Source organism: Agelaius phoeniceus, chromosome 12 (genome assembly GCF_051311805.1).
Source record: "Agelaius phoeniceus isolate bAgePho1 chromosome 12, bAgePho1.hap1, whole genome shotgun sequence".
In the NCBI taxonomy this organism is placed as follows: Eukaryota; Metazoa; Chordata; class Aves; order Passeriformes; family Icteridae; genus Agelaius; species Agelaius phoeniceus.
The window spans coordinates 7893890-7965497 of record NC_135276.1 but is presented as its reverse complement, the minus strand read 5'-3'; the positions used below and the strand labels follow the sequence as shown (position 1 = coordinate 7965497).

Sequence of the window (71608 nt, the reverse complement as noted above, 5' to 3'; positions counted from 1 at the left end):
GCATTGGAATAGGGAAGGACAGGCATTGTGGTTGCCCCATCCTGGAAGTGTCCAAGGCCAGCCTGGATGGGGTTGGAGCAGTCTGGGAGTGTGGAAGGTGTTCCTGCCCTGGCAGGGGGGTGGAACAAGATGTTCCTCAAGGTCTCCTTCTAAGCCAAACCATTCTATGATGCTATGATTGTAGGAACATGCTTGTGGAACACAACATCCCAGTCCCATCTGAGCTGGGATAAAGGAGGAAAGGGGCTGCCTGCCACAGAATGGTGCCTGGCCCTACTCTGAGAATGTAATCTCAGAATATTTTTGCATGCTTGTCATCCAGGTTTATCTCAGCCACCAGCTCAGTAAAATGCAGTGTGCTAGTCTGATAGAGCACCAGGAGCAATCAAATGAGCATTAAAACAGCTGTGTCACATATGGCTCCTGAAATATCACACTGGCTCCTAACACCAGTACAGTCTTGGAAAAGTTACTGCCAAATGTTAAAAATGCTGCCATTTCCTCAAGAATGGTTTAATAACAGAGGTTTTTGGCTTTGTAAACTAAGCCTTCATTATTGTTTCATTTCTGATTTAAGATAAACCATCTCCCCTCAGTTCCTTATTCAGAAATCAAAAATGCAGGATGAGAAAATGAAGGAGAAATATAACTCACAATTTTTGTCCCTTTCTTGCAGCTGCACTGGGGACTTCTTAACCTCCCCATGCTTTATATGATCACATAAAATAACTCTCTGTGTAACAACTCAAAATGTTACAGGTCTACTGATGCTCTTGATTTTTATGATTTGGATGTAAAACACAAATGTAATTCCTAAAATGAGCAAAGAACCTAAATGCCATGTACATTTTAAAAAGTTACACCCCAAAATCCAGCTGCAAGCAGCTTTCCAAGGGGCAAAATTAAAAGCAATGAAGTCTGCCAACCCTCAAAGGAGGGAATTTTTATCACTATGCCAAACTGAATCATTACCTTACTACTCCAGGTAAAAATACACATGGGTTATTAGGGCTACATCAGTGGGTATTTACTAGGTCTGGTTTTTAGTATGGTGGAAATTACTAAAATCAAGATGTAAGATAACTTTGTAGTATATATCTTATACTGCTGCAATTGCAGTACAGCCTTATGCAATCGCTGACTCAGCGAGAATCTGGTCCTTACAGGAATCTGGTTCTTTATGGGAATCTGGTTAGCAGGAAGCTGGTTAGCCCTGGGGAAATGACTTCTTTTTCCCATGGAAAATTGCCTCTGTTTGCAGCCACTTGCACTGGCAGACCGTGTGGTGCCAAGCGAGAAATTTGCTTGGATTTCTCCAATTTCTTTGCTGGATTTCTCCAAAACTAAAGCTGCCAGCAAGTAGGACCCTGCACGTCCTTAGAGCCCCAAACACCACATCTGTGCTGATACCCAGACCCTGAAGAAAAGACTTCTTTTTCCCATGGAAAATTGCCTCTGTTTGCGGCTAGCTGCCCTGTAGACAGTGGAGTGCCAGGTGAGAAATTTGCAAACTTTCCTGGATTTCTTCAGAACTAAAGCTGCCAGCAACTGGGACCCTGCAATCTGATTATTTGAGGGAATCTGGTTCTTTGAGGGAACCTGGTTCTTCAGAACTAAAGCTGCCAGCAACTGGGACCCTGCAATCTGATTATTTGAGGGAATCTGGTTCTTTGAGGGAATCTGGTTCTTTAAGGGAATCTGACTAATGGGAATCTGGTTCTTTGAGGGAATCTGGTAAATGGGAATCTGGTTCGTTAAAGGAATCTGGTTAACGGGAATCTGCTTCTTTGAGGGAACCTGATTCTTTAAGGGAATCTGACTAATGGGAATCTGGTTCTTTACAGGCATCTGGTTAACGGGAGTCTGGTTCTTGCATGCTCTGGGTTAAGATACGATTGTGTCCGCGGTTCCCAGCCAGGATGTGATGGAGTCAGCCTGTTCCTCCCCTGGCTGAGCACTCACCCATGCCCGTGTGTCAGCCCAGCTCTCACTCGGTGGGCTCGGGCTGGATCCCGGCGCTGGTTCGCTTTTCCGCGCCCGGGTCCCGCTGCCCGGCGGCTCCACCTGGCGGCAGCCGCAGCTCGGCGGAGCCCGCAGCTCCTCTCACGGAGCCGGGGAAGCCGCGGCTCCGCGCCTGCCCCTCGGGAAGGGCCTCTTGAGCACATGCAGGGACAGCTTTGCTCCGGGGACAGACGTTCGTGTGCTTTTTAATTCTGGGAGCTGGTGGAGTGAAAGCAGCTCAAGGCAGCCCTGCTGCACATCCGATCCTGTCAATAATCTCACTGTATTCTCTGTCTATTTAGGGACTGGAACATCTCTCTTAGGAAGAAAGGCTGAGGGAATCGGGCCTGCTCAGTCCAGAGAAGTGACCTCATCCCTGTCAGTGTCCGAAGGGAGGTGTCAGAGCACGGACCAGGCTCTCAGCAATGGAAAAAGAGAAACAGGAACTGATGAGGAAGAACTTTCCTGTGCAGTGACCGAGCACTGAACAGGCTGCCCACAGAGAGTGTGGGTCTCCCTCACTGGGGACATTCCACAACAATCCTGGACACAATCCTGGGCCATGTGCTCTGGGATGGCCCTGCTGGAGCAGGGAGTGGGCCACTGTGTTCCCTTCCAACCTGACCCATTCTGTGATTCACTGCAGTGAGCTGGGCTCTTAATAAATACTAGATGTCATTGCTTTTCCCCCATCCCTTTTATCAGCATTGATTCACTCTTTCATTTCCTGTATCAGGATGTTTTATATCTTTTCCCTCTTCAGGTTACTAGGATCTCCATGCTTTTAAAAATCAAGATAAAAGCCACCCTTTTACCCCCAAAAATCCTCATTATGTGTCAAAAGCAGGCATCAGAAATCAACCACAGCAGTGGTGCACTGGCATTCTGGTTTGAAGAGCCTCCTGGCAGATTTCTGTCAAGGGCTTCCCTAACATGCAGCAGAACCCAAAATGACTGCAAGCCCTTCACCGTGTCCTCAGCCTCACGTTTGCACAGCTTTTGACATACTAAGAGATAGGCCAAGGGGCACCACAAATGGTTTCAGCCGCAGAGGGTCTGTTGCTACCAAAACAATGATTCATTCTGGCTTGCAGCCTGTCCTTTAGTACATCTTGGGAAAATGCTCATAGGAAGCAGGCTCAGTCTGGAGAAACTGTCCAGAGACACCTGATCCAATTATCTGAAACACCTATTACCTTCACAGGAAACCCTGACATATTTTTTTCCAAAGATGAGACACTTAATCTTGTTGCACAGAAAAAAGGTTGTTTCTCTGCATTTAATTCTATGCTAGAGAATCCCAGAGAAAACATGAGGATTAGGCAACTGTATGTGACAAAATTAGTTTCATCATTTCATCTAGTTGCACTGTTTTTTTTTCCTTAAAACCTTGGAATTTTTTATCATCACAACAGCAGGACAAAGAACCATTCCAAACTTGAGGCATGCATGAAGTAATATTGATCTGTTTGTCTAAGTTTGCAAAGCACCTAAAAATACTCTCCAAGTTTTCCTTTAGTGTCAATGCATTGCTTGGATATGGGTGAGGATGGTTTAATTTAATGTTCGATCAAAGCAAAGAGAAAAGAAGAAAAAGGAAGAAATATTGTGCGTTCTCCAGAACATGTGGTGGGAGTGGGCCACAGAGAAGAAAGGGGATGGAGGATGTAGCAAAGCAAGTTTCTAATCACATCCCAGTTTGGGAGGGTATGAGATTCCTGTTGTTTCCCCCCAAAGGCTGGAAAACCCTGTGCTGCAGTGATGAAAAGCTGCTTTGCTTATCCCTGACTCTGCTGTCTCGGGCTCCAGAAAACTTCCATCTCTCCCTAGCTACTGTAATACCCTGGTATGTGTGCTCTTACAGGGGCACAGCAATCACAGCAGCTGTTCTGGAAGAGTCTGCCACTTCTGCTTCATATTACAGCAAACATTTGAACCTTCCCTTCTTGACAACACAACAGTTTTATAACTTCTGAGCTCCTCATATTATAGTCAGGATTGCCAGGAGAACAGTGAGCCTTCACAGGATCAAACAAGGCACAACTATCAAAAAAGAAAATGAATGTGGAAGTAATGCTACAGCATTTAAATCCTTAAACAGAGCTACTTACTAAGGGAAATTTGTAACCACAGGATGGCTTTTTAAAAAGAATGAGAAAAGGCAACATTTCTAAAAGGAGGAACATAACTCCAGTTGTCACCTATTAACAGTCTTTACCCCTGAGCTGGAAGGTGTAAATAATACAGTAGAAATGACCAAATCATTGCAGGAGGACACAATAGCAGGTTACTGAGATCCACTACAAGCAAAGCATATGCTTGATGGCAAATCTTTTCCCCATTTCCTACACTAGATATTCATTGGGGTCTGACTTCTAATTGAATGCAAATAAAGAATAACAGGTTTTTGCATATGAAGTGAAGCTATAGAACATCTGCCTCTTCACAGCCTTTCAATGTACCTTATGTGATATTAAGCAAAGAAGGTTTGCCTCATCAGCTTGTAAGAAATGGTGAATTTGAAGAACAGTGTGACAGAACTAAATCATTCCACTGCTGCTGTAAAAGGTGTCTCTTTGATCTCCCCATGTACTCCTAGGTGATAAAATGACAAGTTGGGCAAAATCAGTTTCAATGCCAAAAAGATGGACTACTGGTGCAGAAGGTCACAAAACACTATTAATTGCCTTATATCATCTCAGTCTTGAAAGATGATCCAAAAATACAGGCTGGTGCTTCAGAACAGAGCACACATTGCTAGCAAGCATTATCTAAGCAAGCTGTTAAAGGCACTTTAGGCTCTTACCTGCAAATGGAATAACCTATCTCCTGCTCTTTTAGCCTCTTTTACAGTAGTCATTTATGCTGGTTTTTACTTCCTCAGCAACCTAATTCACTAATTGTGTTTACTGGTATAGTCATTTTGTGACCTTTTCAGAAAAAAGCTACAGCAATCTGAATGTAAAAGTCAGTGTCCTGAAATTAGCTTACATGTTTATAGGTTATAGCATGGACGAACACTGATGTGGAAATAAAAACCTGGTTAAAAAATAGCTACACAAAATACCAGAGAGGAGCTAGAAAAAAATCCCCATCTCCCACAGCCGCTCTTTTGCAGAGTGTGTCTAAAGTAGTGCACCTGAGCTTTTGTCAAAACTCTAATTAAAGGACTTACATAAAGTAGACAAACATCAAAATCAGATCTAAAATGCCTATTGTACATTCAGTTAAGGAACAAAACAATTGAGTATCAAGGATGGATGACATTTGAAGGTGTCTGGAATAACATCAGCAATACATTTCCATGCTTGGTACTATTCAGTGGTGTGAGAGATGTGCACTGGTGCTTCTGGAGTCTGAGAACAGTAATGTGTGTAGTTCTGGCCCCCAACACACATTACTTTGGACACATGCTGTAAGCCCAAAGAAGCTGATTTCAGTCCTAGCAGAGCCAAGAGTCCTTGGCTGACTTCACTTCCAACCTTACACCCACTCCAGAGGTGCTGAACAAGAACCCCAGTTTTCCAAAGGAACACAGAATCATTCTCTCCAGCATTCCTGGATTTGATAATGTGATAATGTGTCAGGCAGGAGGGGAAGCTGCAGGCAGCTGGGCAGTAGAGTGAAAGAGGCCAGCTTGTACAGATTACATTACCTGATTTTCTTTTATCATGGTAAGTTGGAGGCAAAAAGATGAAAATGTGAATTTGAATTACTCTTTACAATGATGGAGCAGATTTGAAGCTTCCAGAAGTCACTGCTAATGGTCAAATATAAAATGGGATTTTCAGACTCACAGTTCAGCAGATTTCAGTGCTGTCTCCTGGGTCATCCCTCAGTGTCACATGCAAGCACAAAGGTGTCACCCTTTGGGATCACATAATGCCTATGTGGCTGCAGCAGGGTTCTCTGAAGAACTGAGCTAAATGAAGAGTAGGACATTGTTTATATAACATTTATATTGTCCTCTAACATGAGCTGGACTTTGGAAACAAAATGAACTGGAAACTTTGCAAATTACAAAGGGACCTTTTGCTGGCTTTCTTCAGCCCTAATCTTGGGAGCCACTGCTTTAAAAATGTCACAAATGAATGTGTCAGGAGTAAAATTATGTGCATGCAAAACCAGTAAGGGGCATAATTTGCAAAGAACAGCTAATGCTGAATGGCTTTATGGACAACAGTGTGTGCATACACAACCACGAGAGGCAAGCACCAGTGGAGGAGAGGGCACTGCCCAGGCAGGTGACTGAATGCTAGAAAGGGAAAGAACTGGGCAGCTCTTTCTCTACAATAAGTTCCAGGGAATTCTTTATTCTTCTCTAAGCAGACAAGCATTAAGTTTTCAAAGTCTGTTGGAAAGACTCACAGCAGGATGTACCAAATCAATCAATACCATGGAAGAATAAAAGGCCAAGACTTTGCTGCAGTTAGAATGAACAACTGTCCTAAATTTCTGACAAACAGGAGCTGTGTCTCTTTGCTAGTATTTGAGATGTGTATAAAATGTTGGTAGGGTACACATCCACAGCCAGCATCATTGCTCTTTTTTTTCAGCTGATACTCCCATCATGCCTCAGAGGTGACAAAAGGAAATACTGAGTCCAAACCTGAGAACAGGGTCTCATGAAAACAAGAAAAACAAGAAATTATGCAATCTACTGAAGAGATTTTCTTCAGAAAGATCACAGGTCTCATGCTTTAGTCATGGCCTGTTCCTTTGCAGCAGGTTCACTGCAAGCTAAAGGACTTTCACGTAAGCTGCTCACGACGACTACAGAAACCGCCAGGATTACAGTGCACAAACAATGGGAGAAAAGCTGCTTCAAATAATACATCCAGACAATGGAGCTGCCATTATGGTAGCAATGCAAAATATAGACAGGGATTTAAATGAAACTGGTGCTATCTGTATACTTTGGAGGGCTCACGTGTGCCAAATTTGGCAGCATGAGTGTTCATACTGCTTGTTGCTCCACCCCTTGAACAATGAGGCTAAACCCCATATGTGCAGGAGTTGGTAGAGCACAAGCAGTTTTGCTAATCATGCTGCATGCAAAAGCAAAAAGACAAAGGAAACTAGTAATGCTTAGACTAGCATTGGGGAAATAATTAAGCATGAATGAAATATTGTACGTGGATTTGAAATGAATGTTCTCGGAAACAATTGTGCTGCTTTCCCCCCTAAGTTTCACAAAGTAATTTGCATGTCATTTAAATAAATACCATAAATTATTGCAAACTTTTTGTTTTTATTTACATAAAACAAAATACTAATTTCCATTATTGTCTGGATTACCTGACAAGAGTGAAATGCAGAGGTCTGAGAGAAAACCTGTCTCTCCCTAAAGTATTACAGATTTCTCATGTGTGAGAGAACCAGAAAGCAGGACCCCATATTCAGCTTTGCCTGACAGACAAGGAATGCTCTGTACATGAAACAGAGATATGGGATCAGATCTTCCAGCTGAGCCAAGCTGCAGCTCATACTGCTTTCACTTTCTTTCAGTGTGATCCACATGTCACCTATTTGATTTCACCTCTGATAAGTATTTGCCTTCCTTCTTGACTACTTAGTTACACTTCTTTGTCAGATTCCTTCTCAAAACCTGCTTTCTCCTCTCACCCCATGGTGGGGTACAGTAACCAATTCAGAACCCTTTACAGTCTCTGTATAGAAAAATCAGAAGAAAATAAATGACTGAAATACAGAAATCCAGGAAAAAGCGAGTGGACAATAACCTAAAAAGTTAGGAAGGTGCACACAACTCTGCAGGATCATATGGAGCCTGATGGCCACTCAAAACTCAATACAGGTACCACCACCTGAAAAACCAAGTGACCTAACATCCTGCAAAAGGAGGAATTTAGTACACAGCATAATTTTTAATGTTCTGGCTATAAGAGAGTAAATGATCATTCATGCTTCTGACCTATGAAATCTGCCTGCAGGTTTCCTCCACAATGCTTTTATTTATATCTAGTTTCTCTCTCCAGTCTAAATGGGAACCCAAGAGATATTCCTCACTCTTCTCACATGACCTTGGGCTGCTTTTCCCCATGTTGTTAAACATGTCAAACATTATAGATTGCAAGCCAGATGAACTCATTATACAGATGTTCTTTTCACAGAGGACTAGCCTGCAGTCTCAGTTTCTAAGGCAGTTTTTTGCTTTATAAACCAACTTCCTATTTTGGGTACAAAGGCATTTAGGTATTTACTTCCCTGGACTTTGCTTACTGGAGCCCTAAGATGTGCTTCACCACAAAGGAAATAAAATTGACTGGGTGTAACTTCATGATTTCCAGATATCACTAGGGTGTGCTGTAGATCATGAAATTTCAGTAAAGCACCATTAGCAGGGAAAAAATCTAGCTGCTATAATAAATATTTTAAATTAATTACAAACAGAAGCAGCCCTCCACTGACTTGAATTCCTCTTAAAACAACATACACACTCAAGAGGTAATGCAACATCCAAAACAATTTAAAACATTTTTGTACACAGGCTCTGTCAGCACTCTAGCACAAAACTAGAGTCAGGCAGATAATCTGCACCTAAACTGCATGTAAGTAACTAAAATTCAAGCATGCAGTCTGGTGGGAATTGAAAAAATGAGACTGGAACAAATATACATAACAAACCAGGTAACAAGCAATAACACTGTGGAAAACATTCTCTGGAAAGAAAGAAAAAAGAGTCTATATAATCACCAAAACTCACAAAGGTAGTGCAGAGTGAGTTAGGTTTACAAATTAATACATAAAAAATTTACAGTTACTTATACAAAATTATTATTATTAACAGTTATTTATACAAATTAATTAATATAAATAATGGTGCTGAAATTTCCAGTGAGTGTAACAGTAGGACTGAACCAAATTCATCATAGACTGCACCTCTTGGGTGTCAGCTCTTAGTAACAGAGGAGGAGGCTGCAGCTTTGGGAGGAAGGAAAGCATCAGCTCCCATCTCTGGGTTTCCAGTCCCTGCAGGAGCTGGGCACTCTGGTTACAAACACACCCAGCAGCTGCTCAGCACCTGGGACAAGGCACCTTCCTACTCTTGCACCTCTTACCTTCAGCCTAGGAGAGAAACACCCTGGCCCCCCATCCTTCAGCACCCACAGCTCCCAGTGCAGGCATGGAGGGGTGGTGGGATTGTGAACCCAGCACAGTGAGGAGGCTGAATCAGAAGAGTTTTTAAGCACAGCTAACTTCAAGCATGTGTTTACACCAAAACCCACAGGCTCAAATGCAAATTTAAAAAGAAGCACCTATTAAAACAGTAACAAACACTTAACTGGTTTATTGCTGAGACCTCCACTGTCAAGACCTATCCAGAAAGCCATAGTCAGTGGTAACAGCAAACACAATTACCAAGGGATGCTCCCAAGCTCCATGAACTGAGTTTGGTAGTCTTGCACCATGAACCACATATTCATTATTATAACAAATTGTATTGCTATTTGTAGCATCTAGGGAACCCAAATCAGGGCTCTATTGTGTGACAGACTGTACAAGCACAGAAAAATAGGATGGCTTTTATAATGAGTACATCACAAGCCCCACTACCATAATTAACATTGATTAGCATCGATGCAAACAGCATGGGAAGACAAAGATTGAGCCAGTTTGGAGGCTGAGGTACTCTCTCACCCTGGAAGGTGGCTCCTTTGGTTCCCAACTGCAGAACAGAGGGGAGGCTGTTTCAGTGGGGAAGGCTGCAGTCCCCAGCACTCCCAGAAGCACATTCTAGGACATGGGATATAAAGAGGCATCTTTGTCACTTACTAATCCACTTTCTATCACAGGCAAAACCCCATGGCAGCACCACCATCAACTCTGAGAAAAAAGGATGGTTGGCAACATCTGATCTTCTCCATGTACTAGAAAAGACCCCAAAAAGCCAAGCTCACTTAAAATGAGATCTCAAAAGAGTGACCCTTAATGGGCATGGGATAGCTGCATGTGATAAACTTCCTGCAAAAACCAGCCCTTGCTAGATCTGTAACTATCATATGCACCTCCTCATCCCAGGTCCATGGCATTTTCCCACACTTGCCTTGGATACTAATGCAATTTTTCATCTGTAGGAAAGAGCTGACAATTCTGTAATGCCAGCAAAAATGGATAGTGTGAAATCATAGGGCTGAATACGTTGATTGTGTTAATGAAATTATCTTCACTAACCAAACAAATTCCAGACCCAGAACCTTCCTACAAACTCTCCTCTCTCCCAAAATGTTTCTACACTTCTTTTACTGCATAACCTAACAAAATACAGACACCTGGAATTTTAATACCACATTCAGCACCATGGAAAATATATCCACAGAAAATATATTCCCACTAGAAATTTTGTTCAGTTCCCCATGCCATAACCTAACCTGCAGTCTGCTGCCTCTTCAGACTTACTGCTTGTTTCAAGAATTCTCATATGCATTAAACTGAACATGTATGTAAATATTTGCAGGACTAAACTGTAGCCACAATTTCAAATGCAATCAGGATATGTTGTGCTCAACTGTAGTTAGGGTCCAGTGTTTTGCTATTTTTTGCTGTTCTGGTGCAGTTTCTTAATTTGTTTTTCTTCTAAGCTACTTCCTACAATTTCACTCACAGGGAAATGAAACATAATTCTATAAAGCCTAAAAATAAACTCAGATCTGCTAAAAAATTCATCATTTCACTCCCAGGCTTCTACCAGCTGGGCTTGTCTGCTTTAGGTTTGACACCCCTGAGAACTACAAGCATGACTTACAAAGATGAGCAAGTTTACATGAGAATGATGAAAAGATCCATTTTTTTAATCTTTGCTTAGCCAAAATACCATCCTGGGCATTTATTACTTGAAGACTTTTATTTTTGGCAATTTCTCACTCCCTTTTAATACTGTACTTACATTATTTGCAAATTTGGAGAGGTAATACCCAAATCCATATTCAGCTTTACATGTACTTCTTGCAGGCTTGCTCATTACATTCGTTAAACTATTTAATTCTCAAGGATCTACTAGAGATACAGTGAAGACCCCCTGAACAGCAGTTAAGAATAAACCTGTAATGAGAATAAATTACACATGCATATCAATTGCTACAAGTCCTGTAAGGAGTGAGACCTTTCTACATAAACATCTGCTGCAAAATTCAATCTGATACATTAATAAAAGCCCTCCCCACCCAACCCAAACAATGGATGTGTAACAGTTACTCGATCAGTTAAAAGAATAAACCTTTTAAATAAATAAATTTGCGCTTCACCAATTTATGTCACTGTGGTACTTAAGGCGAAACCTTTTAAAGGAATAGATTTACTGTGCACACAGATCTCCACTGGGTATGTGTAATTATGCTAAGGAAAGGCATTACTTTTAAAGTGGATGAATGGCTGATACTTTTTGATTTACTGCTAGAAACAGAAAAATGGTAATGGCATGAAATAAGCATTTGCAAAACCGTTTTGGCAGACGGAAAATGTTTGATTTACCTAGGGCATCTATCAGGTTCTATATTTTAGATCAAAGCAGATAAATGGAAAGGCAAATGGATATTCGGAAAAAAAATCTACTGCTTTTCTGTCAGCCTTGCAAGTAAGTTAAATGTTTGAATGAGGAAAAAGCCCAAGGCTCTTTGGATGGAAGAAAACCATGATTCATCACTGCTCTGGCAACTACAGCTTTCTGTATTTACCTGAAAAGGTGACATGGAAGTCATTGTCACTTTCTCATTCTAGGCTTGATTCTGAGAGGTGATTTTAGAGGCAGCTGGCAGAACTCAGCATTTCCACCTGACACTTAAAGTAGACAATGCATACCCTGGGTCATATTTTCATCTCAACTCCACATTTTTTGTTTTCCTTTCTGGTTGGAATTCCTGTTGGTGAAGAAATTATGTTCTAGTTAAGACACACAGATGCAAAATCAAAAGCTGCTGCCTTCTGAGATCCTTCTGAAACCTGTGCCATAGGAAAGCACCCTGAAGGCAGGGAAAGGATGACTACACAATTACCTGTAACAAGTCCTAAAAATCAGCTTCTTCCTATGGCAGATTTCTTCCTAGAGGTTCCCAGTAAAAAGCAAGGTTTCTGATTGTGCTATGATCCTGTTCTGAACTCTTCTTACACTGAAATGCACCCCCAGGAGCTGTGTGGTAGCAGCACTGTGTCCAACCCTCAGAGCACCACCAGCCCAGCAGTACATGTGCTGCACAGATGGTCTGAACATGCAGAGTTAATCCAAAATGTTTGGGTCACATCCAATTTGCTGTGCTTGTGGAAATCCACAGGAGGGCACAGGACCCCCAGCCACATCAGATGCAGTGGCAGTGTGCACACCACGTGCAGGGCACTTCCAGGGAGTGTCAGGTTTGCTCCACAGGCACGGTAGGATTTGCTCCTGTGCTGGGATTACTTGACATCTGGAAATCCTGACAAACACATAATCCTTGCACATAACCTCTTGACAAAATGTCTGCTGTGGGAAGGACATGTCTGGGGAAATTCAGCATATGTCCCTCTGCCTGCTCTCTCAGGAAATGATGGAGCATGGGGTACGGCCTCTCTAGCTCTCTCCACAGCATTATGAACATGAGCAGCAAATCCATCAGCTACTTCTGCATGCATTTATTCTGTGAAAGGGCTGACCAGCTCTTGAAAGGCCAAAGAGCAATCAAAACTCATATCTTTTGCCTAGACAGGTAAAAAGCCTGCAGGGCTTATAATTACAGAGGGAGTTGGCTGCTCTCTAGGATGCAAAATAAACAGATATCTGGTCCTGCTGACTCACATGGCCTGTATTTTCAACTCAGTAGCTTATCCTTGACCACTGAAATACTGAACAGGTTACCCTGAGAGGTTGTGGAAACACCATCCTTGCATTCAAAACCTGACAAGATCCTGAGCAGCCTGTTCAGTGGAGTAAACAACCTGTTCACTGAGCAACACTTAGTGGATGTGCTTTGAGCTGGTGGGTCAGACTAGGTGCTCCTTCCAATGTCCACTGTTCCAGAATTCTGTGGTGAAGAACTCTCCCTTCAGTTTTGTAGATGCACTTCCTTTCTAAATAGCAGCTGATTGATCCTAGCTATGCCTTAAGCCATGGCTATCACTGTGGACAGAGTTCAAAGATGCTGTATTTGTGGAGCAGGCCAAATCCTCTGCAGTGATCAACTAAAAATGACCTAAAAAATAGCGTTTCACCAACAGGAGACCAAGATGCAGGATGCTGGCCCTCTGCTTCATTCTAATACTGCTAAAGAGCCCCTGGACAAAGGGTTTTACATGCACAGCTCCACAGATGAGCAGAAAGCCAACACCAGGCTCAGCAAGCAGCACCCAGACCTTTTGTGCCCTTCAACCTCCTCTCCTCTCTCCCCAAGGTCATCTTTAGTGATGTCTCTGAAGTAACAATCCCCCTGTACAGACTTTCACATACATAAACTCCTAAAATCAAGACTCATGACTGTAAGGCCACCAAAGGCAGGATGCTTGTACACCCATAAGTCAATGCACCTCTGCAAGCTGAAGATTTGTGCACACCCAGGGCTAGCTGGAAATTTTACACTTTGTCTTTAGAAAAAGCTTCCATGCAAGGAATAAAATAAGTCTCAAAATATTGAGCCAGAAGTAAGGCCAGACCATATTTCTCCTCCTGTAATAAATCAGCACTATATGTATATATTAAATCCAATCCCTTGATGTGTCCAGTTTCAGTAATAAAAACTTAGTGAGCAGGGCAAAAGTTATTGGGTAGAGATCAATATTCTTGCTTGTTGTCCTTGATTGGCAATAATGTGATGCTTTCTCCTTGACTGTAAGAGGTGCTTTTGTGATTTGGGAGCATAAAGAAATTCTGTACTTGACAGATTTATGCAGTAGGAATACGCTAATGTCCTTTGACCCGCTTAAGAATAAATATGACCTACCAAATTGTCATTTTTATGGGTATTTACAACTGAGGCACTTTGTAAACCTTAGAACTAATATTTCCCAAAGGAAATCTGTGCTCTCGAATCTTGATAAATTATTGAAAAATACAAGCCACTACCAGCCCTACAAATTTTCTCTTCTCTTTCTCCTATATTTGGTTACACAGGAGTTGTCAGAGAAGGCTGGACCACTGATCTATTTCACCAGGTGTGCTGCTACAGCCATGGTTAGTGACTCAGAGGAATCCTATAGAATTTTTGCTATTTGATAAAGGTAGTGCAAAAAAAAAATCCTAAAACTTGAAGGTTTTCAGTGCATGACTGAAATATTAGTTATAGAATTCTTTAAACTCTCAAATTACTGTTAGAAGAATATTACAAACTATAATTTCCACAACCCAAATGCCACCAGCTGCATTTGCTCTCATAAATGCTTCAGCTGATAAACAAATAACACAAGGAGTAGAATAAACCAGCCCAATTCACCCAGATGCCAGTGCTCACAGCCTTGTGGGTATAGTGCAGATATTCCTTAAATTTAATAATTGTGGCTAACCAACATCCCTAGCTCCTTAACTCTGCAGGCCAAGCGACCAGAAGCCTTCATTTAATTGCTGTATCTCAGCTCCACTTCATGTCACCTCCCCACCCCACTTGCCACACAATTTTTTTCACCATTTACACTGTTCCTGGCCTCAAAGGTTTCAGAAAAGACAAACTAATTTCCCACAGGGATGGGAAGTAGTGAGCTGAGGCCCTCTGCCCTTCAGAATCCTCCTCTGAAGAAGAGGATGACAGCACATGACTATCTCAATAGCTTGGTCTTAAGGTAAGAGATGTTTTTGACACAGAACTGAATAGTAACAGTGTCATCCATACCAGAGTTATGAAAGCTATTTCCTTTTAGCCTTATTTGCCATCTGAAAATTGGCAAAGAGTCAGCACTGCTCAGGACAGTATCTAAGACACAAGACTTACAAAAGCTTCTTCTTCCACCTCTTGGTTACACCCCTGCACAACAGTACAGAAGCTCTCAAAGGCTCTGAACACACCAGATTTTGAGTAAAGCACCATGACGTGGCACTCAGCTCTACTTTTACTCCATTTCTAAGGGCAGCTGCTTTTCTGTTTTTCTTTGCGCATCTGTGGACAACAAAATCTTTTCTCTCTCACAAGAATGTCTTCATTAAGTCAGTTTCTGCCTTCAGCTTATTCTTGTGCATACTATAATCTGTGTATATGCACAAGAAAGGCTTGAGAAGCAGTCTGAAAAAACAGGAAGCTGGAATAAACAATGAGGCAGGAACTGTGGGAAACTTAAGCATCTTTTCTTGCCCTTATTGTGCTGCCTTCCTTTTCATTTTTGTTTACTGCTGAATTTAGGATTCCTCCTACATTTGTATGAAACATGATTTCAATGATCTCTGTTTTGTGGCCTCTTTCTGAAGCAATGTGACATAGCACATCTAACACAGTGACCAGGCACAAAGTCAAACAATTCTGAGTTCAACTACTATCCTGAACACTTGGTTTCATATCAGATTTACCAAATTTAGATATATATATATATATTTTACAATTAATGTTGTTCACTGAGTAATAAAAAGGTCCTAAATACCCACCAATTCAGCAGCTCCTACTCTCTACACTGAATATTCCATCTCCCTTTGCACAAGTGGTAGAACACAGGGAGAAATTGCATTTTAATATACAAAACACCCAGTAGTCCATGCATCAAACAGCATCTCTGTCCCATTCATAATGTCCTTCATTCATTCATCAGTCATTTTTAAAGGAGTGATATCCTTTTAAAAAAGAAGTTATAAAACACTAACATTTGCTGGCTGACACTGAATTTACTTCATGAAACAACAAAAATTTGAGTGACAGGAAAGAGAGGAGTTAAACATAGATAGAGAGCAGAAGTTTCAGCCCAAATCAGCAAAATCCCTTTTTAGCACCTTGAAAAATACCTATTTAAGATGATCAATTTTTTTAATCAAGATAATTACCCTTACACATCTTTTCCTATCCTTAAGTGTTTAACAAGAAACATCTTAGGCTCTCCTTAGCTCTACTACTTCTAAAGCTTCCAACTGTAAGCAAAGAATCAGATTATGTTGTGAATTGCAACCCTTTCACCTCATGTGAAAGCTTTCCTGATGGCATTGCAGAAAGACTTTTTCCTACCTTTAATTTTCCATGCTTTGAAAGATTAGGAAGAAAAAGCATATACTACTCTCAAGATTTCATTGGAGACCACCTGGCCTTTGAGTCTGGCTGCACCAGGGGAGGTTTAGGTTGGGTATTAGGAAAAACATCTTCACTGCAGGGGTGGTCAGTTCTACTACACACCATGGCATTGCAGCCCACAAGAGCAGTATCTCAGCCCAGTTCTCCATCCTTTCTGAAAAATACATCCTTTAGGTCACAGAGATAAGCACTGAAAATGCACAAGAAAAAAGCCACAGTCAGTTCTATTCCTAAACTCAACTTCCTCAGCACAGCCAACACTGCCTGGGTGTCAGGGCAAAGTCAGTGAAGGTTTAATTTAAGTCATCTTTAAAGGTTTGGTTTTTTTTTTTTGAAGATACATACATCTAAATCTGCTCTTGAACCCAAAGGGCTGTGAATTTCAAGGCTGGATTTCTACAGGTAGCATTTCCCATATTGCCATAATTACCTTGCAAACCAGCTTTCACTTAGGAAAAAATGTCACCCTAAGCACACATACAGCAAAGACAATCTTGGAAACACAACCTAGGGGCAAATTCAGAGTCTTAAGTGAAGAGGCTGCAAACAACCTGAAAGTAGAGCAAACAGCCCCACTCACTTCTCTGAGGAGAGCCATGCAATGGAGCAACTTGTTCAGGATTTAAGGTTCTGGTAAAGCCAAATATTTTGGCTTCATTTGCCCTTCCTGCTCTGCCAGGGCCTGCCTGCAGTTCTCACATTCCTCAGTCTCCCCCTAGTGAGGATTGTGCTGGGATAGGTGTGAGAAACAAGAACTGGAGTCCAACTTGTGATCAGGGAGTCTGCAGAGTCAAAATAATGGATCAAAGAACAGCCCAGCAGCTGGATCTGCTGCTAAAATGACACTAAAGAAAATCTTGTAAGTTTATATATTTTCAGCACCAAAATAGAAAGAAAGATGGGTTTTTATTTATGTCCACCTAAATATTTGTTTTATGGATGGAATAAGAGTTTATGAAGACTGACACATTGATTTAGACCACTATTATTAGCACTGCCTTTTATTTATCTATAATTCACTAAAGAGACTCCATTTCACTATTTATCTTTCTTGGTCCAAAGGTGATACTGAATCTTCAAATAAAACAATCTTCCTATACAAATGGACACTTACATTCTCTGCTGGTTCATAGGTTAACAGCAGGATCCACCTGTGAAATCTGGGTGGGCAATTACTATTGTATTTTCACAACCTATTGTTATTTTTCTTTCTGCTCAGCACAGAACAGACACAAGTAAGAATAGTTACTATGCAAGAGCAAAACCTGAGAGAAAGAAGAGATCCAACAAGAAATGGAGGCCACTATCTGACATTTTAAAAGGGCAAATCGAAAGCAATCAACACCCAACAAAACGCTCAGTGTAGGATGAGGTGATAGCTTAGGATATACTTAGGGTGGTGTAATGAGGCTAACAAGTGCTGTGTGTTTTAATGTAAATTAACACAAGATAATCTCTTCACATATTTAAGTGATGCACTTCAAGTTAATTAATACATATTTAATAGAAGTCTTCTTGAACAGCTGTTATTTACTTCTGGAGTTTCTACACATTAGCACTGGCTGCTTTGTTCTGCTCTGAAGTTGTTCATGCTCCAAAGTACTTTAACAACTTGGGCTGTATAAAAATTGAACAGTCTTCCCAAAAGAAGTCAGCCTTTCTGATAACTTAATATTTTCACGTTAAATATTCAAACACTTGCTGAACAAAAGGTCAAACTCTACTTACAGCATCTGTGTGAAACAGGCAAGCAGATGCTTAATGCTGCTAGACAAATACTTTTGGCACAAAGAATGATATAGACCTGGTGATCAGTCACATTTTCAGGCTTGAAAATCAGCTCTCCTTTACTTCTGTTCCTTAAATTCTGCACTTACCCTTCATATGTAACAATACAGACCCAAATTATGACCTGTTCCTTCCACAAGTGCTGGTGTTCCTCACACAGTGTGTTACATGAAATCCTGGCAGTGAAAGTGCTGTCTACAGTATTCACTGCATTATTCTGAGTATCACACCAGCTCATTGAGGCTTCTGTTTCAAACAACTACTGAGTATAACTTGTGTCTTAAACAGCTACTGAGTATAACATCACTGCCTTTGGACCTTGCATACAGCACTGAGGAAGTTCTCACTTACCCCCTCCTTTTATTCAGATGAAAACCCATTTGAGTTTCAGACACTTCTGAGTTTTTAGGATGTAAATAGAAATCAATTCAAGAAACACATTGGCAAACATGAAATTCTTATACTCACAGTGGTGAATGTGACTTTTGACAACAGGCACCAGTTTATTTGAAAAAAACCATCACCACTGAACAATCCTTATCAGCATACCCGTTGTTGTTGTCAGCTGACTGAAGATTTTTACCCTTATGGCCCTAGAGCACCAGTGCTCATTGCTTGCATGTCAGCCTTTAAAGCTCACAGGTTTACTGAAAATAGCTTCCAAAGTGCATACCTCTTGGGACAACCTTCACTGCATCTCCTGTCCAATGCTGTATGGAAACATACACAAAACAGTCCTAAATGCACAAAGATCAAACAGATGTACTGATTTAAGCAGATTGATATTACTAGTATCCAAGTGAATTCATTTTAATTTAATATGGCATTTTTCACAATACAGAGGACATAAAATAACATTCATTACTCAGACTAGGAATTGTAAGACTAAACCAGATCATTGCTTTACCTGGGAAAGATGCTGTGGCTGTGTGGAATAAAAATTCAAAAAGCATCTTCATGATCCTTAACTGCCTCTACCAAGAGCCTGGTGAGCTGCAGAAGCAAGGACTGAGGGAGATAACCTCAATTCTCCCTTCCCCACCCCCTGAGTGTGGCTGGTACAAGCTGGGTTAGGGTCCAGCTAGAACCCTGAGCCCTGTAAGGCCACAGGGATGGGGTTGGGACACAACTGTTGGTTTGAGGGAAGCACCATCACACAGGTTTAAAGTGCCTGTGTAAATGTGAACTTTGACAAAGCAGTGCCAGCCACAACAACCAGGCACCTGAAAAGATTTCTGTGCATTGAAGCTGTGTCACTGCATTTAGGAGAAAAGGGAAGAAAAGCCATGGTTGCCACAGGACCTAAAGAATATCTTGTCCAGCAGGGCAACACAGCAAAGAAATTCCATTGCTTTTGGTGGGAGTCATGTGGGAAACAGACCAGTCCAGAAAAAAGAAACCTGAGAAACAGTCTCATACTGTGATGTTCTGGAATCACCATTATGTTAACAAAACTAAGTACCTTGAAAATCTTCTTGTCTTTGGAAGGAGGATGTATCTTGTTCAGAGGAGCATGGGTGCTCTGCCAGCTGCCACAAAACCCATGTTTGTATGTTTGATTTGATATCCACAATTTCACTTTCATTGGCATCAGCACAAGCCCAATGTGTACACGTCAAGGAAAAACAGAGATCCCAGATGACAAATTGAGCTCCCAGTCCCAAGGAATGAAAATATATGCTCACATTTTGTGCAGCCATGACATAACAGGTATTCCTTGGGTTCTTTTAAGATTCCTTAGAGCTAAAGGATCAAATTCAAAGGGATTCTCTTACAACATACACAGTGAGACTGCAATATTTTTCCTCTACATTTTACATGAAAAAGAAAAATCTATGTTTACCTGTGGCTTTGGTAGAAAGGTTTCTATTGTAATTATACCTTGTGTGTTCCAAGAAAGTTTTTTACATCACTATTACTAGTCTAGAGAAGTACAAAGCTGCAGGTGTTTGCTGAAAAATAATAAACCTTTATTAAAATTTCCAGTTTTTGCAAAAGCATTTTGACTACATTCCAAATCTATTTAAACGTAATTAAATATTTACATTTATTCTCTAATAAGTATTGTAAGTAAATCAATACCCCAATTATCTTAAATTTTTGTGTGGTATTACAAAAATGTAGCAATTGTATAAATGCACAATTCTAATGAAAAAATAATGATCTTGAACTTTAAAAGAGCCCTTAATTTAGAGAGATGAAAGTGCTGTACATTCTTTCCTTCATTATGTCTTATGGCCCCTGTGTGATGTAGGTGCTATTATCATCATTTTACAGATGGGGAAACTGAAAGGCTAATTAACTTGTCCAATGTACAACACTTTTAGCTGTAAACTTAGGGCATCCTATTGTACTTAAAGGCAAAACAGAACTCAGCTCACCTGTGATGAACATTTTCTAAAAATTCTTAAATTCCATAAGCATTTACCTTACAGGAGAGAATATCTCACACAAGATTTCAGAGTTGGCTTTGCATTGATGGTGGGTTTGAGCACCACAGAAATGTGCTGCCTAGAAGCAAACATCAGAGCAGCAGGTTATTGTGCAGTATGTCACCAACTTCCCAGCTAGTTATGGAGATGATGTGCATTTTTATTTGGTATTATTTGCCATTCAGCCACGCATTTGTGCTTTAATTCTGTAGGACTCACCACACTGCATTTCTACAAACAAACACAAACAAACAGTGTTTGCTGACAAACTCATTCCCTCAGTTTACTTATGTGTTCCATGAATTTCTTGACTCGGTCAGGATCAACAGCATTTGCCCAATATCCTTCTTTCTTGAAATAGGAACCAATTATTAGAGCATCTGCATCCAAGTAATTCCTTACATTCTCCAGAGTCACTCCAGACCCAACCAGCACAGGAATCTTCACAGCACGCTTAACCTCTGAGGAGAAGAAAACCAAAATCAGGGTTAATTCCTGTCTTTGAAACTCGCTCCATAAAGACTCTAATTTGCCTAGTTTTTCAACAGAAAAACAAATGTATCGAGAAATTTCTGATTGTGGTATTTATTACTTCTACTGCAGAATGAAACAGGTTCTCTAGAAAAAAACACCTCTAGCTCTAAAGAGAAAAAAAAAAATCTTACTTTTTACATTCTGTTGTCTGGAATACTTCCTATATTTGCTTGTATGAAAGAGAGCAGGGATCATACAATTACCACTGACAGCTCAGCTAGTTTTGCCAGAAAGCAAAAGCCAGAAAGAGAAGTGGTCTTTTATCAGTGTGAGGAATGACAATGGAATAAAAAAGCCTCTTATTTTTCCTATATACAGTGTTACTTCATCTTCTGATCTTTTACCTGGTTTCAAGAGGAGAAGCAGACAAAAACAAAGCTCAAAATGCTGTACTGGCTTTGGGAGGAGGAAAAAAAGCCCAGTTCAAGAATTACTTAAGCAGCCTTCTCATCATTTTATGTCAAACTGACCATCCAAAGAGTGACTCATAGGACTGAATGCTTCATCCCTTAGAGGAATGTTGTGAGCCATTATTTCTGACCTTTAAAAACATATAAATTGGCTTAATTAGTGATAAGCTGATGGCAAGGTAGTTATAGCTTGAGGTAACTTGGGAAAGCACACATGCAACAAATAAAAGTCTGCTTCAAAACACTGTTTAAATGAAGTTTCATCAGAAGCCTAACTTATTAATTATGCTTCAGGGAAGACTAATTATTTATCACCTTCCTACTTCACGGAAGAAAGGGGATCAATTAAAATGTTCTTGAATCTCTTTTTAGGTCACATGCTCTACCATTTTTCCATCTAGGAACAATAACTCCCTCTTAAAAAGATTTTAACACAAAAATAAAACCATTCAACACAGCCCTTCCTAAAAATATATAACAAATCAAATGGCTCATACATATATGATAAAACATATTTCTATGCATATTTGATATTCTTAGTCATTCTGCTTACAACAACAAAATAATTAATTTCTAGTTACTTATAGCATTATTACAAATATCCTGTTCTAAAAAACAGGTTATTTACTTTAAATTTTATTTTTATTTATATAATATCTATATGCTCTTATCTTATCTGCTTTACATCACTACCAGCACACAATTAAGGTGCATCATCCAAAATGATTTGTGACAGTACCTGACTGAATCCCCAGAGGAACCAGGCTCCAAGTCAATATTTGTTCTTAAAAGTGCATAAAGCACATTAGCAGGGAGTTGCTTCATAATTATTTCACATCAGCAGGAAAAACAAAGAGCCAAATAATTCAACAGAGCAAGTTCATATGGGTCTGAGACAACAGCTCAGCCCTGCTGGGCACAGGGAAAAACCCAGTGAAGCCTGAGACTCCAGAACAAGCCAAAGCTTCCAAAGTGGGAAGGTATCAAGTGCTGCTGTGATCTACACGTGGCACACAGACTGCACACACATCTCCTGGGCTGCAGATCCATCCAGAATGACAATGTGAAGAATGGCAAAGGCAGTGCTCAGTGTGCACTGAGATGTGTTACCTCATTAAGTATGCTACAGATGCTACTTTTAAGTCCTTTCCAAGCACATCAGGGCCTAAAGTTGATTAGTAGAAGGTGATTTGTCTATTGGCTGTGCTATACAAATTCTAACCTGTAAAAGAAAATAAAGCAACAGCAGTGAGATGTGCTTTTGTGTGGCAATGTTCAGTCACTGTCAAAGTATCTCTAAACACAGAGCTCTGCTTCAAATCTCTGTTTTCCTGGCAATCTTTTTTTCTTTTTTTTTTTTTTTTTGACACAGTGAGAAAAAGGAGACAATTTTGTGATGTTACAGTAACAAGATGCTGAAGTTTACACAGATTTCTCTGTTCCAGTGGACTGTAACTAGAGGGCACTGTGCTCTTTCTTGTGGCAGCACAGCTGCACACAGGTCTTTAATAAAATCGTGCTTGGTTGCAAAGCACAATGAAAGCATTTAAACTGTGGTATGCACAAGTTTCATGAAATAAAGGCCAAGTGCTCCTAGCTTGAAAACAATGGCAAAGAGTGGTGTAAAAATAAGCACCACTGTGCCAAGAACTTGCTTGACTACTCTTCTCTAACAGCTTTCTCATTGCAGTGATCACTGTACCATACAAAACACTATGTTTATGGTAATGCTCCCCTCTTAACACATTTTAGGTTTTTAATTCAAAGGACTTGTTCTCTGTCATTAAATTTAGGGCTTGAACTGGAGATGTGAGTGATCAGTACTTTTTCTGTCTCTGAGGGTACCACACAGGCAGCAGTCTCTATTTTGGCCATCAAAAGATGAGAGGGGGTGAGCCAGTCTTGAGGCCCCTTTTATGAACAGTAATTAAGGAGGTGACAGTCACAGCCAGCTGTTGGGTTTCATTATGTACCTGTTTTCCACAGGTTACTCAGCTGAGACACTTTGTTTTGCTGAAAGAGATAACTGAGCAGTCATTATGCAAAGCTTTGGTCACTCAAAATACAAACTGAATGCAAAGCAGGTAGTTCAGCAGTTATAGCCCAAGCAAAAACCTGATGGGTTCACACATCACACATCCAACCAAAGAATATTCCACAAGGCAGAAACTGGAACTTCTATAACCTCTTAGATGAAAAGATGGTTTATTAATGAATTCAAAATGCTCAGCTATAGTTCTTGCTCCTTAACAACGTGAATTCTGATTTTTCAGACCTCATACTCCCTCAACCTCTGGTGCCCTGGGTGCCCAGGCAGCCCTGGAGCAGAGCCTGCCAGCCTCCAGAAGGCAGCAACACAAACTGCACACAAAACCTGACTGAACACACACCTCTGCCTTGACAGGGAAACACTTCCCACAGCCCATCACAAATCAATCAATTCCACAAAGACAAAACCACTTCTATATTACTGCACAACAAAGCTGAAAAAGAGACATGACAAAAATCTCATCTGTCTCTCAGCTTTGCCTTCAAGAGCTGCTTTGCAGTGTGATGAAAGGTGCCCAATTGTATCACTGTAATACAGCACTGCCAGGGCTGCATAAATTCCTGAAATGCAAAATCTCACTCACATCAACACCAACTTTGTAGACTGTAGATCTGATCCCTTTTAAGAATCTCCTGACATAGATATGCCTAATTTGTCATTTTTTTATACTGTGGAATTTTTAAGTTCTTCTCTTACCTGTTTTAAGACATCTTTCTCATGAGAGGGCCTGCTAACATCCAAAATGCTGTGATCTAAGTACAATAAACCCATGATCTGCACACTCCTGCTTTCATAACACAAATCCAAACACAGAATTAATGTGTACTTCATTACAGCTGCCAACTCTGATTCATTTTGTTCTTTGGACCCAGAAAGAGAAAGAGACAGGGACTGACAAGTTTGTTCACATGAAAGAAAAGCAGAAGCTATGGTTCTGTCTGGTTGGGGTCCTGTGACAAAAATGCATCTGGGCCTCCAGGTCAGGTTTTGCTCTCTGATGCTGTAAATCAATGGAGGTTGTACGTGCATACATGAAAGCAGAATTTAACCTAGGATTTTGCCTAAAGACATATCAAATATTTTTTAAGTGATTTGATCTGCATTAATAATGGTGGAGACATTAAGTACAAACAGGGATGGATCTCCAGATTAACAAAATTTTGCAGTCTCTAAAGCAGGCATAGATAGCTTCCAGTATCACCTGTTCCACATATCATTTCTGATTTGCTGTACCAAAAGACCCAGCTAATTCAAGAGGCTCAGTGTTCACACCAAGCCATCACTTTCTTTTGAAGATTGGTTACTGAGGCATAGCAATTTGTAATCTGGTTTGTTAGCAAAAAGTTTAATATGTATGAAATAAGAACCATTTTAACAAGTTCAACATTCATTTTAAATGCTCTTGAGCATGTGTGATATACATAAAGCCCTGAAAACACTGAATGATTTTATGTTGTTTCAAAAGATACAAAAATACAACACAAAAGATACAAATACAACCTGTTGAGGTCCAGGTTATCTCTGACAGGTAAAGTATGTTTTTCATGCTGATCTCCTAACTTAAGTTGAATACAATACAGCACACTGGAACTTCAAAACATGCCAAGTTACAACATGTTGGGTAAAGCAAAACCTAAAAAAATACACATTCTATTTTATGTAGTGAGACATTCAAATTCAAGCCATTGATCTAAATTAAAACTAGTGATGAAAACTAAAGGTCCCCATGATAGAACTTTAATTCTAGCATGGGAGCAATACTGTTTCATGAACACAGCCCAAACTGATGCTAATATAAAAATATCAAGAATCAGAGCACTTCTGCAAAGGTCAGAACTCATAGGTCAAATGAGTCTCCCCTGACAAAAGTCCACACTATTTAAAAATTATTTTGATGTTAATATCTTCCTGTCTACCAATGAATTTGTATTCTTTCTGAAAATCTTCCAAGCAGTACTTTCCCTGGTATTAATATTTGGAATGCTGCCTTATCAAAATGTCCCTTTTCTTGCAGGAATTTCATTTCCATTGTGAAAGATAAAAACACTGAACTCTTCAATGGAAAGATTTAAGGTTAGCTAGTTAGTTTAATATGGCTAGTTCTAGTATAGCTAGTTTTCTAGGGTCTTCTTCTTATATTAGGGCTTCTTACAAATGAAACAGTATTTTCTTTCAGCCTCAGCATCACTCAGTGTTATAAAAGCTTGGAATAATTGTCATTTTTGCCCTGCCAAACTGTTGTATAGAAACATACCACAGCTCATCTGAGTAACACTCAAATATGATCATTCTGGTCAAATCAAACCCCATAGTGTGGTATCATATAACCTCTGAACAGAGAGAGACACAGCTCTCTCAGGATTTTCCTGGGAAGCTGTGAGAAAGCTCAGAGAAAGAATTAAAACAATTATTATCTCAATCTCTGCACCTGGCAGGCAATCTCTGTTTGTCAAAGATGTTTACAAGAAGGAGTTGTCCTTTCTTGACCAATAATGAGAGAAGATTCCTAAAGGTCAATCTTAGGTCCACCATTGTTTCTATAAGAACTGTGGATTTTGAATAATAAAGTGCCTTTTCATGCCTTCGGATCATGGAGTCTCAGTGTCACCCTTGACTGTCCCGATGCCCCTTCGGTGATACCACAGTGAGAGTTCCTTGTCTCCAGCATCCCCCCTCCCTGCTGCCCTGGGGCTCACCTGGCTCCTGCCCCGTCCCTGCTGGCCAGGCTGGTGCCCCAGCTCACCTTGCAGCTGCTGGGGGTCCGTGGGGTGCCCGGTGGCCGTGCCCGTGAGCACCACGCCGTCAGCCAGGAACAGCTGGGCAGCGCTCGCCGTCTGTGCCACGCTGACATCGGCCGTCAGGGCGTGAGCACTGCAGGGACACAGCCTGTCACACACCAGGGACCCACGCCCTGTGCCCCCACCCCTGCTGCCAGAACCCCCAGAGATTGCTTTAGCAGTGTCCAGCTTCACACTGGCAGGTGACACTGCCAGCAGGTGACACTGCCACCCGAGCGTGAGTGAAAAACCAACCTTTTCCTTCATTGATTGGTGATTGCTCCGGGTCTCCTGGCTCTAGAGAGTGAGTGCTAAGTGTGAACCACCAAGTGTCAATTGAGACAGCTGCTTACATGTCAAGCACCTGTATTTCAGAAGTGTTGAGCACACAGAGCTCTCTGACTTCAAGTGGGAGTTGTGGATGTGCCCTCATTCATAAAACAGATCTGTTGCCTAGGGCAGAATCAACAACCTCCACACGTCCAATAACAGAAAGTATAGTTAATACCTATGATATAGCCACAGGAATCATCTTACACAGCAATTACAAACATCAATTACACCTGCATCCCAGCTGTTCAACAGCAGGCTTTGATGTATGGGTGACACACTTTGTCTGAAACCTATTGCAGTAGTAACTATTAATTTATGTGGTCCCAAACTTGGAAGGAATTCCAGCCATTGCTGGCTGAACACCCAACAATGTTGGATGTTCTGTATTTAAACAGAAAACAATGGCTATGGCAAACATGTTGCACTGCTGAGTGCTGATGGCACAAGAACAGTTTCTCCTCATTTAAAGAAAAGGAGCATAGCAGCTCTCAGTGGAAGCTGCACTTTTCTACATTAAAAAGTTTAACCAAGAAGTCCTTCAGCATTTCCTTCTGAGTTTATGTTTCTGCCTGAAACAAAAACTTCTCTGCCTTTCTTAAATGCCAGCTCTTTGAAAAATGGGAAGTAAAATCCAAATATCAATTCCTCAATTGTCAAGACTAAAAATAAAAATGACACGATGCAATTTCATTTACAGAAAGTCTAATGCAGTGTATTTGCATTTATATACATACGTAAAAAATAATCAGAAAGAAACTGCTCTGAAAGGACCTGAAAAGCTTCATCTGACCACTACACTGCATTGTTTCCTTTCTCTTTTGAAATTTATTACCTGCTTATTACATATCTAAGATCTTCCAAACTTGATTATTCTCATGATTGCTCACATACTACACACAAACATTTTAATTAGGTTATTTAGCATGTATAATACATAGCACTTGAGCAGTTCTTCTGGGGAAAAAAAAAAACAAATGCAAAGAGTGACATCTAAATAGCTGAAAGTACCATGTGACAGGTAAGATAAAGTATAAGCAGAAAAGAAACTGGATTTATCTGTCATAAGTTCCTTCTGTTTGATAATCATAGAACATAACCCTTACACAGACAGCACTGATTTAAGTAGCAGGAATCAGTATTATTGGCAGGAAGGAGAAGAAAGAGAAGAGCTTTTTAAAATGCCAAACTATGATCACTTGGATGCTTTTATATGGCAACTGCCTTCATAACTGAAAAATAACCTTGGATACCTAACTTTCAGAAACAAAACTTCTTTAAACATAATAGACATTTACACATGCATACAAAGTCTCAATACCAGATGCAAGGCTTTCATAGCTGGCATACTGAAAACCTGAAGGTTAAACAACTACAAACATCACAGATAAAGCAACTTACAGCTGCAAATTTATTTTTAAATGTATCCCCTTACAGCACTGCAAGTCTGTGCTTAAATAATAAACTTCTCCCTATATAATTAACTTTCCTGGAAGAAAATTGACATTAAGAAAAACCCAGAAAATGGAGAAAAATAAAAGATCATTATTGCATTCATATTTACATAAAATTTTGCTCGTATTTACCTATGTTTCTTTTTAATATCAGCAAAAATCTGAATGTTGTCTGCTCCAATGTGTTTTCTGTATCGTAGCAGGTCACCTGCACAGGCATTTATAATCCCTTCATCAGCCACATGAGAAAACACAAACCCTTCAGCCCGGATAAAATCAAGACCTGAAAACAGTCAAAAGCAACATTTTAGCCTGAAACTGAGAACTGGAAAAGAAAAACACTAAAAACAAATGAAAATCCACCTTACTGCCCTTCCTATTTGATCCCAACACAAATTGTTTCATGTGCTCTAGGACTAACCCACCTCACTTTCCCACATATTTCCCATTCTTTATTTTTGCCCCTATTCTCTCTGACTTCTTCCCATCTCACTGCTTTCAGCTCCCATCTCTCCCACTGACCCCACCAGTTTTCCCCCAGCCCCTGGTCCCCTTCTGTCCCCTCAGTGGCTCAGAAAAGGCAGCTGCACACCCTGCCCTGCCTGCTGCCATGATTTGCCATGCAGAGGAGTAGGTGGGTCAAAACACAGCTCTATTATTCTAATGACACATTTTCTCTCCAAAAAGGGTCACTAACTTGCATCTCTTCCCCCTTTCCAGGCTACAGACACAGAGGAATAGCACTGTCATCTTTCTTTAGGAAATTAGGCAAGAAAACACAGCCTGAAGCATGTTATATGCAGCCCATGTGACTCCATCTGAACATAGCATGTGTTTCCTACACAGCACCACATCAACAAATTGCTTCTAGAGCTGTGCCAAAGGCTTAGGAAGAGTCAAACATTTGCCATTCTACTCCAGCCATCGATTCTGCCATGCCTTAGCAGCATTTGTTCCACCATATTCATTAAGTTTTGTCACTAGGAAGGTTTTGTGGGATGGATACTGAAGAGGAAGATTATGAATTGTATTTCATGTAGGCCAGCCATTGACATTTAGGGCTCCCCTCCACAGCCTTGAAATATCTCTGTTGTAAGACTAAAGACTTGGACCACAGAGCAATAAGCCCACAGCAGTGAGGCACAAGATTTAATTCTGACTCCCTTATTGCAACCCCCACTTCTCTCCTGGCTTTCATAGCCTTGAACTGTCACTTAAAACCTGCCTCTTTTCCACATTTTTGTAAAAGCTCTGCACTCATCTTGTGCAGTTTTGCTGCTCTTCCAGTTTGCTTTGGAGGTGTCTTCCAAGCCCTTCTGAAGCTCTGCTACTGCTCCAGCTTTGGAGTCAGATGCACATTTAATTAGAGCTGACATCATTCAAAGGAAAGCAATGCATGTGGAAACAGTCATCAAGAATGCAATCCTACCCACAACTGATTAGGCAACAGAGGCATTACCTTAGCACATTCCAACTATAAACATAGCTGATCTTGAAAATTTATTTACCAAATGACAAGGTGTCTGTTTATTTTAAAATTCCAGTTTCATTCCAAAAGCCCTGAAGTTGCAGAAACAGAAGCTTACGCCTGCTAGAGAAGAGCCTGCATTGCTTAGCAACACAGACTCCAGCTCACAAGAAACATCACAGATGGATGCCAAATCAAATGCAAGCTGTCCTGTGCCTTGAGATTAGTGCAAAGCACAGAGTATTCCCAGGATCCAAGACAAGAGTGTGCCACAAGTACCACTGCAGGTGCTTGTAGACACTGGGTGATAAACACAGTGCAAATAGCTAAACTGAGGTTTCTACATCTAGGAACAAAAGCCACAGCTTCATTACATCACCCAAGCTTACAGCACAATTCAGAGTTATATAAGAATAATTATTTCTCTAATCATAAAACTGTGGGTGAGCCTAGAGACATGACACTTTCACAGCAATCAAGGTTAAACTTGGGACAGGAGCTATTCATTGAGTAATTTCATTTATTGAAGCCACCTTGTTTGTTGATGTTTGGTTTGTGTTTCCTTAGTGCAGTAATATAAGACTTTCTGCTAAACATTGGATTGTACTTAGTTTAATAAGGCTGCACTCTCAGTCTGGGTTTTTGGAGGCCATGAAAATACAATTTTTAACCAAGTGTAATAGGTGCAGGCACCATATCATTACCCTTCTGTTTTATGAAGCCATAATCAGATTCTGCTAATGAATTCATTTTTATGCACATAAAATTGTGAGAATGATACTACTGCTTACTTTCTCATTTGGCAAGTTGAAAAGTAATAGCCATTGAATAGTTAACAGGCAGTCCCATTTCTGACTTATATGGGAACATCACATTTTGTAGTTTCACTGGAAAACAAGAATAGGGAATATCCAATAAAAACTAATAAACAGAACTCTTAGAGGAGCACTGACTTTGTCTGCTGTTGACACTGGAAGCACAGTGTGTCTGTGCTACAAAACTACTTCTCAGGACACTGTCTTGCAGCAGCTCCTGCTGTGCTCAGGATGGGCTGCAGGCACAGGAGCAGGGGCTCCAGCAGCTCTCCCAGCAGGATCCACATCATTCCCTACCTTTCACAGCACCTCTGGGTGCTCCCTGCTGCAGTTCTCAGCTGAGCTGCCTCCCCTCACCACTGCATTAATATGGTGGTACTTAAAAAGGGCAGCAAAAACCATAGCACACAGCTCTGCCTGATTCTGTCTTACCCTAAACAGTGTCGTGGATGACAGCAATTCCCACTCTGCTGGTGCAGGAGGGAAAGGAATGGGCTCAGACAGCAAAGCTGTGTTTGCAAAAGACATGGAGAGATCTGGGATATCTCCTCATTTATCAGCTATCAACTGTGTCATCATCATTGATGAAGGCTGATACAGAACTGGAATTTCAATCATTGATTCTTAAAGGGAAAAGGGCAGCTTCAGGTACAGAGGGCAATTGGACCAGATGACTGTTTAAAGTCCCTTCCAACTGAACCACTGTTTTCTAAATTTATGAGATAAGACAAAAATTGAGCCCTGATTCATGGTGAGTGCCCAGGCTCACCCAGGCACAGGACCCTCCAGGCCTTGCTCAAGCTAACTGAGCTCCTAGTGACACTGCAGACCTGTGGATTTCCCTCACCCTTTACCAAATAAAATCATTACCCTCTCCTAGAGACCAGTTATGAATTCCCTGTGTGGTTCTCTTAAGAACAGTTATTCCCACAAAAGACAGGGATCTCCACAGGGAAAATTAAATTACTGTATAGAAGGCAGAAGATGCTACATATGGTTTTTAGCTAGAACACCTTCAACAAATTATTTTTGTAGTGAGAGCACACAGGATTTGCTTTGTTAATAGCTACCTATCAAAATTGTATTGACATTAAAGCCACCACTAAGTTGCTACAGAAAAGCTGTTTAAAGATTTGCTACCTACAAGGTAGCACCCATTTTACTATGGTTTTGCTTAAAGTGATTTTCTTTTTGCGTCCCTGTTCAGTGAACTTGAGACAATAATTTTGAGAGAAGTGCAATGAAATGCATTAAACACAGGCCCTTCCTGGTTGGTGTTCCACAGTTACAGAGGAAATAGTGCAGAACAGGAGTGGAGCTGAGCAAAACCCAAGCCCTCCAGGAATTCTCCCCTTCATTAATAATTGCAAAGAAGAGAAATACATTGTTCCCATACCATATCTCTTATTTAGTGATGATTTTTTGCTCCTCAAAGGATTGCTTTTAAAAGTAGGGTATGTGCTATTTTTTCAAATACCTATGTACCTCAAATGGCCCACATGCAGTAACCTCTAAAAACTAAAACTGGTTTCTGTTCCCATTTTTATTTGAGGTTCTCATATAGGTTCCAATGCAGCAATAAAAATTAGGTTTTCTCCATTTGTCAACTGGCTAGATACTTTGAAAATGGCAACATCTGATTTTAAAGCTCACAAAGCAAATGCCAGTTCAAAAGACATCTATTAACAAGAATTTAAAGCTTTTAGAACATATTAGGCATAATTAAAACTGCCACTGCAGATGGGTTAGCCTGCATGGTTGTACCTGAAGTATGGCTTTCACTTAACACCAGCATCTTCTACCTGGTTCTGTGAAATTTGTACATGCAAAAATGTGCAGCCTTAGCATAATGACAGTCAATTTGGGCAAAAACATGCATTAACCCTCATTTTGTGAATTTAGGAAGTACAGGCTTTCCATATTAAGCCAGCCAATACCTTTACATCAGGGAGGGTTACATATGAAAAACTAAAATTGCTTCAGCAAACAGTAAGAGAAGGAAGTTTAGCCAAGGCTAGGATTCATGCAATAAGGATAGATTAATTTATATTTAATTCCCCCAAAGGCAATTTAATTTTAAGTACTTTAGCTATCTATACTTCAATTTTTATCATTATATAAAATGTTTCATTCTACTCATTCATTAAAAAAGACAACGAAAACTTAGTTTTCATGGACTACAGTAGCAGCAACAACATATAAATAGATGCTGAAACAGGATGCTTAACCTCCATGGGTTAAATTGATTATATATATATTATAAATATATTATAAATATATAATATATATTATATATATATAATATATATTGTATATAATATAACTGAAATACATATATATATATAAAACATATGAATATATATAACATATAACTGAAATAAGTAAGAGTTACACCAAAGGGGGTTTTTAGATACCAACAGATTTAAACTAATGATTACATTTAGACAGGTTTTACCTAGAAAACTGTGGTGGAAGCCTTCAGCAGCCTCCAACTGAAGCAGTGCCCAAGCACCACCACTCTAATCAAGCAGGCATCATTCTCAGGCATCTAACTGCTGCTGTTTCAGGGCACATTCAGCTTTCCATGGTATCTATGCCAGCTTGTGGAGAGTGAACGCCACAGCAACAGCAGCAATACCTGAGGAGCCCTTTGCATTACCTGCAGCCAGAGCAATGGCTATTGCCTGCTGGTTGGCAGCACAGAGCACCTGCACACCCAGAGGGACACGGGGACAGCTGTGTCTGACGGCAGCACCAAGCACAGCCATGGCTGCGGTGACCTCCGGGCCCGGGCTCACCGTGTATGGCACATCGTGCATGTTCTCCAGCATCAACCCATCCTGGGCAAAGAATGAGAAAAAAATATCACTGCACTGCACAAACATGGCCAGTTCACCACTATTTATTGTGCACTGAGACACACAAGTGTAGAGGCTTTCCTTCAGAGGGAAGATTAGCTACAGCAAGTTGTGCTGATGCATTTGATGCGCGCAACCACTTATAAAAGTGCTTTCATCAACAGCGTGGTATTTGCAGTGAAATCATGAAGAGAAATAAATGTGATTTTAATTATACATTCATCAATTTGGGTTCCTTTGATCCATCCTAAAATGTGAACTATAGGCAAATGAGTTAAATCTTATACCTCATTAAAAATAGTGTAAAGTCAAACTTGAATTATCCAAGGGGAATACAGGATATTGAGTATGTTCGGATAACAGAGGACTCTGAGATAATCAGGGCAATTTTCAATTCAATTAATGTCTGAAAATAAGTGTTACTTTGGATAAATAAAGGAATTTTTTGTTTGACTGTTATTGTGCCAAATGCCATAATATGAACTAGTGATATTTCCCCCATTCTGTAATCAGAACTACTGGAAAGAAGATATTGCTATTTATTGTCTATTATACCTCTCCATCCACATGGACATACTCCTAGCAAACAATAGACAATGATAAAACACTCTGCTGATACAATTTGTACATTACCTGATGCCACACACATTTCTAATCATTGCATAGGCTATACCAAAAAGTTTGCAACAACTGCAGATAATACATAATTTTGTTAAGGATTAATACCAAGAGTAAAAGTAGAGCATTGAAACATGTTCCATGCCTGCTATTTTGCAGTAGCAGTAAGAAGATGAAAAGAAAACCAGATATTTCTCACCAGCTTAATTCTAAAAATGCAAAAAGTTTAATAGACAAACTAATTGTATATATAGCAAATAAATTCTGCTCTCTCTGGAGTTTTATCACACATCTTAATCCTTTAAAATGAGAGCTTTACCTTTTACAGAGATAGTAACTGAACAAGAATAGAAGGAACGTTTTTTGGGAAAAAATACAATTAGAGATTAAACATAGCAGCTTGGTTCTTAATAACACAGAGAATTAGGAAGGGGAAACAAAAAAAAAAGTTTCCTTTTAAATAATATTTTATATGTGACACTTCTCCAATCTTTGTTGTAGTGTGGAAGCCCTTCTGGCAGCAAAAGATAAGACAGGATATAAAATACTGTCAGCATTTAATGGCTGAATTACAGGCTATGGCACAGGCATCATAAATGAACACCCAACACAGAGGGTGGGGAAAAGTGAGAAGGAAATAATGCAGTGGAGCAACATGGTCAGTCCAAGTACAGAACCTGCAAACATTCAATGCACCAGGGCACAGCTGCCATCTCCAAATCACTCACAGCTCAGTATTTAAATACACAAAAGATATGCCCCCTAAAAAGCAAAGGGATGTGACCTGTTAATGGAAAAGGTGACCTGATATGATGACACTCCACATCAGACCTTTGCACTGTGATGCCATTCACCAACATATTTAATTACATAATTCCAGCCCAGGAAAACCTGAATTAGGCAAAAGAGCAGCAGGTATGGCAACCAGTCAAAACATCTGCACTTGACTTTGTTTGTGTGTCCAGTTCAATATGGAACATCCACACTTCTGTACCTCTGATGGGAGGTAGCCATATGACCAAGATGACAACCTGTGCTAAGAAAACCACAAAAAAACCCACCATTTTTAGTCATTTTTTGTGGAATGAGGTTAGGATTGCTCCAACAAACCTGAAATGACCAAATGGTCTTGGTATCTGAGGCACAGCTACTGAATCCCTTGTGGTACCAACAGAAAGAGAAACCCTGTAGGCTCTTTTTCCCACTACATATAAATATATTAAGTCAGTCTCAGCAAGAATGCAAAGTTGTCAGTAGTTGCATGTGGCAAAAGGACTAATGTAGAAGTAAAATACTTTTAACAAAGCAAATTCAAAAAATGCAACAAGCCATCAAAACCAGGTAATTCCTTGAGGCCAAAAAGCCTGGAAGCCCTTGGCTCAGAAATGCTCTACTTGGCAGATTTCAGCAAAATCTGGGCATTAAGGAAACTCCAAGCTTATCATAAAGGCCAGGAACCAGGATCTGCAAAACAGCATCCCCAGGCTTCCAGGCAGTCAAGAATGAATCTCAACAGGAAGAAAGGCAACTGGGAATGGGGCTTCAAAATGCTCAGCTCCTGAAGAGCCACACTAGTAGCCAAAAAAAAAAGCAAGAGAATGGGCTGGCAGAATTCCACAGTGAAACTGAGCTTTTCACAACTTGCTACTACTTTGACCGCTCTGGATTTGCATAAAGGAAATTATTCCATTAGCTACATAAATGAATTAATTAATTTAATAAGTTATAAAAACCCTTAGCCATAGTACTACACATAAAAAGTGTCTCATTAAATTCTAACTCAAATCGCAGGCATATGGGAGGATTGCAACAGTTCTCTCTCCTGCTTTAAATTTACTATATTCACTTTTCAGCAACTGCCTCTTCCTGTAGCCTCAAGGTCCACAGTTACAGTGAATATTTTTGGTAGAACTTTAATAATGTGTTATTCTTTTGGTACCATCTGACTGTTCTTTTGCATATTATGCTTTGTTTAATTAAAAAGAGAACAACATATGTTCTGCAATACAGAAAGCTGAATTACAGATGCATTAAGTCAGAGCTTTCTTTCATATTTTATATAAAAATATAACACCACAGATTTGTGTTTACTGACTTGATATGTATAGGAAACAAACTTCAGTACTATCAGACAGCTAATTAAAATGGGGGAAAGAAAACAGTTATGCTAAATTAAAGTTCTTAGAACTTAAGCTTATGGTTTAGAAGCCTATGGAAACAGCTTCTGCATTATATCCTCCAAAGCAGGATTTACATAGACAGTATGAGATAAAACTCTTGCAAGTGCCTTCTGTGCTCCTTTTCCAATCAATAGTAAGATAATTTAAGTGTTGCTTATGTGCAACAGCCTTATTATAAGTAATTTTCAAGCAATGTATTTCCTTTTTACTTTGAAAGACTTCTGAAGTGCTACACATGAAGTGCCCTTTGTATCACAGTTAGGTACTGAAAAATAGGTACTTTAATTAGCTCTCTAACTATATGAAAAAAAAATCCCTTAGCTATATTCTGCTTACAGAAATAACCTCTTAAAACACTTCAGCCTCACACATATTACAGCAGGAAAGCCTCAAAACAGTAACAAACCACAACTGAGGCAACAATTGCATAAGTTTTAACTCAGCATATACCTAACACAACTCTTTCCCAGGCAACTTCAACCCCAGTGCTTCTCCCCAGAGAAAGATCTTACCTGACACATGTGCACCTCAGTAGAAACCTCTCCAAGCTCAGCACCTCTACTCCTTCCTCCAGAAAGGGAGCAGGCCTGCCACCATCCCTGTTATTATACAGGCTCAGGTGGGGACTAAGACAATAGCAGTAATTACCCCACACCCCTCCTAGAGGAAATCAGGTGCCTTTGCAGAGCATTTAATTGCTGTTTGTAAGCACAGCTCTTAGCAACTTCTTTAAAAACTCACCTCCAGAGCAGATTGCTGCCTTAAGAGAAGTAAGCTGCTATCTCATGTTCTCCTGCACATGCCATAGGTGGTAGCTGTGGGCAGTCTGTCTGCTATTTTATTTTCCTGTAATACAGCTGAGATTTGAAATGTTAAACTCTGTAATCAAAGTGAAAGCTACCTACATGTTTCTATGCAGAAATACTACTTTATTCTGTCTCCACTGTTATTAAATTCTAAGTGTTGTGAATTCCAGTTATCACTGTATTTATAAGAGCAATAGGCTTACCACTCTTTTATTTTTTAAAAACATCAATGTAAAACACGTACTAGTAACTGTTTTTAATGTCAGCTACTCCAGTAGCTACAGTCAAGAACAGTAACAGTCAAGTGGGAACCTGTGCTCTATTTTCTAGCTCCAAAACAAATGCCAGCCAGGCTGCATGGAAGGAATAAAAGTTAACCTGAATAGATACATTTTGCCTCTTCCTTAAAGAAAAGCAGGTACAAATTGGAGGGATTATAATGGCTCATAGCCTGCTGCTTATAAAATCTTGTCTAGGGAATTTCATTGTTTAGCAACACACAAGTACAAAGCATATACATTTTGAGCACAGATGGCTTCCTAACTGAGCACTCACTTGTTTTCATTACTATGCTCTAATATCACAAATCTTTCATATTTATTATGTGAAGCTGTGAATGTGCCAGACAAGTCACCTTACTCTGAATATACCAGGATTTACTTCCAAGTGCAACACAGATGGAATGAGCAAGACCATATACTTTATTTTTAAATGTTAACACCAATTTGAGACAATATGTAAACACCTAAATAGCAACAAATGGTTATGTATCTTCTTAAGGGCTACTGTGGGCAGCATTTGGGAACACTGTCAGTACAAACATCCATGGGAAAAAAACCCTTTCTCTAGCTCTTCTTCCACAAAAACAAAATAGACAGCTTAACAGTTCCTTTGGAACACTGAGCAAGAAACCCAAATAGATTCCCACTGCAGAATAGTTTGGCAGTAGTGACCTCTGTGTAAAAGCTGGGAAGCTCCTGAAAGCATCTCCCATGAAAACTTGCATTTCTCTTAAAGTAGCAGAAAAAAACTAAAGAATTGAATTGCAGAAAGTCTTAAGCAATCCTATTGATGTTTATGGAGGCTCTCCTGATTATATCTGAGACTTATCTCCTTAATAATAAAGATTTGTTTCTTATATTGCTCTAACTCTGTTCTGTTCTATTCTCTAGCACTGTGCAGACCTTTAGAATGAAGACTGGTGTGGAAATATATTGATGTTCCTGTGACTTCTATGGGAAAATGGGTTAATTACAACTCTAAGCCCTGAATTTGTCCAAATGTGTAGAGAAATGACTGCATTCACCTCCTGTGTCTCCTGACAGGTAGGTTTAAAGATATATTCAGAGACTGCAATGCACTTGCAGAAAAGGTAAACCAGTTAGAGCAGGAACTGCAGAATTCAGTACTACTGTTGAAAAGACAAAGGATAAAAGCCAAACTAAAACTTTTTGTAAGTACTGATTTTAAAGCTTATCTCAAAGCTGCTCCAGCTTTGTGCATGCCAGCAGGAAGTAACTGCTTCTGTACCTTCCTTCACCTTCAGGAGTATTTGGTGTCTTCCCCCTGCTGTTGAAGGTTTCAATGTGCAATTATTATGTAAGGAAATGGACAAACAGGCACTGCAGTGTGGAGCAATAGCTCTGTGAGTTACAGATTATCTGTGCAAGCACTTCCTCTGGCACAGGAAGGCAGAGATTAGTGTTTGCCACTCTGCTGATGTAGATCATGGTGATACTGCAACAACAAAATATAAAGGCACAGTACAGAATACAGAGTTATTGCACACCTGTTCTTTCAGGAGGAATGAAAAGGAAGAAAACTTCCTTGTTCTGTTCTACTTGCATTCAGGGACTATTCTAACTGGGTGGACATCTCACACATGTTCATCTGGTTCACAGGTACTGAAGCCCACTAGGCTTTTTACCCCATCATTTACCCATTTTACCCTAGTGCTGTTTATCCTTTCAATAATTCTATTCTCAGCATTCTCTCCTAGTTTAGCCTTACCAGAGCTCTGCCCATAACCTGCCTTGTGTGACTTGTCTTGCATTTTGACCTTGGTCTTCTATTCTTTAAACTCAGCTTTTGTATTCAATCTTGTTCTGTCTGTATAGTACCATTCTAATTTATAGATTAAAAATGCTTCAACCTGCTTGTTAATAAAGTTTTTCTGAAAACAGCAGCTCAGAGCAGTGACTGCTTGTTCACTGAAGACATTTTCAAGCCTTGGACATTAGTACACCACCAGAAAATGTTCATAATGCTGTGGGCAGGTGAAAGAAAAAGCACATCAACACCCCAAGACAAGGTGTAATGAAATGTTTAAAACATATCTGACCTTTCAAAAGGACATACACCCTGTTAAAATCTACTGACCTATGAAGATTACTACACCACTTCAGGTCCAACAGCAATTCTGACAGCAGTCTCCTCTTGCCTCTGGCTGAGAATGGCCTTTTGGGCCTGCTCTTCTGGACGTGCAAAGCAGGCATGTTTGCTGCCAGGGGCCTGGAGAGAGGCTTAGAGGGGGCACAAAAGGGCTTGAGCCACTTTTTTTTTAGATTCTGAATTATCTGTGCTGTTTTGTGACAAACACAGCTGTGGGGTGATCCTGCACCCTCCAGGTTCCTGAGGTGTGCATGCAGTGTATCAGCTGTGCACATGGCACACCTCCACGACCTCAGGAAACCAGAGGCTTGCACAGAGCTAAAAATACAGTAGCTTGTCAGACTAGATTGATGAAGCATTCTACAGCCAGAGACCTTGAATGCCAGCAACAGCCCATAATTCAGGCCACTTTTTTTTTAACTTGATTCATCCAACCCAACTTGAATTGTACTATTTGAATCTAGGTTTTTTCAATTGTTTTGGGTGTAGGTGATACTTATCTTAGGGGTATTTTTTTGCAATCTAGAAGGTCTACTTCCTCTGTTGAAATAAACAACATGGATTTAAGCATCTCTAATCTATGAGCTTCAAGATGCTTTTGATGAACTATAGGCTCACTTTAAAATTCTGGCTATGCAGAAGTGGTATTGTGTAATGGCCTCATGGGAAGAAAGAAACCAAAACTTACAACTCCAGCATCCTTGTAAACTTCTGCCTCTTGACAAGCTTGATCAATGATCTGGGTCAATGGAAGAGAACTTCTTGGTGTCCCTGCAAGCAAGAACAATGCTGTTTACCCCAGAGCATGCACAAATCAAACCCATGGACAGTAACAGCTTTGGCCAGGACATCCATGGGGATTGCACACAGGGACATTCAGGCCAAATTTGTTCAAAGGCTGCCCTATCTCCTTGTGACATCTCTTTCTTTAGCTGAACTTGGCAGAGCTGCTGTAACCATTCAGCTCCTAAATCTAATCCCCAAATTTGAGGATTAGATTTATAATATATATAATCCCCTGTTGCACTAGGTCTGCTCTTAGCTTGCTATTCACATACTTGTAATTTATCCTGCATTAATGATACTCCAGACAATACAAACTGTATTGGGGCAAGAGTGACCTGTGTCAGCACAGAACACCTATGCTAAACAACAGTGAGTTTAAAACCAGTTGAAGCTGTCCTTAATCTGCAAGGGTGATTGGATCTGATCTTCCTAGCTGAAATACACACATACAGATTTTGTTGAGTTCAGTGAATTTGCCTGAAGACCAAAGTCTCATCTGACATTTGGGCCCCTAAGGTCAGGCAGTGGGAGTCTGAGGTGGGGACTGTGCCAGCTCTGTTAGCTGGCCTGATTTCCCAGCTCAGGGTGAGCTGGCCCTGCCTCCTGGAGCTGCTTCTGGGGCACCCTGAGTTCCGGGCATCAGCCTGTCGAGGGCAAGGTGGGCTGTCCTGAGCAGCCCTGCCCACCCTGAGCCCCTGGAAAGGACCAGGAGGCCGGGCTGGAACAGATCCCGCCTGTTGTCTGAGCTTCCCACTGCGTCTAAGGGCATGGGAGAGCCCTATCCCACCTCCATCCCACCGCACCGCCAATCCGTGCAACTCCCTGACCCTCGCTGCTTGAAACCCAGAGCTCAGCGAGCCCAAATCCTCGTTTTCTCAGCCCGGCTCCCTGTGCGGAACTTTCCCGCCTTTTTTTCCTCTGAAACGGGGCGCGCCCAAACTGACGGCGCCTCATGAGGGGCCCCTGGTGGCAGTGACAGGGCAGCCTTCCAGGGGACCGCAGCCGGCTAAGGGCTGACATCGGCGACACAGACCCGGTCCGGCTCCGGGTCCCGCCGGCAGTACTGCCCGCCCGCCGCTTACCTGGCAGCGCTCCCACGTGCACCATCCCGACGACCGCGGCCTTGAGCCGCCCGAACAGCCCGGGCCGCTGCATGGCCTGCGGGGAGGAAAGGAGGGCGTGAGCGGAGCCGGGCCGGGCAGGCCATGGTGGCGGCCCCGCCTCCCGCCGCGGACCAGAACAGGGATCGGGCCGGGAGCCAGGGCTGGGACCAAGTCCGGGACGGGATCCTCAGCCCCACCGCTCGGCCCGGTTCGGCTCAGCTCAGCTCACCCCGGTCCCACGTGCCACAGCCGCTCCCGCCGCTTCCGCGTCCAGGCCCCGCCCCGACTCCGCCCCTCCGGCCCCGCTCCGCGCGGGATCCGCAGGCCCCGCCCCTAGCCCCGCCCCCTGCCGCGCGCGGGACTCCGCGCGGCTCCCGCGCCCCGGCGGCCCCGCCCCGGCCCGCGCGCGGCCCCACGTGCGCGGTCGGGAGGCGGCCCCGCGCCGCCGCCGCGCGTTTAAATGTCCCGCCGGGCGCGGCCCGCGCCGCGCGCAGGGACGGGAGCTGCCGCGCCGTGAGGCAGCAGGCGCCCGGCGGAACCCGCCCGCCTCCCGCCCTGCCCCACCGGCCCGGCACCCGCCGACCACCCGCTCCCGGCCGGCGAGGGCCGGTGCGGCGGTGAGTGAGCGGCAGCGCGGGCGGGCAGGGGGCGGTGGGCGGCCGCGGGGCGGGGGGAGCCGGTGGGGCCGGTCGGGCCGCCCGTTGCGCGCCTCTGCCGGCCTTTGTGGGGGGGTCTGCGGCTGGGGCCCGCTCGGCCCCGTCCCGCGCTCGGCTCGGCTCGGCCCGCCGGCCAAGGCGGGTGCCATGCGCCGGGAGAGGTGAGTGCGCCGGGCCCGCCCTGCCTGGGGCCCTGCAGGCCGGGCACCCCGGCAGCCTCCCCAGCCGGCGCTCGCTCAGCTTCCCCTCTCTCCGCAGCGACTGCGCGGACGACAAGGGTCCTGCCAAGGGGGACGCGGGTGCGGAGTACGCCATGCGAGCCCGCAAGAGGAAAGCTGATGTGGCCACGGTGAGTGCGGGCCCGGCCCGGTGCCCGCGGGCCAGCGCCCGCCCCGCCGCCGGGCTGGGCCCCCGCGGCCTCGCCGCCTTTTGTTGGGGTGCGGGCCCCACGCGGTGGGCCGGGGGCTGGGTGGGCCTGCGGGGCTGTGCTCCTGCGGGAACAGGCGTGTGTCACTGCGGCCAACAGCTGCTGGGCCCGCGGTTTGTGCTCCGGAAATCATATGTCTGTTTTTGTAGTTCTTACAGGATCCTGATGAAGAAATTGCCAAAATGGAGATGACTAGAAAAAAGCCGTGCGAAAAACAGGTAATTGAATTGGTTTTATATGTAAATATTGTAAGCTCATTTAACCTTGCACTTACTTTGCAGTACATCATTATTTATGGCAGCGTGGTGAAACAGGTATGCTGCTGCCACATGCTGCATAGCAGTGGGCAAGGGGGACTGTTGGCCCTGGTTGATGATGGAGTGTGCAGAACAATTCCGTTCATATGTGTAGTTTTGAAGCCTTTGTTAGATACAAGGCCTGTGTTGGTCTGAAGCATTATGTTAATGCTGAAGTGAATTCAGCTGTCCTTGAGTTGAAGGGTGCACCTGTCAAGCCTTTAGACCTACTCTGCATTTGCTTCTCTAGAGAGGGGCAAAAGTACAGTCATGTGCTTATGCTTGTACATGTGCTCCTTGAGCACGCAGACAGGATCATCTCTTGAGGTGGTGCTCCTTGAAGTCATGTCTCTACTTCTCTGTCATCTGGGAAAGAGGAAAGCATCCCCTTTTCTCCTAGATCAGCTCTATTCCCATTGACAATTATCAGACAGACTAAGTAAGGGGTTCCTGTTAGAACTTTGAAGTGTATACTTGATTCTCATGGTGTGGTAAAACAGGCTTTGTTTCTCTGTAGAACAAAGGAATATCTCTGTAAAGTCACTCTACCTGTGAAAATCAGTCCTGCAGTGGAGGTTGATAGTGACCATTGCTGACTTTCTCAGCAAGGCATGTAGAATGAACCAGTTTAAAAAGTTGAATGCCATGTGTTGTGTGATGTTAAAAGTGTGATGCTTCTGTACCTTGAGTAGCCTGTGTTCTGCAATAGGTGCATTCCCCTTTTTTCCCTGGCACGTGCACTCCTGCTCAGTCCCTGTCACTGAGCCTTCAGCCTGTCACTGCACACCCAGGGTGATGCTGAAGGTGCAGAAGTCAGGGGCAGGGTGTGCAGCCTGTCCTCGTTTGGGAGGCCAGGCTGTGCATAATGTGGCACATCTAACCCAAAGTGGCAGCTGGAAGTTCTAAGACTGAAATGCTACCATAACAGATGGGCATCATTGTTTGGAATGGCCTCTGCTTGTTGCAACTGCGTACACTAGTTATCAGTCAACATATTAAGCAGGGCTCAAATGGTGAGCATTTAATGAGGGGATCTCTCCTTCCCTTCTGTCTTTCTTTTGCACAGTATATTAAACTAATTTCTCACTTCTGACAAGGAAGAGCTGTCTGTCCTTCACTGCAGCTTTCTCCTTCACCAGAAGATTCATTCTGTCTAAACTGAGCGCGGCCTTCTCGTGCATGTTTGTTGCATAATAACGAAGAATTTGTTTAAAAAAATCTCAATGGGGACCCAATTTTACTGTCTTCCAGAAAGACAGTGGAAGGAAACATGAGGTACCTTTTGCATATGTTGACCTAAACTTTCAAAGCAGATAAAGACTTCCAATTTTGTCTTCTTGTTTGTGCTCTTGGCCTGGTAGCCATTCAGTGTTACTTCAGGAAGGATAGGTAAACTAAAACTTAGATAATTTAGGCAATAGGCATCAAAAATCTTTCTTGGGAATTTTTTGAGGTCATTATAGGATGCTGGTGGAATTTGACCCCTTCATTCTATAAACAATAAATAACATCATGCCTATATATCTTTCCCTGCATAGATCAGGTATTTTTGTTGTGACAAAGTAGCCAGATTGTTCCAGATCTGGTTAAAAAAGCTAACATTTGGTTGCACAGCAGCAGCTCTTCAGTCTATGGTGTGACACAAGCTATTCTCTGATATAAATTGCCATGGACCACTAATGAGAATATGTTTACGGTTCCAGCAGCAGTGTAGCAGGCTGGAATGATAGCCAGGGCGACAGTTATTCTGTGGAGACACGGCAGTTCTAAAATGCAGGCAGCTATAAATCCACTGCAGCCTATGCCACATGACTTCTACATTAAATAAATTGTTTACTGACACTAGTTTATCCACAAGGCAAAATATCAGAGTCACATCCCACTTTATGACATCTTCATAGTCAATTCATTAGTTTTCTTCTGTGGAACATAAGGCCTCAGTTCTTAATTAGGATGCCGTTACCCTTTATGTGATGAAAGGGTGGCTATATCATCAGGTCTGTGACAGCAGAATATTGCATAAATTCTGTGTTTGATTTTGGAGAACTGGCACTGCTGTAATTCTGCTAGCAATTCTCATACTAATTCTGGCTGCTGTGTGGGGATGAATACACTTCTGAGGCTCCATGTAAAACAAAATTCATCTAACTAGATTAGAATAATCTGTCTAATTGTAATGCAAGTTGCATGGTCACCTCCATATAAAGTGAAGAATGGAATCTGTAAGTTAGTTTCTTTAGATGAAACTGGCTAATGTTTTCATGTGTAAAGGTGGAGCAAACTCTCAGGAAGGAGTTTTGATCACTTTCTTACTAGATGTTTTTCAGAATGATTTTAGCATTGTCAAAGAGTTCCATCTAAGTGTTTTGAAAATAGCCTCAAAAAAGATTATTTTACTAATCTAGATTAACTTTTGAAGATTCAATTAAAAAAAAACACACAAACAAAACAAAGCCTACAAAAAAGGAGTCTAAACTATACACAGGTTGAGAACTCACTTGGCTCTAACCTGGATTAGGACATTTAGACTCTTATTTCAAAGGAGTAGAAGCTCCTATGCTATCCCAAGAGGATTGGACCAACTTAATAGTGTAAGTTGCTATTTTCTGTCCTGTTTGTGAAATCTGGAATTCCCTTCTGATGGCAAGGAAAAATTCAGTACTTCAAAGTAATGCATCCTGTGAGTGAAAAGTGGCTAGAATTATAGGTCTTGATATTTCTGATGGGCAAACTAAGGCTGTGGACTTGGAAGTGATACCATTGTCTGTGGTATAAGGTGCTGCTTTAAAAGTGACAAACAGGCCTGTTCCCCTGCCATTGATTTCCATGCTGAAAAACCTCTGGTGCTGCTGTTTGAATGCAGTTCTGTGTCATTCTCTTCCTCTTCCTGCACTCCTTGCTTGTCAGTGGAAGCTCATTCTGGTGGCCCCTAGCTCACATTGAGGTGCACAGTCTGTATTTTTAGGTGCTCTGCACTGAAGGCCCTGCCTGGCCTGTAACCAATAACCCCAGTGCTCAGTTTTGTGTCTGATCCATATCCTGAAAGTTGTTCAAAAAGATTATTTTCTATGAATATTTGGTGTATCAGTGAATGGTGACATGCTGCAGGAAACTGAGGCCTGCTAATGTTTGAGCTTTATAAAGTCCCCCACCTCTGAACTCCTGGGTTTTCTCTGTTTGGAACTGTATGGGCTTGGGTGCCTTATCATCCACCTTCTTCCTTCTTGGTACCTCTCCTCCTAATGAGACTTCTCAGGTGCTTTTTTTCCTCCAGTCTGTCTTTTGTTCTCAGGTCTGAGATAGAGATCAGCATCTGATTAGTTGCTCCTGTACCTAGAACATTACTGTGGGAGTCACCAAGCTTTCTTGCTGGGCTCCACACAGATTTGAAGAGGCTGTTCTCCCCACTGATGTTTTTGCTTGTGTGCTGCTTCAGCTCCTGTTTGTCTCAGAACTCAGGACTGTAGTGTTTCCTCTGTTAGGCTGCACAGATTCTGGGTAGCATCTGTTGCTTTCTGACAGGGCTTCACTTTTGGATTGGCTTTGTGCAAGCCCAAAGGAAACTCTTCATGGTTTCCTCATACCCTCCCCACCTTAAACTGTTCTTTTTTTCAGTAGTGGCTCCTATTTCCTTTCAGTTGCAGTGTGAGGTAATGCAGTTTCTTGATAGTGTTTCTTGCTTTCGATTGAGTGTCCTGCTAAATCTGTTTTAAAGACTCAAGAGCCTGATTGATATGCTCATTCTCTCCACCAAAATGTGTGCCAGAGTTATGGTGCTCCCTCACCCACACTAATTAATTCCTGTCTCCTTCCCCATAGGCTGCTTTCTTTTGAGGCCCTGCACATTAGTTTCATTCTTGTCTCTAGCTGAGCTGTGTACTTGTAGTGTTGCTCACATCTTTTCCCCAGTGTCTTGTTAAGTGACATTATGTTGTCAAAAACTTTGTTTTCCCTTCTTTTCAAAACACCTAAGAGGCTCTTGAACTTTGATTTCTGTTTCCTTATAGAAAATTGAGGGTGGTGAAATATCTTTAGTATTGTTGCATGTGATGTGTCTCTTTGAGAGCTTTGTGAGCAAGTCTCTTGTCCTTCAGAAGCTGCTGGTGTAGTAGACACCTTTAAATAGATACTGTATAATCTACTGCTTTTCTGTTTGCTGATTAACTGATAAGACAGCACTTCTCCAAAGGCTGTTGGCAGCTGGGCTTGCTGTGCAGTTTGGAGAACAAAGTGTGACTAAAGTCTAGTTTTGAGGGAGGACAAAAATTAACTTAAAAGCAACGCTGATGTGATATTTTCATTTGAACTTTCAGTTTGTAAGGAGTCTGTAATTTTTAAGATAAGGATACTATTCCCCTGTTTTGCCTCCTCCCCACCCAAATTAAATCCTGGCATGGCTGTGTATGTAGCTATACTGTATTTGCATGTAGAACTCCCAAGAAGAAAAAAGACTTGCTCTATGTGTCAGTAATTTAAAGTGCAAAGCAGTCTTAGCTGTGAGAGAACTGTGAAATGTGGTTTTGGTTTCATCAAGTCAGTGGTTTCTGTTTGTGAAACCGGTGCAGGAAGGAGCCATTTTGCTGGAAAATGATGTCATATGTAAGAAAGATGGCAAAAATCAGCTGTGGGAGCTTTTTTTGCAAGAGGCAAAGTTTCACATAGTGTTTTACTTGATGGTAGCTAATGATTCTCCTGAACTTGTTTTTATTTTTTTTTAGCATGTTAGAAATCTGTTAGGGAGTTCTTTTAGTGGTGCAGAACTGATCAATTTGCAGCAAGATGGCTGACTTCAGTATTAAACAGAAATGCCAAATTTTAATTTGCTTAGGCATGATGACTTTGTGCTGGCTTCATATTCTACTGCAAATCAAGTAGTGTTTTCCTGGGGCACTGTGTGAAGTGTACAAGATCCTATTTAAGAGTTAGATGGTAGAAGAGTAAACCTAGATTTAAGTTCTGGTCCAAATAAAAGTTGAAAGGACATGACAGGTGAAGTTTTGGATAGCTGATGTTTACAGACCATGGCAGAATTCAACATATAAAATTATTAGCTTTATAGTTTAGTAGCAATTGCTTCACATGTACTTGGCTGTATTCTGAAAATTGGGTCATAAGTGCTTTGGGCTTTTATCTTAACTCTGCTAAATGAATGAGTACAAAATCCTACCAACTGTTTTGCTGTGTTCACCATCTGAGATGCTTTGCATGAAAGCATGGCTTCAGGCATGAAAGCATGGCTTCAGGCATATTATCTACATATTCCTGACCAGAAATCCTGACCTCATATTTGGGTCTTTGAGTTCCATCTGCTTGTTCTGTACTTGAGGGCAAATATATTTTTGGTAAAAACAAAACACAGCATGAGAGTAGGAGGTTCTGCCTGGGTATCCTTCCATGAAACACTTAGGGTCCTTCAAAAGAGCAGGGTGGATGTTCTTCAGCTTTAGTTCCAAACTTTCTCTACCTTCTCTACCCTCTCTACTCAGCACAAGCGAGGCCACATCTGTAGTGTTGTGTCCAGCTGTGGGCTCCACAGTAAAAAAGGGACTTGAGCATACAAGAAAGAGTCCAGAAAGGTCCATTAAGGGAATTCAGGAACCAGAGCATCTTGCTGATAAGGAAAGGCTGAGGAAGCTGGGGCTGTTTAGCCTGGAGAAAATATCTGTGGTGATTTGTGTCAATTGTTTATAACTATTTGAAGGGAAGATGTAAAGAAGATGAAGCTAAGCTCTTCTTTGTGTGAGGGGACAAAAGGAGATGGTCACAAACTGAAGCAGAAGAGGTTCCCTGTGAATATTGTGGAACACTTTTTACTGTGAGGGCAGCCAAGCATGGCACAAGTTGTCCAAAATTGTTCTGGACTCTCCATTCTTGAAGATATTCTAAAGCCTTTTGGCCATGGTCCTGGGCAGCTGGCCCTTGGTGGCCCTGTGTGAGCAGGGAGGTTGATGAAAAGACCTGGAGGTGCCTTCCAGCCTCTACCGCTCTGTGATTCTGTGCAGTTCAAAGAGATAAGACACTGGCAAGAAATTGTGACAGAAATTATGAGTATTATCTACCTACAGCTAAAATGCTTCCTTTAAAAAGCACAGTGTGAAATCTGGTGTTTGGTTTGACAGAAGTCCTGGACTAACATCCACGAGCATGCCCACATGCTGATTCCCACTCCGGACAAAGACGACGATCCCGTCCGTGTCGATTACTCGCGCTTTATCCACCTGAGCGTTGTTCCCACCAGAGCTACCCCTCTGCCAGCTCTAGGGTGAGTGTGCTGGGCTGCTGCTGCTCTGCCTTCCTCCTGTCTCATGAGCCAAGACTAAACGTTGATCTCTTTTAGCTGGGCAAACAAGGATGATGTATGGAAAAACATGATAAACAAAGAAGAGACCTACGTGAGGGATAAATTCTACATGCAAAGGCACCCCCAGCTGCAGCCCAAGATGAGAACCATCCTTCTAGACTGGCTAATGGAGGTAAGCTTTTCTGTGCTTCTGAGTGTTTCAAGTGTGCTTTTGTTGAAGTGCACTAATAACTGTCATGAGTGCACTTCAGGAGCATGTTTAGCTCCACATACTTGTCTTCATCTTAAATTTTGTCAATGAATGACACCAAACTTAAAGAATATATGATGTATTGAGCTGATGATTGGCAGACTGTCAATACATTCTGTTACTCATTGAGATTGATAGTGGGCAATAATCAATTTGTCCCTATCACAGGGTAAGCTTTTAAGATCACACTGCAGACAAAGGCTGAACAAATAATTACAAAAGTCACTGTAAGAGGTAGGATGGGCAGCTCTGAGATCAGATCCATCTCCTAGCCTTTTTATCTGTTTTTGTCATGCAGAATGTGCTACAGCTCCTCTTGTGTCTGAGTCTGTTTCACTGTTTGGGTGACCTGATGGCATAGTCCCTGTTCTTAAAGTGCTTGTGAGAATTTTCTCTTTTGAGGTGTTGGAATGATGGATCTTTGCAAAAAATGAGGAACTGATGTTCTCACATTGTTGGAACATGTGCTTGCATTTCCTAGAAGGGTTTTCACTCTGATCTGTTTTTTTTCTTGGAAGTTACTGTAATGGCAGTCATCTTGTGTCAAAGGAAACTGTTTAACTCTTGCAGTTAGTTAACATGTTACTTCACAATAGCAGTGAACTAGAATGCTAATATAAATTTTATGTCTATCTTATGCTTTTTTTTTTTGATACATATGTAGCATCTAGTTTTTACTCTTTAACACTGTTCTTGACCTTTGTAATCTGTGTTGTTTCTCCAGGTTTGTGAAGCCTACAAACTTCATAGAGAAACTTTTTATTTAGCACAAGATTTCTTTGATCGCTTTATGGCCACACAACAGGATGTTGTAAAAACACTATTACAGCTTATTGGTGTCACTTCTCTGTTCATAGCAGCAAAGCTTGAGGTAAGTGTCTCCAGCTTTACTTGCCATAAAAATGTGAATGGACACACAGCACACTTCTTGGATGCTGGACATATTGTGGAAAGCTTTATGGAGTTACTTGCTACCATTTTTTTCAAATGGGAGGCAGAACAAGGATTTTTTGTTTGTTTGTTTTAAACATTCCTGGTTTTTTTAGAAGTGTGTAAAATTATACTGTGATGTTATCTAGTTTTCTCACTAGAGAATTCAGTTTTAGAATAAATGTAAAATTTTAGTTGCAGCTGCTAAATGAATTTTTGGCTGGCTGCTGTATACAGAGACCACTTGTTGCAATTTCATTGCAATAGAGTACCTACTGCATAATAGTCTGGGCTATTATTTACTGGGACAATTTGAACTACTAAAATACACAGTGCTTTTTAAGCTCTTAGTTGTTTAAAAGAGCTGATGTTCAGTCTGTTCTTAAGCAAGAGATAAAAGGCCTTTTCTTTAGGATGCTTGAAAATAATCTTGATGTCAGTTGTGGTACAGGGACAGTGGTGCTGTAGTCAAACAATGTAGGTTTGTACTGACCCGTCCAAAGTGAGAGTTGAAGGCTATGGTGGACAAGAAATCTGTGTCCATTAAAGGCAGAGAACACAGGAATTAGAATGGAGGAATAAGGAACTATCCCCCCTCCCCTTTCTGTTTCAGCAGGCTGAAGCAGTGGTTGTTCTGTTTATTTCTTTACTTTTTGTAAAAGTAACACATGAAACTAGTTGCAACCTATTCCACAAATTAAAGACTTGATCTTCTATCTTTCAGGAAATTTATCCACCAAAGTTGCACCAGTTTGCCTATGTTACAGATGGAGCCTGTACAGAAGATGAAATCATCAGTATGGAATTGATCATTATGAAGGTAATATTTACAAGTGGAATTAGTTTTTAAAAATGTATAGCATAATCAGACTAAAAGCAGAGCTTCTCAGTTAATCTTAGGTGCTGCTAACAGGCCAAATTTCTCTTACTAATTAGAAAGCAGTGTTTTCTTTAGGTAACAAGTGATCTAAAGCATCCACCAGTAAGTGTGTATTAACAAAATTATTTGTTCCCTGTCTGTATCAGCAGGAAGAGCTACAAGAGAGTATTTGATTTGCATGTTTTAAAGATGCCTTAACCAACTGGGATTAGAGTTTGTGATTGTTTAACCATCTTGCATGGTTTAAGTTAGGAACTTAAATTGGCACTGAAATCTTGTGTGTGTCTGTTCTTTCAGGCTCTTAATTGGAACTTAAATCCACTGACAGTTGTATCGTGGCTAAACATTTACCTGCAAGTTGCATATTTAAATGATCTTTATGAAGTAATGCTGCCACAATATCCACAGCAGATATTTGTACAAATAACAGAGGTAACTCCTTTCCTTCAAATGCTGTTTCACCTGGAAAAGTGGTTTTCTGTCAGGCTTACCCAACATCTATTGTCTTTTAGCTCTTGGATCTCTGTGTGCTGGATATTGGCTGCTTGGAATATACCTATGGAATACTTGCAGCTTCTGCTTTGTATCACTTCTCCTCATCTGAGCTGATGCAGAAAGTTTCAGGTATTGGCATTTATAAACTTCAATCTTGTGTGTTGACAAATACTATGTCTTGATTCAGGCAGATAAATGAGTGTCTTGTGTTGCAGGTTATGAGTTCTGTGAGATAGAGGACTGTGTGAAATGGATGGTCCCATTTGCCATGGCTCTGAGGGAAGTAGGAAGCTCCAAACTCAAACACTTTAGCGGGATAGCTCCTGAAGATTTGCACAATATACAGACACACATCAACAGCTTTGATTTGCTGGTATGTATATGCAAATGAAGCCAAAAAGCTGTCTGTGAAATCTCTCAAGTCTTGTTTCTTTGGTTTGAACATACAGTCAGCTGAAAAGAAGCATGAGCAGGTTGAGACTGAGGGTATTTAGATTATAAAAGGTATAAGGTTGTAGTCCAGATACAAAATTCTTGAGACAAATACTTTTCTTGGCACGATTTGTTTAGTATTTTGTTTAAAAATATGTGCCTTCAGCCTCTCATATCAAAAGCATATAATTACCCTAGAAATCAGAAGCATTTCTCTACCCTTTGGGGTACTTCAAATACCATGTGTTAGACCTTTCTCTCTGGGAAATACCACTGATAGAGTCTTGTCTGATCTGGAGAAAAACAAAGATTGATCACTTGAGACTGATGTGGTGGGACTGTTACGTGACAGTGGTCACTGACAAGCAGTGGAGCAAGAGTGGTTATTAATGTGAGAAACTTGCAGAGGGTCAAAATCTTGTTCAAAGAATTGTGGTTTAAGCTATTGAGGTTAGTTTTTCTCTTTAGGTTATTGAATTCTAGGTAGAAGTTAAAGTTCTTCCTGCTCAATTGTTTCTCTGCTTTGCTCTCTTGAAGGTACAGGAGTGCTTGTATGTTATGAATGCCTAATGCTAATAATCAGATTCCAAAAACTAATACTGATCTCTTTGGGTTGTACTACAAGTAACTACTGTGTACTATGTGATTTATCAGTTACTGTTAGGAGAGTTAGATATGGATATGCAATGCATTTCCAGATTAACAGTCTATCAGATTATAAAATACTGAATTCTCTTGATCTGTTGCATAAACACACCAAAGTAAAGATTTCAATTCTTTTCCTCTCTTTTTCATGTGCTTTCAGGACAGAGCTCAAGCAAAACAAGCCATATTGGCTGAGCAAAATAGGACTTCACCTTTCCCCACTGGTGTCCTTACACCACCACAGAGTAGTAAGAAACTGTCTTCTGGACTACAATCAATCTGACTTTAGGAATTTTTGGTGGACAATTTTGCTCAAGTGCCTGTTCTGCTGGTTTTGGCTCCTGGTCCATTACAGAAATGCTGCCAGTGAAGTTCATAAGCTTTCACGGAATCTGAAAAGGAAACCTTACTTTCATCTGACAGAAGTTTTTCTATTTGAAATAGTTTTATTGAATGTTAAAATATTTTAAAGAAATGGATCAAGTACACCAGCCACTTGAAAGAACACTGAAGTGTGCTCCAGATGCTGCTACGGAGGGTGATGCTTGATCAACTGTTCAGAAAAAGGGCTTGAAGTTCAAATTAGTTACTGTGCCTGTTTGTCCTCTGGGTAATCTGCAGATTTCTCTCCCTTGCTGACAAATGGGCAAAAAGTGCTGTGGAAGACAACATTTCAAAGCCTCTTTTTCGAATGGTCGGCTTACAACTTGATGCCTTTTAAAAAACTCTTTATTGTAAAAGCTGCTATGTCTCTGTGTATTCATTTTTAATAAAAATGCTGTCTAAGACAGCTGGTTTTATGTATATTTCTATACTTCTTTTAACTATGATCAGTTAAGGTTTTTTCAGACTGTGACCATTAATAAGTGTGGGAGTTGGGGATGAATAGTGTAGAAACTATTGCTTTATTTATTTACCACTATTGGCTTATCCATGGAAACTTTTTATTTGGATACTAAAGTAAAATTGTCATGTTGGGCTACTTGGATTTCCTCTAGCCAGGTGCAGGAGGCTGGGGAGGGGGTAGTAGACATGACAAGTACATGGGGAATTAACACTCTGTAATGATCAGCTTACTGGGGAATTCTTGAATCAGGTTGTCTAGATTGTTACCCTGAGGTGATCAGTAGGACAAGTCTACCTCTTCCTAAAAATCATTTAAACATTGGGGGTTTGGCACAGTATTTGACAAGCAATCATGTGTGCAGTTTAATTCTGGAGAGGTATGTGCCTCTGGAGAGGAGGAGAACACAGAAATAAATGGTTCTTTGTTTTTTGTGTGTTTTTTGGTGCTTATTTTGAAGGACTGTTCAATAATACTGAAAACCTTTGTGAGACTACCAGGGTTCTTCATGTCCTGCTGCAGATAACTTAAATGCTACATTTAATATTTCAGGAAGCTCCTATTCTGTTGTTGGTTAGATTTTTTTTTTAACAATAGTTCCCAGCAAGGCTGCTTTTTATTATTTTTTTAAGTTATTCTGCTATTTTCTCTTCCCTGACCCAGTATTCTGATAAATGTTAAAGCTTTAATGTAATAAAAATGCCTGTGGTAATTAATGGTAAGCAAGTTCTTTGGTGCTGCTGGCTTTTTTTCCTTGCAATGAATGGTTATAAGTTCTGTGTTAACAAGTGCAAATGTGAGCTGAACATGTTTGCTGGTGCCAGTTTAGAGAGCTTTTAATTTCTCAGAGAATTGCATGCCCTAGACAAAGGGGATGTAATTTTTGCTGATTATTGAAGGATTTGCCAAGATGTATTTTGGTGCTTTGTCCTTAAATGTGGAACACAAAATGGGGGTGGATGAGGGAAACTAATCCTCCTGAAAGGTAGTTTGTGGGCTTAATTCCTAAATCAGCAACCATGCTTCAGTGCTAGGCCTTATGGTGTTTGTTTTCAGATCTTAGTCCCTTTTAGATGTTTCACGGAAAAATTACAATTCCATTTCAGCCTCCTTTGTTCTGATGGAAGGCAGTGTGTTCAGAGCATGGAGAATGGTGGCTTTGCAGCTCCCCAGGTAGGAATGCTGTCACATCCCAGCTGGGGGGGACCTACCTTGAGAGCTATTTTCTTACTTTCTCATCTTTTATAAGAATTGTTTCTGGTTTTCTGTTGCTACACATGGATACTGTGTTGTCTGTCTGGTGCTCTCTTTCTAGGGTGGCTTGAAAAAAAAAATTGATTACCACAAGCTGAAAAGAAGATTCTTAGAGAAGAGTGCAGGTAATTTTAAGGAAAATAGTTGTCCCTATTAGAAAAGAACCACCTCCAAGAGGGAGATTCCTCCCTATTTGTTTGCTTGTGGATCCTATTCTGAATTTTGATCCTGGCCCAGTCTGGTGGGGGGAAATAAGCTCTGCCTGGCTACATAAGAGAAAAAAGTTTGAGGTGATTGGGCTGATGTTTGTGCAAAGAAGATAGGCTGATACCAAATATTGTATTTCTGCAGGCTCTGCCCTCAGATGTGCTACTCCAAGAGGTGGGGAGAGGCCTCCAGAGGGGAGCAGCCCCAGGGTGATGCAGGAGGGCAGCACTGGGCCATCCTGAGAAAGCAATTTAGCTGTACAGTGCTGCACACTCCTCAACTGGAAACTGTCTCTCCTTAATAGCTCCAGACCAGCATAAAGCGTGCTGCAAAGTAAATTGAATTTGCAGTAACCCAGGTGGTGCATGATTATCTTCTCCTCCTGAAAGGTTTGTCATAACAATGCATCAAACCCTCCTCACCTTGGTCTGAAAGCTGGGGGCACCAGAGAACTGAACAACAGAAATGAATCCAGTGCTAATTTTGCATTACTGCCACTGTGCAATTGGAAGTTGGGGGTTGCTCTGGGTGTATTGAAGGAAATAGCCCCAAATGAGTGAGCTGGGGTGGAGGGGAGCAGGGCTGGTGAGCAGAAAGGATGGAGGCATGGTGGTCCCCACTGAGTCAGCCAGATGTTCAGCTCTTGTAAATGCTGTAGGTACCTAACAGAAATAGTTATTGGTATACATAGTTCACAGAAATAGGTGTGCACAGCTTGTCTGCCCTAAAGCAGGAGGGTGGTTTCTCTGGTTCTATTTCTAGGTCTCAGGTCAGCATCTCCTTTTGGTTCTCAGGAATTACAACACGAGGGATTTATTACATCCCTGCTTGCACAAGGTGGAGGCAAGAGCCAACCCTCAGGCCTGGCTCAGGGTTCTCTCTGTTCCTGGGTGCTGTTTGCTGCCCACACAGCTCAGCCCAGCAGCCTGAGTGCAGGAGGCTGCCAGGGTGGGACACTCTTCTTCAGCCAGGCTGTCAGCTCAGACCTCACTGCCTGTGTCTGAGGCTCACAGCAGCATCCACTCCTGGGGAGGAATGTCAGGGAACCTCAACCTCAGCTTGGGAGTTGCCATAACCTCCAATGGGCTTTTTCCAGGCTTTATTTGGAGAAACACCTGCAGGGTAAAGCCTTGTGGAGCAGCTGGGGGTCAGTGTGCAGTGCAGCAGGGGGCTGGTGAGTGTGCAGTGACATTGCATGTACCCACTCCCCCTTGCTTGTTGGCATGAACCTTCTGTTCTGGGGATTCAGGGAACTGCTGTCTCTGGGTATGTATCAACATTTAAAGCACCAGATTATTCATACCCCATCTTCCACAAACCTCTACCATCAAAAAAGAGTGACAGTGACACGGGCACGTGCTGTGAAATAACACAGGTTAGCTTTGTACAGCCTTGAATTTGTTGAGCATTAAGAACAGACTGTGTGGTCTCTGTTCAGGTTTGGCATTTTAAATAGGGGATGTAGCTCTGTCATGTGCTGCCTGTGGCAGGAAGCAGCAGGGCTCTTCCCCTTCTGGTCGTCCTGCCCTCGCCCCAGCCATGGGGTGGCCAGTCAAGGTGGACAAACTGAGAGCTTTGGGGGTTCTGTTTTATTTTTTGTGTGTCTGTGAGATGGCAGAAGTATATACAAATAAGAGCAGACTTTAATGTCCATTTCTTGTTGTTATAGCAATTTGTGAAACTCTGCTTTGAAGCTAAAACTACAGCAGAGCACCCACTTGGCTTGGGTTGATGAACAGTGAGCATTTTGATGATGATCCTGTGCTCTTTCAGCCACACTATCTGCAAACCAGCTTAAAAGTACAAAATATGTTTCTCTGAAATTTTGAGTAGTCCACTGTTGCCACAGCTTATACATAATCAAACATTTAATTAAGACTGCAGAATATTGCAATGCTATATGAGCTATCCCCTTTCAATCTCTTGAAATAAGAAGTTTATGTTAAGCAGAAAGGGTAGGTTTGTATATGAAGCTTTTTATTTCTGTTAAAGGTGAGTTTCACATTAGAAAAAGAAAGGAAGTATTCTTTGTAGGCAGAATAAAACCAGGGATTTCAAAACCCCACAGACTGGTGTGTTTGAGGGCAAATTAAATGAGATGGCTATCAAGGAAGGAAGGAAGGAAAACCTTTCTGATCCCAGAGGCTTTGGTCCTACAGATGCTGCCAATGCAGGGAAGCAGAATATCTATTGGAGGTGCAAATCTACTTGAAAACTGGGTTTGTTTTACCAAGCCAAACATATTCTCGTGTAACTCATATAGTAAGAAAGCAAATGTTTTTATAATGCACTGATTTTTTTATTTTTCAGCATGATGGCAATAATATTCAAGGAGGAAAAATATGAAATCCTAAATGTTTGCCTCAGCATATGTGTTTGCCTGGGATATGAGGAAAAATTATGTATGGAGCTTCTCCCACCTGGTGCCTGCTCTGTCAGATGTGCCCAGCCCTGCTCCTGGGGTGGAGGAGAGCAAGTGCCTGACAAGAACTGTCTTTATTTGAGGGGAAAAGATTTCCTTTATCAGCCTGTGCTCTGTTATAAGTCTCAAATGTTAACTTCTGCCTTGGCTTGGCTTGGCTAAAGTAAGAGTTTTGTTGCTTTCTTAAATTCCCATGACTACTGAAAAAAGAGAAGTTACTTTGTTTATAGACAGTGGCTGGAGAGGGGAAATGCTTCTGTAAATCTGAATGCACTTAATGCCTTTCTGGCAAAACTACAGTTGGTCACTCTTCATTTAAAACTCAGTCTTTGGTCACATATATTATACTTTATACTATAAAGGCAACAACAAAGCATCAAATGTTTGGGTCTCTCACAAACTGTGTACAGTAGCATTCCTTGGAAATGAAATAAGGGGTTGAATCAAGAGCTAAACATTTTTCCTGACAGAGAAAAGCAACAAGCCTAAACATTTTCATGCAGTTATCACATATGTGGGGTGGCTGTTTTTCCTGGTGCTAAAAGTAGAGCTGGGTCTATTTTCTTCCTTTGGGGGGCAGATTCTTTTATTTTTAGTAGGGTCAGGAGCCCAAAGTAGCTTATGTACAGATGTGTGTTTCCAGAAAGAAGCTGTTGGTGACACAAGGATGGGAAGTCCTCTAAAGGTGACAGGGTGAGAGGGGCTGGTGTGCATGAGCAGGGAGCAGACACTGCTCTGGGTCTAGGACTGTTGCTTTCTTCTTAAATATGGATGGAAGAGGCCTCACATACAACTAAAAATAAGTGGCTTGGCTGGAAAGAAGAGAGTAAAAATGTAATGAAACTGTGTAGGAATGTGTTTGGGCTCCTCCCAAGGCAAAAGGAGAAGTAGGGACAGCTGTGACTTGCTCAGGTTATCGTGTTCAGACTCCAGTTACACAAACTTACCTATGGTGTGCTCTGTGTGCAGCCAGGATAAATGGCTTGAGCTGTCTTGGATTGGATCCCAGAGCAGCAGCATCAGATGGAGAAGAGTAATATGGTGCTTTGTTTTGCAGTTCTGTGCAAGGTGTTTGGATTTTTTTGAGGGGGGGCACTCTATCAGGACACCAGCCTCTGCACCTCAGCCCAATTTTTCTACATGTCAAGAGTTATTCACCATTACAAGACTTAAAAGATAACCTTTATCTTTTCACCCCATAATCCATCTTCCAGTTCTTACCAGATGCCAATGTCATTTTTGGACTGTGCAGCTCACAGTGAGGTGTGGTTGTTACACTTGGGTTTAAGATCAGTCTGAGAATAAACAAGTTGTTTTCTCACCTCAGCCAGACCTGCCAAATGCTGCTGTCTGATGTGGGTAAAGCTGATGTTTCTGGGCTTGCAGGAGGCACCCCTCTTACCTCTGCCAGAATGATGATGATGAGGATGTTATTTGAGCACAGGAGAGGGCAAATGAAAACCTTTTTCCATCTCTGATTGGGAAGTCTGGTTGTCAGCCTCGTGAGAGCAGAGAAAAATGTTTTCGTTTTGGCCAAAATCTTGCAGAATGAAGAATGCTCTGAGGAAAGGTTAGCTGATCCTGCATGGTGTTATTAGTATTCTGGGCTTCAGTCAGGAGATTAATAATAGCCACAGACAGTGTCTCTTCATATTAAAGTGTCTTCACATGAGTAGTTTGGGTGAGTGCAAAAGGACTGCAAGGCACAAGCAAGCTGTCTTGTCTCGCCCCAACTGACAATGAGTCAACACTTTAATATAAAGGACAGTTGGTAACAGTCATTAACATAACAAAGTGCCCTATAGATCACTCCAAATTCATCTGACTGGTTTTAAGCAAATGTTTTCCCCTGAGAAATGGCAACAGAACAATTTGTTGGATGTTTTGCTGCCTGGGCCACCCTGTTCTGCTGGGAGTGGGAGAGGTGCTGCTTGTGGGATCACTGCTCTAGAAACCCCTAAATAGGGGGTGGCATTTGCTTGCAGTGACTGGGTTGGTTGGTTTTTTTAACTTGATTTTCTACCAAATCTTGACTCATGGGGGTTTTTTGTGGTTCCTCTCCCCACTTCCCTGTCTCTTGGCTTCTTCCATTGGACAACTTAAAGAAGATCTGACTTCTGCTAATGGAGGTAAGAAGAAAAAGGAGTCAGACAAGCTACTGATGCTCTGTGAAAGAGCAGCACAGGCTCAGCCACCGTGCTCTGTGCTTGGCCACAGCCTGGAGGAGTGATGGTGGAGGCTCTGTGCTGGCAGGATCAAAGGTGGGAAGAGAGGAAGAAGGAACTGGGGCTGTAGCACTGGCAGATGTGATGCTCATCTGGCACTGAAGTGGGCTGAGCCTAAGAGTTGCCCCAAGGAGGGAGGAAATGCCATACACAAAAGCAGGTCTGTTACTGGCCCTCATGGAGGAATTTGCATGACTTCCTTGCATGCCATTGTGTTGGGAGGATGCAGGGGATGCACTGGTGCAGCACAGCAGGAGACCATCCTGCATCTGCCCAGGGCAACCTGGTGCTGCTGTTGCTGTAACTTCCATGTGCTCCTGGACTGTGGCAGGACTCCAGGCTTCTCCTGCCATTTCCAAGGACTGCCTGCCACTGTCAAGACCCTGGAAGTGCCAGCAGCTGCAGTGGGTTTGGACCCTGCTCCTGCCCATTGGGCTTTCTCCCCAGCTGCCTGCCTACAGACGAATCACCTTTCCAGGGGCTGCTGTCACAGAAAGAGTTGACTCCAGAGATGTAAATCGGGGAATCTGGGGCACTCTGAGCTGGCTGAGTGGCACCACAGGTGAAGTTACTACAGCAATGCAGGCAGGGGCTGCTTTGAGAGGCATCACTTCCCTGCTGGAACTGTGTACCTGACTTGGCTGAGAGCCTGAGGGTGGATGGCACATGGGACGGCTGGGCTCTTTGGGGACGGCTGGGCTCTTTGGGGACGGCTGGGGTTTTTGGGATGGCTGGCTGGGACCTGCTGCTCACATGCATGAGAGAGAAACCCCAGACTCCCCTAAGCTGTGGTGCCAGAGGGGAGCCAGAGGAGCTGCCCCAGCCCCGCCTGTGCCACCAGGCACGGTGGCCGTGTGTGCCGTCGGTCACTGCTGGGGTGCGTGAATGTCCCTTTGTGCAGGGCTGCTGTGCCGGGGGCTGTGCTCCCGCAGGGCTGCCGGGGAGGGCAGGGAGGTGGGAGCCGCGGGGACGGCGGGGGATGCTCGGCGGCCGGGGGAGGTGGGAGCCGCGGGGCTGGCGGGGGATGCTCGGCGGCCGGGGGAGGTGGGGGATGCTCGGCGGCCCCACGCTCCTCGAGTTAATTGGGGCTGCGGCGCGGGCTGAGGAACGCGGGGCCGCCGCGATTCTCACGGCGCGGGGAGGCTCCCGGCCCGCCAAATCATTAACGTCAATTAAGTACAGAATGTGTGCGTTACTGACATGTTATTGTTAGGGCTCTAAAGGAAATATAATTAATAAAAGTCCCCCCGCCCCCCAGCAAGGGCAGCCCTTTGTGCTCCCTGCAGGCGCCGTGCCTCTCCTCCCGCAGCCCCACGCTCCCTTCTGCAGCCCCGGACAGCCTTAACATTGGAATTAACATAAAATCACTTTCTGGAATCTGTTAACATTTATAATGTTGCTGTACTTTGCCTGATCATTGCAATTTTTTTTCTGCCAGTTTGAGCTCGGTGAGGGGTTTCTTCTTTTTTCAAGTGATACCAAACATAGACCCATTATGCTGCAAAAAATCTCATATTTGTTTAATGATTTCCCATTGGTATCTTTGTTGCTATGAACCAAAGCATTAAATAGAAGCCAGCACGTTAATGCCATGTTGTTCTACATAATAAATTTGAATATCCCCCGATGAATATTTTTAACAGGAATTTTCTGAATAAAATGCATATGTGCCAGGGTATTACTAATTACTTAAAATCAGTTTTTGACATTTAATGTTGACATCTAAAATATTTCCTTTAATTTTTGGTTGCTTCTGCAAACAGAAATGATGGCATTCCTCCTAAGGAAGGCTGGGTGGACAAATAACGCTTTTACTCACAATGAAATGAAAAGCAATAAAGAAAATGTGTTAAATGTCAACAGTAAAGCATATCTTCTCTCCACGTATTATGAGGAGAATATACCCCAAAATATGCATACACACAAAAAAAATCCTTCAAGTGACTTAATACGTTTGAATATTAATGGTTTGAGTGTTAATCCATTGCAATGGCTCAGTTTTTTTCAAAATTGGCTATTTAAATACATTATTACCTCCATAAATTCTCTATGGTCACTGTGGTAGCCATAGCATGAAAAATAATCATCATAAATCTGAATTTACAAAATATCTCCAAAAATTGCTCAGTTTTGCTGAGAGGAACAGAAGATGGAGCGTGTATTATTTAACTCGATAGATTTTTGTCCTTGCAGGAGCTGCTTGTCTGGAAATCCAGCAGATGGAGTCTGCTGGAGGACACGGGGCCTGGCAGCAGCCCGGGAGAGCAGCTCGGTTCTACCCTGGGAGGTGAGGTCTGGACACCTCTGCTGAGGAAGGTGGTGGTGGATGCTGCAGCAGCGACCTCTGCAGAGAGCAGCTTTTAAACTCTGATTTTGTTAAAGGAACTGTGAGGAGAACCATGAAGTCCCTCACACTTCTGCATCCCTGAACACGTGTCTGTCCCCGAGTGTCCTGGGGTGTTGTTTGTGGTCAGCATTTGCTGGGATGCTCCTTGCACAGAGCTGGCCATTCCACAGCAGTGTGGAAAAGCAGAGGGAGAGGAGAGGATGCTGTGGTTTCTTAGGGCTCCCCTTGCCACAGAAGGAGGGTTGTGATCAGGGTGTTTGCACAAAGCAGTGGCCAGCAGGATCTGCAGGAGAGCCATCCTTGTGTCCCAGAGCAGTGGCATTTGGGGTTACATGGCAATTGCAGTACTTCTTAACAGAATGGGGGAAGTCTGCTCCACCTCTGCCTTCCTCCACTGCCAAGATCTCTGTTCCTCATCATTTTCAGCTTGTGCCCCCTGAGGCTGCTCTCACCCACACCTCAAGGTCCTTGTGCAGGTGTCTGGGGATGTTACCAGCTTTTGGGTTTCTTTGGCTGCTTTGTCACTCAGCTAATAGTGTTCAACAAAAGGGGACCTCTGTGAACCAAAATTTTCAAAGGCTGGGGGAATACTGACCCACATTAATCAATGAGAAGTTTTGCTGTTACTCTTCTCTTTCACCTGAGCTCTTACAAGTGCAGTAGCCTGTGCACACTGTCTCAGACAGATGATGCACCCAGTTTGTTCAGCCACACATGTGGTACAAGGACAAGGTAAGAAGCCAAGGGTCTGTTGAGTCCTTCCCAAGCCCTGAGGAGGGGGACATTGCAGCAGCTTGTGAAGGAATGTGCCCAGCATGGACACCCCCTTTCTCTGGAGCAGAGTCCAGACAGACCTGTGTATGCAGGGACTGATCCTTGCCTAGCTTGGAGGCATCTGTGTAGGCTTAGGAATGTAGCAATGGGATTAGCTGTGCTGCTAAACCCTCAAAAAGCTGAGCACCCTGTGAATTACAGCCTCTCCTTTCATATCTGCAGCTGAGTTTGACATATGTAGCTGCAGCTGGCCCTACCTCAACAGTTTTATTTGATAAATCTGATTGATGAGGGTTTTTTAATTCCTCTCAATCTATTTAAATTAAAGAAAAAAGGAGAGAGAGAAGCTGAAAAGTGCTGTAATTGCGAGGGAGCACAAGAGAAACCTACAGCCAGCAGGCATGCTTCAAAGGGAACAGGGCCAGCCAGAACCCTTCAGTTGCTGGCTGGGGAGGGCTTCCAACGTGCCTGCAAGGTAGCTGTGCTTTGACTCTGATCCTCACCAAAACAGCTTCATTGAACACCCCAGGGGCTGTGCCTCTTTGGTTTGGTGAGCACAGGCTGTGGCTGGAGCAGAGGCCACAGGTGGCCCTGGTGAGGTGGGGTGGCTGTGCTGGCACCAGGAGCCCCCTGCCCCAGGCACAGCTCCCTGCCCAGGGCACAGCCCCCTGCCCCAGGGCACAGCCCCCTGCCCAGGGCACAGCCCCCTGCCCCAGGCACAGCCCCCTGCCCAGGGCACAGCCCTGCCTCCCCTGCTGCCCTCAGAGCACTGCTGGGCTCACTTGGTAATGAGGAGAGCTTTGCTCCTCAAGGAGCCAGGGTCCTGCTGGGTGCCCAGAAAGTCCCGAGGCTGCAGAGCAGCCTGTCTGTGCCAGTGGCATGGGGAGCCCCCCTTCCTGAGCTCTGGGGGCACCTGGTGTGTGCCCCGAGCTCCCTGGGCAGCAGCACGGCCCCCCTGAGCACCTGAGTCACTGCTCTGTGCTCTGTGCCCACCCTCACAGCCATGTGGCCCTGTCTGGGTCCTGGGAGAGCTTGGCCAGTGCCTGCACACCCTCCTGCTGCCTGGCTGCATCAGCCCCTTCCCATCCACCCCTCTGTCCCTTGGTGCCATCCCCTTCCCATTCATCCCTCTGTGCCATCCCCTTCCCATCCATCCATCCATCCATCCATCCATCCATCCATCCATCCATCCATCCATCCATCCCTCTGTGCCATCCCAAGGCATGGGCCATGCAGAGCAGCAGCCTTGCCTGCCTTTCCCCCTGCCTTCCCCAGCATGTTCCCTGGTGTCACTGGCAAATTAAGCAACTAATTTTCATTAGTGTCAATGCACCTTGCACCTAGCTCTAAACTACCAATTAAAGTTATCGATTCTGATCAGCCAAGGTACTAAATTCCCCCTGGAACTGAAAAAGCAGGTACTAAATGCACAGAGACAATCTGTTTAATGCAGCCACAGACTAAAGCAACTCATTCATCATCTTTGCACCTTTGCAAGCACTAATCCCAGGGATGTGTGTCTGGACACACTCCTGTGTGCTTGGAGTCTTCTCCTTTCATCTGACTGGGACAGGTTTGAGCTGTGCATCTCCAGCTGCTGCCCCTAGCAGCTCCTCAGAAACAGGTTGATATTTTTTGGTTCAGCTGATTCATTCTACAGGATGATTAATTATTGTGTAAAGATAATTTTGTGTTTATTGGTTTGGGACAGGAGAATTTATCCCTCCATTTCCTGATCCTGCAAGCACAGGCAGTAGCAAGGGGCTGCACTTCTTCACTGACTTCTGCTGTGGATTCTCACGTTGCATTTCTCACTCTGCTCACTGAATTTGGTCCTTAGCTTGCATTCCACAAGGCATCAGTCCATATATCTGCACTCTGGAGAAGGTATTTAATATTTTTATGTTCTAATTGCATCTGACTGAAGGTTGCATCCAAACAGTCATTGATTGTTAGGGTAATTTGTCCTGGAATATACAAAAAAAGGTGCTTCATCCTCTGTTCTTGGTCTGAGCTGATTTTGGAGGCAGGACCATCAGCATTCCCAGGCAGCAGGAGTGACCTGGGTCTGCCTGATGCAGAGCAGCAGTTTAAGTAGCTAATAGTGTGTTCAAGCTAAGAGTGAGGGAGAATATGAAAGAATATCATAATTGTGCATAACAGAAATTTCTATAATTAAAAATGGAATTCTCTGGCATTGGAGCAGAAATAGCAATTTTCTACCCAGTGAAGCTCCAAATTATTTTAAAGGGAATTAGATGTATTCTCCTGGACTGTGATCACTCTGAAAGATTTTTTGATGCTAAACTGTCTTTGAATATTGCAAAGAGCAAACTGTGTTGTCCTCACCTGCTGCTAGCTTGGAAGTGAAATCATCACAGTCAGAAGTGTCATGGCTTTTGGATTTGTGCTCAGTTCTGCTCTCTCTGAAGAACTGTCACGTGATTACAGCATGGAAAGCACCTTCAGTTGTGTGTTTTCACACAGTTCTTTGCTGTGTTTGAGACAAGGTTAACATTGGCTTTGTATGCAGTTGCATTCCAAGAAGCTACTTTTATAAATTAGTAGCTAAAAGGTGCAGGAGGTTCCCTGTACAGGCCAGGGAGCTCTGTGTGAGCAGAGACCTGCAGAGGAGGTCAGTACCAGTGAAGTACCAGAGTGTCCAGGAGCTTTGTGGCCCAGGGACTCCCAGATGTGCCACCCCACAGTCCCTGCAGTGCACTGCAAAACTGAGCAACCCCTTTATTTTTCTTGTGGGGTTTTTATATGTTTTTTTTCCCATGGGTTTGGTTTTTTTTTCCCTTCCATGTGTGTTCAGAACTGTCTCATGTTCTAACCAACCATCCCAGCACAACCCCCAGAACCATTCTGGATTTTTTTTTTGGCTCTCCCAAACCTGATTTTCTGCATACCAGAAAGCTGCCTAGATGGGCTCTGGAGATACTGGTAATGAAATATTTGAGATGTGTGTTTGAGCACTGTCACTAGGTTGCTCTCTAGTTTTATTTCCACTGCAGTTCTCTCAAGGCTGTTGCCATCTAGCCCAGGTTTGTCCAAGCAGTGTTTTCCAGGCTGGGAGCACCATGTGATGTCACATCAAGTGCCAGCCCTGGGGTAAGTGTGTCTGTGTGCCTCATTTGTTTGTCAAGTGAGAGTTTGCTCCCATGAGGAAATGCCCTGCAGGCTGCCCCAGCCTGTCCCAGTGGTTGGGGTGCTGGTTTGGGAAGGTGCTGGAAGGATGGGCTCCCATGGCTCAGCCTGGCCGTGGTGTGCTGGGTGTAAATCACAGGAATGTGATGGGAGTTTGCCTCCATTAGCTCTGGTATAAATATTGCTGCTCTGCCCTGGGTGTTTCCTGCTCAGCAGCCCAGAGCCAGGCTCTGACAGCCTGTCCCAGTGCAGGGAGGGCCTGACCTGGCCTCTCACCCACTACTGAGGACAGGAGGGTTCAGTTTGTGCATAATGTACTGGGTGGGCACCCGGGGGAACCTCTGCAATTCCCAGTTCTGCCACTAACTTCTACTGTGACCTAGGATAAATCATTAAATCTCTCTTTCTGCAGCAGCTCTCCCTTGGGGAGAGAGGTGGGAGCAGCCACACCAGGCTCCTCTGTCTTGTCTGCTTTAGGACTGTATTTTTAATAAAGTGTGGCACCAGATCTCTACTTCAGGAGTTGCCTTCTGAAAACAGGTTTGTTTTTACTTGTTGCTGAAGACTTAAACCCACACCTGACCAGGGCTTTTACCTGTGTTGGGGTGCTAGGGCTTGCAGCAGGTGATAACACCCATTGCTGCAGGGTCCTGTTGGTACTGCTGGTCCTGCCACCTCTCCCCTCGCTGGCTGTGCCCTTCTCCTCCCAGGGAAAATCTCCAGCTGTCCCCTGATGTCTGTGTTAAAGCAAGAGCCAGCCAAATGCTGCCCTACCTAGCAGCATGGGGAGGTCAGGCAAGGGAACATATTTTACTTGCAGAGCTGACATAATTGTTTAAAGCAAACAGACAGCTCAACATTTTTGCTAACTTACAAAATCTGGCATCTTGGGAGGACGTGTTTGGACTCAGCAAGGCCATTTTCACAGGCAAAGCATTGTCATTAATCTGCACGTTTGGCATTGCTGCTGGAGAGGCTCCTTTTTGCTCTGAAGGAGATGTATATTCATGGCCTGAGAGTTGCCTGGTTTTGTTCCCGTGCTGGCCGCTGGGCTGGGATGTCCATGAGCAGGCACCCGGCTCTCCCAGCTGCACCAGCACAAAAGCTCTGGTCACTGCTGCTGGATTGTCAAGCAAAGTGTGAGCTGGGATTGTATTGAGGCCAATGCAATCATATCACCTGCCAGTCTGGGGAAAAATAGGGTCTAAATAAGATGACGAGTGAATGATGTGGTCAGAATTAAAAGGATAAACAGCATCTTTCCCTTAATGAGCTCTGTTTAACATGTGAGAAGCCCCACACATGCTTTATCAGTATTCTGACCAGCGAGGAGCCTTGCCCAGACTTCATACAACAATTCATCACGGCCGATTTGTGCGAGGCATATTTGAGATGTAAGATGTGTGACTCAACCTCTTTTATTCCCTCATTAATTTTCTATTCTGCCTGAAATGGGTTCTTAGAGTGCTCATCACCAGGGTTTAAGCTGGTGAAAATGGGGCGTTGGGATTTCTGCTCTTACTTTTGTCGCCGTGGTTGGATAAAGGGGCAGATGTACAAACACCTGGGCTGGGCAGGCCGGGTGTCCCCTGCCACCAGCACCTGCCTCCACCTGCACTGCTCCCATGCATGGGCAAGGCTGAGAACAAGGCTGGTAATTGCTGCTATCATTGACAGTCTCGCCAAGAAAATTGGTGGCTGAACAAAAGGAGTTTGAAGCTTTCAGCTCATGTTGATATTTCTGAAGGCTTCACCTGAAAGTGCTTGAAGATCTGGGATTTTTGGTGAAGTTTGGTGTACATCTGTGTATCTGTCCTGCTCTGGTTCTTGTCCCCCTTTCAGCACTCCTGCAGGTGCTGCTCAGAGTGTCTTTGTGTTGCACTGCATGCTTTCTGTGTCCTGCTGCTGTGGTGTGTGTGAGCTTCTCAGACTCCCAAGGGCCACAGAAGATGAATGGCTTTATCTCTAGGATTGCAGCAATAATCCATTTGAGTATGAAACATGCTCCCCAGCATTAGTGCAGTGCAGAGGGCTGGCTTTATCTGATCTCTGCAGAGGGGGCTGCAGGCAGCACGTGTGATCTGAGCTGCACCTCGGGCTCTCCGATAACTCCTGACAAGTCACTTAAATCCTCTCTGGTGCCCTGGATCCAGAGGCACACATGGCTCAGCTCCACAGATCCCTGGGGTGCTGCGTGGCTTCCTGAGCTCACTAACACCTGTGAAACACCTCAGCCCCCAGGAAAGGGCAGCTGGTGAGTGCTGTGAATTCAGTACCTTCCTGGGAGGTACCTGCTGCTGTAAGAGGGCTTGGTGACACTAAACATGCTCTGTGGGAGTGTCAGAGGAGACCCAGCTTTCTGCAAATGCCCACCTCTGGTGGAATTGGGCTTTTCCAGTCATTTCAGGCTGTGTCTGTAGCAGCATGGCAGTTCACTCCAGTGTGCAGGGGTGTCGTCCACTGGCTCCTGATTTAATTTCAGTCTAGGCAAAAAAATGTCGCCGGTGCCAATCAAGAGGCACAAAGCACACAGTAAGCACAGTTCAAAAGCTGCATTACCCTTATCTATTAGTGATGATCAATTAGCATGAAGGTCAGTGGACAGCCTGGAAATGAGTCAGATAAGAAGGGCAGAAGGAGGACTTGAATGGAGAGGAGATTTTCGATTCATATTTGGCGTTTAAAGTCATAACTCTGTAACAGTGGGGGCGGAGGGGAGCGTTAAGTGGTCCTGCTGTCACACAGACTCAACCAGAGTGTAAATCATGCTGGGAGAGTGCTGGGGCTTTTTCCTGGGGCTGAAGCATTATGCTGTACCACAGAAGGTATTGCAAGCTGCAGGAAGTCCTCCTTGCCTTCCAGCCCACCCAAAAAATCCTCGGACAGTTTAACCCCTCTGGCATGGCACAGCACCATGGGGCTTAAAATTCTGTCCCTGGCTTGCACCAAAATGAGCAAAATTGACAGTGAAGGGGAGTGCAGGACAGAGAGGGGGCCTCAGTGGGCACCTGGGCATCATCCAGTTAGGAGGTACCATTCAGGGCAGTCGTAATGGTTGTGGGGGAGAAGAAGGAATGGCTTGTAAGCCTGCCAGGGGTTGAGAGGCGTTTGGACACATGGCACCAGGCACGTGGTGTAACTCCTGGGATGGTGCTGGGCAGACCAGGAGCTGCACTCCATGGTCCCTGTGGGACCCTTCCAGCTCAGCTCATTCTGTGGTTCTGGTGCCTCAGGAAGGGACCTGGCCCCATCCAATCCTCCCAGGCCAGGTAAGGGGCATCTTCCTCATAAGATGCATCAAAGCTGTTCCTGAGAATAAGAGCTGGTATCTGAAGCAGCTTCTCTGCACTAAAACACACCAGTGAACAGTGGCTCTTGCCACAGATTTCAGACATTATGGTACAATCTTTCTTGTTTTCTCATGTTCACATGTCCCAGGTTTTCTCTGTTGCTGCGGGGCAATTTGGTGGATGGCTGGGGGTCAATCTGTCCCTTCCCAGTGCATAAAGTTTATTTCAATGTATTTCTCCCACACATGTGTACACATGCACGAGTGCCCAGGCTTAACAAAACACTACACATCCTTTCACTCTGTGTGAGTGCAGGGACACAGGAGCACTGTGCCTCCAGCCTCTGCCCCTGAAATACCACATGATCTGGCTGAATATCCTGGTGAAGTGATGTTTTAAAGCAGGGGAGCACTACACACAGGATCTCTCCTGTTTTCAAGAGGTTAATTAACCCCCTTAAAGAGAGGGGGTAGTGAAATAGGTGCTCCTGATACCAAGCAACTGCACTGCCTTGTTGAAGATGATGAAACATAAGTACAAAAGGGAATAGGTAGGGGTAGGTTAAAGCCAGTGTTCCTGCCTCTGACAGTTTACTTTGATGAATGCACTCATTCACTCAGCTTCACCATTTGGATCCTGCATAATCAGAGATAACAGGCGGATGGTTTGCATGAATAACTAAGTTTGTCATGTTTAATTTTCTTTAAAAAAAGAAACAGCAGTTGCTTTACCCTCATCCTTCAGGCCCAATACATATTTATAAATTGTCAGGAAATGAAAAGCCTTTTAACAGCACGCAACAAGCATGCAAAGCTACCAGGAGAAATAACTGGGAGAGCAGTGAGTGTGGGGAGCAGCACAGCCCACCTGCAGCTCCTGTGGGCTCACCTCGTGTCACCTGGGAAGGTGGTGTGGGCAGAGGATGCTGAGCAGGCTGTCTGAGCTGCTAGGCAGCGTGGCACTGATATTTGTTTTGTGTTCTGCAGACAGTGTCTTCTGACAGCTTGACATTGTGCAACAAGAAGTGTTAAAACTGAAAAAGAACCCTGCATTTGGCAGTTAGCTGGTAATTCAGCAGCTGACTGTGCTGCTTAATATTTGATAGGGTGCTTGCTTTAGAGTGCTTATCCCATCTCTGACAAGTTCTTAAAAACTACAAAAGGTCCAGCTGGAGTCTGTGTGGAGCAAAATGGTGGAGGAACATCTTGTGCAGAGCACTGCTCCCAGCAGCCACACCATCCCTCCAGAGCCAGTCCCAGCTGCCCTGGGAGCTGTGCCTGGTGGAAATGTGAAGGTGACAGCACTGACTCTCTGCTGGGATGGCTCTGGCCCAGGATCAGCCCTTCCCAGCCCCTGCCAGGCGTAGGTGCAGGCATTGTGGCTGCTCTTGAACACTGCTAATATTACAATTAAAAAATATCCAGTCTCTTTATTAAGCAAATGACTTCTGCAGAGAATAGTGTGATATATTAAAATGTCTGTGTAGAAAGCTCCCAAGGGAGAAATTCAGGAGAAGAAAGATTGGATCACTAAAACTGAGAGAGAAACCAGGATCCACTAATGTGATGCTGAAAGAAGATGGCCAAATCTAGTTAGAGGGTCTTCTAACCAGCATGGCTTTTTTCATAATCATCCTATCAAGATGATCTGTGCAATAGGCGACCTCTGACTTCACTACCAATATATATGTCACCAGACACAAATCCCTCAAGAGCTAACTCAATGATATTTCAAGTAAGAACTACTAGGCAGAAGCACAATCTGATTAGCAGTGTGTTTGCAGCCTGGGAGGCACGGGAGATCTATGGATGCTGAATCCACAGAGGAGCACCAGGCTAGGAGCACACCAGGCCCCTTGCAGAGGCTGCCTACCCTGGTCCCACTGATGGCATGTGCCTTGTTACCACAGTTCCCTAAAGAAGTAAAACCTTGAGGAAATTGGGGATCCCCCTGCTGGATAATAATAATTTGACTTTAGCATCAATTAAAACAATCTCAGACTTGCTTCAAGTTGCAATCAGTTTATCACACCCTGAAAAGCCCCAGATCACTGGTAGGGTGGGCGCCAGGGTTGCTTGTTGTCCCCAGGGAGTCTGAGTCCTTGGTGTGGGCTACACAGCCCCTGCTGAGCAGTGTGGTGCTGGAAGGCAGTGTCAGTGTGTGTTAGAGTGCAGCCCTGGATCTGATGGTAAAACCAATAAATCTTACCAAAAATATCACCGAGGTGAAAAGTATGAAGTGTTTGCCACTAGTGGTTGTCTGGGAAATAGAGAATAATAAATTAGCAAATTGAAAACCACATGGGCCTGTAAAATGTTGTTTCCCTGCTGAAATTATATTACAGAAAAATCTTTAAAACATCAGTCCCCTTCACTTTTACAGACCCCACTTCAGCAGGCCCTTCTGCCTGTGCTCAGTTTTCAGCTGTGAGCTGCTGTTCCTGTGGGAGGAGTGCAGGCTGGGGGAGCTGGCACGTGGGAATGTTTGGCTGGATCAGCCTGTGGCCAAACTCGTGGGAATGTGGCCAAGGGTGGCTGTGAGGAGCCTGATTCTCATTTCCCCCGAGGTGGCTGCACAGGGCTGCACACTCCTGCAGCGAGCCTAAGTGTGTGCGAACACTAAACCATGTAAGGAATTTAAAATCCCCCAAAGTTAACCCAAACCAGTCCCACAGAGGCACTGTGGTGCTGGTAGACCACAGGCACGGGCAGGCTGCACCCTGTCCTTGCCAGGGAAGGTGCTGTGCTGCAGGCACCCCACAGCCACGGTGGGGTCTGTGTGCTGTCACTGCCCCATCCCAGC

At 43.0% G+C, this 71608-nt stretch overlaps 2 protein-coding genes across 3 annotated transcripts; one reads left to right on the top strand and one right to left on the bottom strand.

Moving 5' to 3' along the window:
• Nucleotides 1-19917: 19917 nt before the first annotated feature.
• LOC129125466 (uncharacterized protein F13E9.13, mitochondrial-like) lies at nucleotides 19918-41260 on the bottom strand. The gene is made up of 7 exons (XM_054640927.2): nucleotides 41211-41260; nucleotides 40961-41036; nucleotides 39781-39863; nucleotides 32899-33079; nucleotides 28089-28239; nucleotides 26139-26266; nucleotides 19918-20862 (listed from the first exon to the last, which is right to left on the bottom strand). The coding sequence occupies exons 2-7, from the start codon at nucleotides 41031-41033 to the stop codon at nucleotides 20672-20674; spliced, it is 807 nt and encodes a 268-aa protein (XP_054496902.1). The 5' UTR covers nucleotides 41034-41036; nucleotides 41211-41260; the 3' UTR covers nucleotides 19918-20671.
• A 95-nt stretch (nucleotides 41261-41355) lies between these two features.
• Nucleotides 41356-53863, top strand: CCNE1 (cyclin E1). 2 transcript variants are annotated; one of them, XM_054640756.2, is made up of 11 exons: nucleotides 41356-41598; nucleotides 41896-41986; nucleotides 42214-42282; nucleotides 48480-48622; nucleotides 48698-48833; nucleotides 49636-49782; nucleotides 50566-50661; nucleotides 51019-51153; nucleotides 51234-51345; nucleotides 51432-51589; nucleotides 52454-53863. In XM_054640756.2, the coding sequence occupies exons 2-11, from the start codon at nucleotides 41951-41953 to the stop codon at nucleotides 52574-52576; spliced, it is 1155 nt and encodes a 384-aa protein (XP_054496731.1). In that variant the 5' UTR covers nucleotides 41356-41598; nucleotides 41896-41950; the 3' UTR covers nucleotides 52577-53863. The 2 variants fall into 2 exon arrangements, with proteins under 2 accessions (XP_054496731.1, XP_077041230.1); XM_077185115.1 differs by lacking the exon at nucleotides 41356-41598 and adding an exon at nucleotides 41655-41798.
• Nucleotides 53864-71608: the final 17745 nt, after the last annotated feature.

Bases quoted from the DNA above. Each gene is read 5' to 3' on its own strand.
- CCNE1 (XM_077185115.1), top strand. The intron at 48,834-49,635 runs GTAAGCTTTTCT...TTGTTTCTCCAG, and splicing joins TTCTAGACTGGCTAATGGAG to GTTTGTGAAGCCTACAAACT. The intron at 51,590-52,453 runs GTATGTATATGC...ATGTGCTTTCAG, and splicing joins TCAACAGCTTTGATTTGCTG to GACAGAGCTCAAGCAAAACA.
- LOC129125466 (XM_054640927.2), bottom strand. From the start codon at position 41,033: ATGCAGCGGCCCGGGCTGTTCGGGCGGCTCAAGGCCGCGGTCGTCGGG. The intron at 28,240-32,898 runs GTAATGCAAAGG...GACTGTTTTCAG, and splicing joins AGCCATTGCTCTGGCTGCAG to GTCTTGATTTTATCCGGGCT. The intron at 26,267-28,088 runs GTAAATACGAGC...GTGTCCCTGCAG, and splicing joins GATATTAAAAAGAAACATAG to TGCTCACGCCCTGACGGCCG.